Genomic DNA, 72,089 nt, shown 5'->3' with positions numbered 1-72,089 from the left:
GATATTTCAACGTCATTGTTCAAGACAATGTAAAACACTGAACAAGTGTTTCCCCCAACAGTTGCGATCAGAAGAAAAACAATAGCATTGAGTCAGGATATCTCTCTTCAAATGCATTTACTATCCAAAATGTATCCTTTGCTCCCATGGGGTGAGGACTACCTGATACTTGCTGAAAGGCGAGCAGATAATCTTAGGAATGCTTTTGAAGAATTTTTGTCTTGATATAATGAGATATTTTCCCAGATTTTATTATTACTTAGCATGGCAAAATGTCATGATACGTGAGAAAGAATTACAAAACCATTTCCATCCATGCTTAGCTAGGTGTCCGAACTTACTTTTTGTTGCATTTTTAGAAGTAATTTTTCTTTATTCTCTGTGTTTGATCTGCACTGTATTTGGAGTGTGGGTCAGGACCGTAAGACTTAGGTTTAAAGCCACATCTGTCTCATCTCTATTCCTGTGACCCTGGACAAATTATTTGCTGCTCAGTAGAATAGGGCTAATAATAAGGCCTACTGAGGGATGTCACAGCTAATGAAGTAAATAAACATAAAAGACTTGACATACAGCAGACAGTCCTTGTTCAGTTATGTCTATTTGTTGGTATGTTTGTTTTGGGGAAAGAGTTGAGTAGAAATAATCTGGATCCAAACTCTACCTTTTCCTTCCCATGGCACAGTCAGAAATTGTGTTTCTGCTTTGAGATGCTGTCTTCCTTTGTAGAATGGGTTGTTAAATTCTTTACAGTTTTCCTGAGGATTAGAAACAATGCGTTATCATTCTGAGTTTTAGCACTTGGCTGCCCCAAAGTATGTGCTAAAAGAAAAAAAAAAAATGTAGCTCTTATAATTAGATCTCAGAGTGTGGTGATACCTTCATTTCTGAATCTTGAGGCTACAAACCTAGTAGTTCTTCCCGTAGAGAAACTTCACAAGGCAAATCAGTGGAGCATTCACTTTTAAATAGAACAACAAAGCAGCATGCAGGGCTGACTGCCTTGCATTAGTCTTCAAAACAATTAAGCATAAAGCTAAATCAGGGTAAACTACATTTCTGAATTTATCTCCAGCATAATGAATAACATCTGCACCTCCAGGGGGACCATTTATACCCTTCTGAAAAGCACAACATGCTAGCGACTGGATTCTCTCTCTTTCCTTAACTAATATTTCTTTATTATCAGGGAAATTTTTCTTTTTTAGAATCATGCCAGTGCTGGCAGGAATTTTTTCCATCTACTGCCAGAGTACTTTGTTCCATAAAGGAAGGCTAAGAAGTGAAGAGCCCAGGTCATCATGCCGTGGTTTCTCCGTTGTTTCTCACGCAGAAGGGGGCAGCGCTCAGAGGGCTCAGAGTGTGGGAGGTGTGACGTTCAAGGACGCCCCTCCCACTGTATCACATGCTTCACTGAAAGTTGGATTCTTAAATTTGGAGGGGATGCAAGAAATCATCTAGTGCTTCCTTCACTTCAGCTCATGAATCCCCTGTGGATCCCAAAACAGTGACTGTTGAGTCTCTCCTTAACTATCTTCAGTGACCAGAAATACACACCAAGAGCCGGGCTTCCAGTCGGACTTCCAGTATGAAGAGAAATGAGTGGGTTCTGGGGACAGAAAGTTAACGGGGACAGAAAAACACACATCTGGTCTCCTCCGAATCCGCGTCAGTTGTCCGGGTTCTGATTTCCTAACTGTTGCTATATGCAGATTTCGTAAGAAAGCCTGAAAACACATAGATTTAGGGATGCAATATTTCTAAATTTAGGTGAAGCCATGAAAAAATTTTTTAAGAAAACGAATCATTTTGAGAATCAAATTCTATGAATTCATTAAAAATGCAAAGTTATTTATTTATTTATTTATTTATTTATGAGTATATTAAAATGTCTTTGGTGGAGGTTGGTGTAATTTGAATTATTAGGTTCATCATATTTCAGTTAGAATCATTGAGAATCTAATATATACCAACACTCTGCCAGGGACTTTATAAATGGTATCTCATTTAAATTATTTATCTCATCCCAAAGTGGAAAAAGCACATTTTAAATCTATCCTTCTCATATAATAAACCAGTTGTTCTCAAACTTGTACTTGCATTGGCATCAGCTGAAGGACTGTTAACACGCAGATTTGGGTGCCCCAACCCTGGAGCTTCTGACTTAGTGAATATGGGCAGGGATCGAGAGTATGAATTTCTAACAAGACCCAAGATGGCGCTGATGCTGCTGGTCCTGGGTTCACACTCTCGGGACTACTACCGTAAGCCACGGGCTCTAAATTCTCCAAAAAAGAGGAAAGCTCATCTAATTCCACTTACCAACTCCGTGATGTTAAGGAAATTAATCTCTCAGAGCCTCACTTTTATCATCTGTAAAATATAAATAAATTTTGCTTTGAATTTGTGCTAGATGATTACTGTACAGTGTTATCACTTCCAAGATAATTATTAAATATTGATCTTCCCCTCTCCTCTTATGAAAGCGGAAAAGACACATTTGCACCACAAAACACAGATGAAAAATATCCTTTTTTAAAGATTCAGTCATTTATTTTAGGGAGAGAGTATGTGTGCTCACAAGTACAGGAGGGACAAAGGGAGAGGGAGAGAGAGAATCTTTTTTTTTTTTTTTAAAGATTTTATTTATTTATTTGTCAGAGAAAGAGCGAGAGCAAGCACAGGCAGACAGAGTGGAAGGCAGAGTCAGAGGGAGAAGCAGGCTCCCCGCGGAGCAAGGAGCCCAATGCGGGACTCAATCCCAGGACGCCGGAATCATGACCTGAGCCGAAGGCAGCTGCTTAACCAACTGAGCCACCCAGGCGTCCCGGAGAGAGAGAATCTTAAGCAGAGTCCACATAGAGCATGGAGCCCAACATAGGGCTCAATCTCATCACCCTGAGCTCATGACCCTGAACCAAAACCCAGAGTCAGATGCTTAGCCAACTGTGCCACGCAGGTGCCCCATGGATGAAAAAATCTTTAAAAATATGCTAAGCAGTATGAAGTACTGGGAAAAGCAAGGTCATGTAATCAGATTTAGGTTCCGATACTGTTTCTACCTTTATTGTCTTGGCTTCACTACACTTTGCCCTTAAAGTTTCCCCACCTATGAACTGGGGATACTTTCGCACTTCTGCTTCAGCCAAATGGATCTTTCCATCTGAACGCCCCCAAGGCACCACAGCCTTGGTTAGTTGGACTAACCTCACTGCCTTTCTCTCTGTATTCTCTGTTTCTTCTAAAGTATCTTAGTAGGGGTGCCAGGGTGTCTCAGTGGGTTAAGCCTCTGCCTTCGGCTCAGGTCATGATCCTATTGTCCTGGGATCGAGCCCCGCATCCGGCTCTCTGCTCAGCAGGGAGCCTGCTTCCCTCTCTCCCTCTGCCTGCCTCTCTGCCTACTTGTGATCTCTGTCTGTCAAATAAATAAATAAAATCTTAAAAAAAAAAAAATAAAGTATCTTAGTAGGTTGCAAGAAAATCCAACACATTACCAAATCGAGAAATCTGAGGGTGGCGGTTGGTTCTTCATTGTTGGCTCTGTGTATCCCACTGACCTTACAAATTTATTTCTAATCATTTCTCAAACAATTAATATCCTCTCTGAGCCATAGTTCAGCTTTTCACCATCTCTCTCTGAGCCATTTCCAGAGCTACTGGAGTTAAGAATTGTTCTCACTTGGGGGAACACTACATTTGATCCTTCTTTTGTGTTTAGGGAATTCTCTTACTCTTAAACTGAAAGATCCAGAAAGCTCGTTTGTATTTTCCCTTACTAATGGTGTGCCCAGTTGATCAGGAGCTAAGAATATCAGGAAATAGGGACCCTGCCACCCTAATTCCAGTGATGACAGCAACGGCTGTGACCACATCCATTTCCTAGAATGATTAGAGTAGATCTTATGCCCAGCATTAAGGAAGGTGCAGACCGTAATCTCTGTTTCCATGAACCTATGCAGTAGTGTCTTCACAGTTCTTCTGTGACAGTAGGGTGACCATTCTCCAGCCTCACTTGGATTTGACAGAGTTCCTACAGCTGTAGACTCTCTCACAACTAAGACAGTTGTGAGCCATCAGGATGAGAGTCTGGGGACACAGAAGGGAGACTTTGTTCAAGCCCAAGTTTCTGAACCTTTCAGAAATATGTGAGATTCTTTAGTTTCCTCCAATGTGTACCTTCCCTGCTTCAATGGGCCAGAGTTATGTTGTTTCCAGCTCATACTCACCAATACCTCATCCTGGGTGATCCTGCTCCTCCAGTATCACTAAACTGAAGTACTCTGCATGCTGTCGGAACACACACTTGTCGAGGTTGCCCCTATGCCAAATCCAGTAGATGAGATCCTCATGCCTGCTGATTCCCAGGAACATCTCGCACCATTGACTGGGTGGAGACGCATAGATGCGTTACATCTCACCCCTGAGCATGGAAGGTCCCTCTTCAGTCTTGTTGATCAAGGCTTCGTAAGATTTTCTATTCAAGGGTGGAAGCTGTTGCAACCAGATGTTTTTGCTTCTGTTAATTTATGGAAGATTTTCCCCTGAATTTTGCTAGTTATGCTTTCATGTCTATTAAACTTTGAAAATTTTCTATCACAGCAATTTTAGAAGTAGGCTTTCTTATGTTTACACCTGGACTCCCCATCCTTAGCAAGTGTTTTCAGTGTCTTAGCAATAAATAAACAAAAGCTATGTAAAACTGTGCCCATCTTGGATTTTGTCTGGTTCACAGCAGGTCCATTAGCGGCCGTTCCTTGTGGGGTGGGGTGCATTCCTTTGCTGAAGAAACATGGTGGAAGAAACAAAAAGAAATTGATTAAAGCCCATTTGAAACTATAAGGAGACAGAACTCCCGAAGAAGTGAAAACAAAAAGTCTGGACCCTGGGATCCAGATGATGTTTTAGAGACAGAATGACACAGCAGCTGAGGATTAGCAGTGTTACAATCACACCTCAGGGTTTGAGTGGCTTGATAGCCATTATCGTTTAGAACATGGTGACTCCATTCACACATACAGTTCATACATTTCTGAGTCCAGGCTGACAATAACCTAATCAATAGCAACATTTCTGGAAACACCAGGCCCTCCTTTGAGCTTTCATCTCCCAGTTAATGGGTTTGCTGTGTGGTTTCTTGATTATCAATTGGTTAATCAATACAATTACTTGCTAAAGTAGGTGGTCATATTATATCCCTGTTGGATATACTCAAAGTGCTTGTGATTGATTTTTGGTCCTGAAATTTCACTTCTCCTTAGAGAAAACTTATGACTCTTCTTATGTAAATTGCAATATTATAGAAAAATATATATATATATTTTGGAGTCTAGGTCTGGATTCAGTTCTACATCTATGATCTACAAGGTTTATGTCCTTGAACAACTTTCTTAGTTTCTATGAGGTTCATTTTCCCCACTGATAAGTTGCTGACTATAGACAAGATTTAATAAAACTTCAATAAAACTACCTAATTTAGATAAAGTCAGCACAGTGGTATGGAATCTAGTATGGTCATAACGCCTATGTTTTCAGCAACCCTGAGAGGTCAAGGATATGTTGATGACTAAAAAGGGACGTGACTGAGTAGCTGCTATTCCTTCCATCTTCTTTTCATCCCTGTATTCAACTACATGATATGGTTGCATGGCAGGGGTGCAAAGATGAGTCATTCTGAGTAGGGGCACACAGTCCAGTGGAAGAATCAGGCAATTGCTTGATTGGTTTCGGTGTGAAAGCTGCAAGAAGACCATAGTACCAAACTTGCTTGATACACCCACGAAGCCACAAGAAACTTAACCGCAAAAGGCCATTTAATTGTGGTTACTGAAGACAAGAGGGGTCTTCTGGGTGCAAAGATGGGACAATGGCATCTTGGAAGGAGGACCTGGTGAATGTCCAGGACCAGTGGCTTGGCTGCAAGGAGGCCATGACAGAGGGTGCTGGAGGGAGCACTGGGAGGAAGGGAGAGAAGAGACAGTTTCCAGCCTTGGAGAATTCATTAAGGATATGGAACTTACAATGGACCCCTTCTGGTTTTTGGCCTGGGAACTTTCTCTTCTTCCAGCTTCCTTAAGGAAATGTTTCTTCTTATTTGGCCTGCATGTGCTCTAAATATTTTTAAAATAAGATTTATTCATTTATTATTTGAAAGAGTGGGGGAAAGAGAGAGTGGGGGTGGCAGAGGGAGAGAATTTCAAGCAGACTCCCTGCTGAGCATGGAGTCTGATGCAGGGCCTGATCTCATGACCCTGAGACCATGACCTAAGCTGAAATCAAGAGTTGAATGCTTAACCAACTCAGCCACCCAGGATCTAAATCTTAATAATATCTGTCATCACTGATTTAGGAGATAGGGCCACATGTGACCTAAATCCAGCCCATTAATGCCCTCGCAAAATAGTCTAGTAAGGTGACCAGGGACAGTGTCACGGTGATTGGGAATAGAAGAGCCCAGTTGTTAGCAATTTGAACAAGTCGTGTAACCTCTCTATACCTCAGTTTCCCCACCAATAAAACGAGGATAATATTATCTATCTTCTAAGACTGTAATATGCATTACATGAGTAATGTTTTACTCATTATTCTGTAAATGAAAGCTAACAACTTAAGGTAAAAAGAAAAAAAAAACTCAAAACAGTATCATCATTTAAATAGTGCTATATAAGGTTGCTATTATTATTTCCTGGGATTTTTGTAATTATAATTAAAGAAATGAGATAAAAGTCCCCTTCTTTATGCTTCTAGAGCTGTTTCAGGTGCTTCTGGGGATCAGGTACACTCAGCCTGGGGAGGAAGCCAGTCTTTCTCAGCAGGGCAGACTGGAGGACGGATTGAGAAAGCACTAAGTCCAATCCGTACACACGTGCAGATTTTAAGGCGGTCCAGCTCCGTTTTTCCAGAACTTGAGATCCTTAAAGCACAATATTCTCCACCTTTTGAGTTTTAATTATTCAGCAAATCTTTTTGTTTACTGCGTTACTCAGTAATGCTTACAATAAACACCCCTCCTGTTTTGGACCAAGTGAGATCTGCTTAAACTAAGACCACTTGTCACCAACAGGCCATTATCCAGATAATGCGGGGGATTTGGAGGCATTTCATGGAGAGCATGACATAATCACAATGACGTGGTTGGAAATTTACTCTGGAAGCAGGGAGGCAGGTCTGAAGGCAAGAAGATGAGACACAAATTTACTTGCAGGGTCAGCGGATCCTGGGCCTGGTCCTGGGTAGGGGGACAGAAAGCAAGGAATGTGAGGTAGGATTGACAGGATGTGCGAAATAACTGGAAGAAGAGGGTTGGGAGGATTTGGTAGAAATCCATGATTTGCAAATGTTTAAATCTATGAACCCTCTTCCATGGTTCAGCAGCCAGCCTTGAGAAACCTATGCTCCCCATGTATCCATACACACACTTTTGCAGGGTGCTGTGTTAATGGAAACTCACACATTTCAGAGCCATGTCCTCAACTTATGCATTCCCATGTGGTGATCAGGGAACTATATGACGTGAAGCCATGTTTCTGATACATGCACAAGTTTCAGTTAGCAAGGTTGCAACAGCTTGTGTGTGTGTGTGTGTGTGTGTGTGTGTGTGTGAGGAGGGGGATTTTCCTCAGCTCCACGAACTACTTGTGTCCAGGCATGAGACTTAGGCTGTTCTAGTTCCATCTTCTCCAGGAAGCTTCCGTCTGGAAGTGAGATCTGTGAGCTCCAAGAGTGTATGGACTGGGAACTGGGCACAGATTGTTCTGACATAATAGCATACCTGGTATGACACAGAAGGTCTCTGGAGGTCGAGGTAGTGTGGCATCACTCACTTTCCTACTATAGTGAAGGAGCTCTACACTAAGGTTTTGGCAATAATATTCTGTTTACAAACCAGATTATGGTCCTGCTCTTGGAAGCTCAGTTGAGATACATGCCAGTGGCCATGAGGTTTATTGAACCCTTACGATCTATCAAACATCCCTTAACAACAGCACACCTCTCATGCATGGAGATGTGGAAGTAACCTGCCTCAGGTTTAGGCACCAAGAGTGTACATTCTTTGCAGAGAATTGTAAATCAATAATAAAATTAACAAAATATTAGTTGGCCTTTTATTATCACCACTTGCCAGGAATTTTAAATGATCTCAGTGATAAATACTCCTCCTCCCTGGGGCAGAACATTCCCACAGACTCCCCGCACCCTCTTCTGTCCCTATTATCTGCAACTAAGGGCTTTGGTCAATAGAGAGGAAGGGTTGAGCAAATCCTAGTTGTCAAGTCTGAGCAGCCGGGAGAATGATTAGCGCATTAGCGGGTTGGGGGAAGCTGGTTTGGAATAATGATGATGAGTGTAGTTTTGGACATGTTAAATTTGAGATAATTGTGAGCTATGCAGAGAAATGTGCACATGGAGATTAGGGGGAAGAATAGTGCTGTGCTATTGCTATGGGAATTTGCAGTAGATTAATCATTTTGGAGGTGGATTCCAATTGCTGCTTAAACACCTACCTTGTGCTGACCATTGTACTCTTGGTACATTTACACTTTAAAATATTTTTATTCCTTACATGAAACAGGTTTATCTTTTTTTCTTCTTTTTTTTTTTTCCCTTCCCCTTTTCTTTCTTTCAGTTCTTATTTTTCCCCACTTAAGAAAACTATGAAGAGGAAAGTTGGAGAACCTTTGTTTAAGTGTACTTGGCAAGAACATGCCATGCCAGATTTTAATTACTCTCTGCTTGACTCCTGGGCCTCACTTCATGGGGAGATAGACTGTGGACTGAATTTCTAAGGAACGGTTGTTTTCTGAATGAAAAGGGAAGATGGGAAAGAGGACAGCAATCGAGGGTGAAAAATTAGCTTGGGAAAAAAGATGAAAAGAGTGAGTTTGTGAGAGTGAGAGGTCAGTTGCTCTGAAGTTAGGATTCATGCACCTGTTCAACATTTCTAGATCAGAACCTATGGGATGCCCATCCAGCATCAGTCCCTGGATCCACAAAGGTCACAAAATTATTTTTCTGCTCTAGAGAGATTATCGTCTCTGGGTGGACATAGATTTTCTTGCAGAGAATCCATGACAATATTGTGTGGTGAGTGTCATAGAAGAGAGAGTTTCCACGTGTGATGGGGACATCCAAGGACGGCTGTGTAAAGGTTTGCCGAAGGATACTCTCAGCCAGCCTGAGCAGTCAGGAGAGGGTCAGCTTCCAGACAAAGGAGCAGGAGAAGCGCTGAGGCAACAGAAGATTATGAGCAAAGGCGTGGGAAGAACAGGCAGCAGAGGGTTTATGCTGGAAACGAAAGTCATCTGGTATTGCTGGAGTGTTAAATGCAAGGTATAGATAGCCAGAAAAATTAATGCTGAAAACCAAGGAAGAGAAATTGGCATTTAAAGAGTTCCTATTACGTACCTGTCAGAAACAACTTCCCTGGTCTGATTTAAGTAGTAATAATAGTTAACACTTTCTGAACACTTAATATTTGCAATTTTGTATCCAGACTTGTCCTATGCTTCATTTGGTATTACATCTATGTACTCACTTAACCTGTAATCTTCCTGAAGTGGAGTCTAGAGTGGATGAATTATATTCCACTGAATGAATGGACAGTTGTTAGCATAACAACTATTTATGGAGTGCTTACCATATGCCACGTTCTATTCTGAGCGATTTATCGAGATTTGCTCCTTTAATAGTCATAAAAGACCTATGAGATAGACTTGCTATTATTTCCATTTTGCAGGTGAGGGTGCGTTGACAAAGAAGTCAATCCACTTGCCTGTGCTCACTTAGCTAAAAAAGATTTTGAGCCATCTTTCAGGGAGAAGGGTCTGGCTTGTAGTGTGTTCACTTCACCTCTGCTTGCAATGCCTCAACTGACCTATTGTCACTGGCTTAGAACGGTCCACACTTACTTCCATTCATCACTTCCCCCACAGCAGCGAGCTCCTGAGAGCAGGGACTCAGCTGTTTCTCCAGCTCTACTGACACCTCACACAGGACTGCCTGGGTAAGTGCTCACAGGACACTGTATAAAGATCACTGAAAGTCAGGGGACCAGACATGTGCATCTAAATGTGTCCCCACAAAGCTCTGAGCCATGCCATTCTCCTTGGATGCCCTGTGGACCCTGCCCCCACTTTTGTGATGTAAAGCAATGCCCAGTCCCAGGGCCATCCCTGACATTTCTTCACCCCTCAGCTGCCAGAAGTCCCCTCCCAGAATCCTTCCCCACATAGAATTCACTCCCTCGTTTGAGTCTCTGTCTGGTGCTCTACCTTCAACCCTCCCCACCTAGAGACTTGATGAAACTTGTTTCTTGAATGACCCTTTCTCCCTTGGCTGAAAAATAAACTCAACTCTGTTTTTAGATCTTTGTTTTATTCTTTAATAGGAGAAAATATAAAAATAAATGTTGTATCATTTAATCCTCACCACAACCATTTGGGACTATTTTTATGCTTGAAAATAACAAAGCACAAAAAAAATAGTATTAATTTTTTGAAAGTCCCACAGCTATCTGTGTGCCCCAAGGCTGGGTGCAGAGCTCCAACCATAAGATCTCCAATCATTTGTCAAGGAATGAATAGTGTATTAATTACTTCAAGTGACCTGGCCATTGCTGAAATGCAGAGCTCTGGGTCCACTCCTGATGTGCTAACTCAGTAGGTATGGGGCTGATGTATAGAACTTACACTTTCAGCAACCTCCTCCAGTGCTTCTCATGCAGTCTAAAATTTGTAAGCAATGTTTAATGAGGTCTCAGTTTGGCAAGATTTCCAGGAACTCTGTTTCTCCGACCAGCCACAGGACTTGATCTCCCTCCTTGGGCTCCTCGAATCTAATTCTTTGTTTCTCATACCCTGAGGTAGAAAACAAACCACCTGGATACCTTGTTCAACTTCAGATCCTGGTGCAGTGGGTCTCCAGGAGGGCTCACAATACAGCATTTCCAAAATGCTCCCACGTGATGCTAAGGCTGTTGCATCCCTGTGGCAGAATCAGAGGTGTGTGACACAGATTCTCCTTCAAGAAAGGACTCCCTGCCCATCTGTGAAGGGTGTAAGGAAATGGCAACCTCGTGTTAGCTTTTCAGGGTCCACCCCCACTGTTAAACTGGAGTGAGGGTCTTTGTAGAGCAGCCCTCCTCCTGCCGATGACCAAGGATGGTGTTGGTCTAAAGGTCTGGCACTTCTACCCACAATGAGATTCCTCTGCTAGCGTTCTTTGTCCTGGACTCCCAATGGGTTGACATAGACATTGCCCCATATGGTATTTCACTCTGGAGGCTCCCCGTCCTTCTTTCATTGGGTGTCAAGCTTTCATACTCTGAACTCCGTGTCCGTACCTCCTTCCCAGATAACTCCAAAGGCACATCTACAGCTCATGCTTTAAGTAGCAAGGTTTCTACATCTTGGCTTCCAACCTCTGAAGCAGCTACTCCACTCAGAGTAGAGTCTGCTTTGACATTAGGTCTAGACTCAGTTAGTGACCAAGACGAAACTTGTTTCTTGAATGACCCTGACCTAGCACCATGCTTATATGTCAGGGTCCCTCTGAAGCCTGCTCTTACTTCAGTCTGTTCCCACATTCTTGGATCACAAACTCTTTTTCATGCCTTTTGCAGGAAGCTCACATTAGCAATGAAAGTTTTTTTGTTTTGTTTTGTTTTTTGTTTTGTTTGTTTGTTTTACAAACAACACCTTGTGATGAAACACTGAAATACAATGAATTCACATGGAGCAGCCTGCGCTAAGATGATGAGCGCCACAGAGCTCAACCTCTGCTATGTCCAGTCCTGATGTTTGTCCTTAGGACCTCAGGATCAATTGGACACCATTTAGAAAACAATTCATTTCCCATGCTGGCTCCTAGGATAACAGGCTAGAACAATTTTTCACAGTCTCCTAATAGATACCTTGCTTGAAACTGCTGTTTAAGTCAAAACCACGAGTTTCCTTTCAATGAATTGGAAGGTAATGTAGTTTTAATTTTAAGTCCAATTATATCTTGAGAGATGAATGGTACAGGGCAAATCCTTGCTAGGGCCAAACGGGAGTGATAAATCATTCACTTACATGATCGGATTGCTTCCAAGCTCCTTTCGGCCTCTCAGAAAACAGAAAAGAATAGTTAAAACCAGTCTTTTTGGGGAAAAATAAAATGGAAAGAAAGGTCAAGGTAGACTTTACCTGTATTGACCAGGATATTTGAGTTATGCCATAGTTAAACAAAATCTCCGTCGCTCATCAAACAATAGCCTTGTCCTTGTTCACATTTCACATCAGCCCAGCTCACGGAGGGATCCTGCAGTAGACAGGATCAAGGGTGCGCTGTCAGAGACTCTGCTACCGACGGAAGGGAATGCGGTCAATTAGGGGTAAAACTTCCACTTATACCTGATAGGCCACCATCACTCATATGGTCAAGGTTAACTTCCAGAGACAGGAAGGAACCATGTTGTACCATGTGCTCCAAAGGAGAGCTGGAAATAATAAGTTCAGGTCACCAAAGGTTCCAGTGGCTTCTGCACTGCCTGTGTGTTTGTGCTCCTGCTATCCATGTAAGAATGAGGCTGAGAGCAGATTAATACATATTAGCTGCCCACTTGACATCAAATTTTAAGCAGGTACTTTTGGATTTAAAACTCTCAACAATGTTGTGGGATAGGTACGAATTCCCACTTTACATCTGCTATGACCCAGAGAAGTCCAAGGCTTTCTGAAGACGAGACAGCTGGTGAACGGAATCACGATGCCTCATTCAGATACATCTGACCCCAAAGCCCGTTTCCTTCTCGTTGTTCAGTGCTACGCCCTGCACTTGGAGATGTCCGCACTACATTTCATAAATCACAGTTCTTCCAGCTGCCGGTGCCATGAGGTTGGGCACAGAAAAAAAGAGGAGAAGGAAATAACCAAGCAGGGTGAATAAAGTAGTCATTTCAGAGGACTAGATTAGTCTAACATAGCTTAAGTGGAAACTCTTACAACAACAACAAGAGTGGCTAGTTTTTGGGTTCCTACTATGGATCTGGCTAACAAGATGTGTTTCCATGCACCACCTCCGTCACTCTTCCCTGTAACTCTGAGAGGAATTCAAGTTTTAGTTCTGCCATCTGACAGTGCTATGACCTGGACACATTTGTTAACCTCTTTGAAATTTACTTCCATAAAATGTAGGCTTCTTATATTTCTAGCATCTTTTTATTTCAAGAGTAAAATTAAAATGAAAACGTCAGTGAGATGTTCTATCTAAGCTATCGTGAACATACTAGGTGCTAAGTAAAAATAGGCAGGGATCATATGGCAAGAAAACAACACAGGCTTTGGGATAAACGCAGTTTAAATTCAAATTCCAGCTTTCTCACTTGACTGTTTAGGTTAATGGCTTAACTCCTTTGGCCTGAGTTTGGGTGAAGATGTTTATAAAATGTGGATAATAATTTCCGTGTGAAGAGATGTTGTATGTACTGCATGAGATACTGAATGTGCTATTTTCTAGAGAACATTGGTACTCAGTAAATGGGGCTACCCTTTACTTTCCTTGGTAATTGTTGAGTCATAACAATGATATTGAGAGAATATTTTACCAAGTTCTTCGGAAGACTTTAAGAATGGTTCCCGTCTTAAGACAGACAATACCTTTGTATTAACCAAGTTACCCATGACCTTTACACTCAACATTGTGTTCAACTGGACAAATCCTGGCCCCACCTGGCAAAGTAAATGCCTCTAAACCATGCTTTCTAAGCTCAGAAACCACCTTCCTGAGTGAATACATTTCTGGGGTGCGTTAGCAGCTGATCTTTTTTCTCCTGTGAGAATGAGTCATTAAATCACTTCCTGTCCTGGATGTCCATAGTCACCCTGCTGTCCTTGTGGGGAGGACTATGAGAGACAGAATGCTCCTTTGCTTCAGGATTCTTACAGCCTTAGCCTTCTAAAAAGAGATTCCCTGGGGAGTAGAAAGAAGGAGAATGGCAGGAAAGACCACCATCGAGGGCAATGGAGGAAGAAGAAAGAAGTAGGGAAGCTCTGTTTCAACTCCAGAAGAGCCAGTCCAGGTGGGGGAGATATATATATATGGGGAAAATCAGAAAAAAGCAGAAGTAAGATTATAGCAATCAACGGAGAGACTCATTCCTACGGATGTGAGTGTCTGGTGATAGAAGGGGTCATGGAGTATAAGGGGTTATTGTCTTTTTTTTGTTGTTAAGATTTTATTTATTTGAGAAAGAAAATGTGCACAAGAGAGAGAGAAAACACAAGCTGGGGAAGGGCAGAGGGAGAGGGAGAAGCAGGCTTCCCACTGAGCAGGGAGTCCAACATGGGGCTTAGTCTCAGGACCCTGGGATAAGGATCTGAGTTGAAGGCAGACATTTAACCAACTGAGCCACCCAGGCAAGGGACTATTGTCTGTTCCCCTGGACATGATAAGAGTAGATCAGGATATTTAGAAAATGATGGAGAATGGACCTTCAGACACCATTTAGGTGATAGAGGACACAGGTCCTTGATTTTAATGATTTATCCAGCTCTACCCATGGGGCCAGTTCACCTCTCTGATGGCTCAACACATGGTACCAATGAGTTGTGCAGTGCACTATTCCGACCCTGACATACCTCTGCATAAAAAACTAACATCCATATGCTGTATGCAACCTCAACCATGTAGGACTTGTATATCCAAAGGATGGGATTATGTTTTTGAACTTAAAGGATTTGAAAGTTTTTTTTTTTTTTTTTTTTGTACTACCTATGACTTTCTGTATAATGTGCATGTGCTGAATTCCTGGTTTTATGTTAAATTTGTTTCTTAAATGTGTTCTTCACTGGAATATAAATACACCAGAGCAAGAACTGGGTCTCTCATCCACCATTACTCCCTACATCTACACTGCACTGGCATATCGGTGATGCTTAATTGTACTTTTGTGGACCAAGTGACTGAAAGACTAGTTTCCTGAACCCATGAATGATGAAGGAATGGATGAATTAACAGACATAGAAGGATGGTAGGTCTGGGAGGGAAATACTTTAGCATTTTTTAAATATACAAAATTTTGAAAACTAACAGCCCATGGTCTACCATCAGAGCCCTTCCAAACAAAATCTGATTTAGTCCCTGTGAATGAAAGGGCTGTCTTCAACTCTCAGCTCCTCACCCACTGAGGTGCCTCAGCTCAGTCACATTGGACTCTCTGCCACCCTACATGTTTGTCTTGCATTAGCTGACTCCTGTCCCTGTGGGGTATGGACGGGTCATTGACACAGAAGCCCAGGACTTTGAACTTGGACAGAGCATAACTGGGATAGTGCTTAAGTTTAGAATGGATCTTGGCTGCCTGAATAATTAAGGGCCTATGATAATAAGTGGAGTTTTATTTCTTCCTCTGCATCCTAGTTCATTTTACAACACCCCTCACACACACACACACACACACACACATACACCCTGCCCAGGAAATGAAAAGAAGCAATTGCCATGCATCCCTGGTGATTTGGAGGCTGAGGATGTCTGTGCCCCCTAGCACGATACACAGCTCTGTATCAAATAACCAGGAGCTGGAGGGAATTGCCTCTATGCTGGAGTCTGATGGACATGAGGTATGATTTATGTATAGATAGAGTAATAGGCAGGGATTTTAAAATTTGATGGAGAGCTGAAGAAATTCAATAAAAATGGGCTTATTCAATAAAAATAAAAATTCTATAAAAGGCAAGTTTTACTGTGTGTGAATGTTTTCATAAACACCTCTGAAGAGATAATACTATACAGGTGAGCTTAATAAAAAGGGATTTTCCTTTTCATTCCTGCCCATCTGGTCCTTTCACAAAATCTCTGATGAGAGAGAAATACGGGCTTTGGGGGACTGTTCTTTGGTTATCTAGTTTCCTTTTTCAGCCTTTCTAATCTTGCTCCCCCTGCTTTTCAGTTTTTATTGAATTTTTTCAAGGGGAAAGAATTTTGCTAGAAAGGATTTTACTAGAAAGAGCGAGTTAACTTGAACTGCTGACAAATGCACGGCACTCAAATGAGTAACAAGTCACCAGAAGCTAAATGTGTAACATCCTAATGATCCCAGCCATCCCTGGGGAGGCAGAAGGAGGAGGTCCAGCGAAAAGCTGCATATATTAAGCAGTAATTACCCTGGAAAAAGTCCTGGGTCTTGGTGATTGTGCCGGCTTTGGAATCTGGAATGCCTGGTTTTCAGTCCTGACTCAGCTTCTCATAATTTCTGTGATCCCTGACAAGTTGCTCCTCTCGAGTCTGAATTTCATCCTTTTAGAACAGGAGAAGATTTTTCTCTGCAGGCTGGCTGGAGGGATAAATTATGTGATATGCAAAGTACTGTGTCCAGAGCCCAGACACAACAGTCCACTGTTCCAAGAGGGAAAAGTTGAAAAAGGTCAAATTCCTTCCCCATTTTCAGAGACAGGAAGGAGGCTAGATGAGGGGGCGGGGGGGGCACATCCTCTACCTCTAAGTTTGCTTTGGAAAAGAAGGGAACCCTTAACACATACGTGAACTGAAACCTTTGGAATTATGAGCTTGAAGTTTCCTTTTGATCCATGTGTCTCTTAGCTCGAGAAACATAATCTGAAGAGAAGGAGTTTGATTGGCCTCCCACTGAGGCTGGATTGGGAAATGATAGGGAGCCATTGATGGGGAAAGGAGAGAGAAAAACATTTTAAGATGCCTAAGGGTTCTACTTGGGAAGGAGCAGCTGACTGAGGGCCCAGGGGAGGAGAAGAGTTTTCTGGGAGATGATGAGCTTCTGCTAGGTTGAGTGCTCACCCCCATAATCCACACTTGTTGGAGTCTCAGCTTTGTCTGGTACATTTTCTCCACTGCCAAGACCAGTCCTTACTGCAGCAAAGCAGCTCATGCACCTTGTTTATAAAAGGAGCTCCTTGGCTGCTGTTTGGTGGGCCCACACCTCAGTGTCAACCTTGGGGTCCCTCTGGCATATCTCCTTCTTTTTCAGATGTGTGTCTACTTGTTCCCCCAACACAGTGACTAAAATAATACTTGTCTCACCCCTGAGTTCACTCTCCACTTCACTCCAGAATCAATCCATCGTCTTTTGTGTCAGGCATAGCTTCTGCTCAGGGGATTATCCAAGAACCAATTTTCTCACCAACAGTATCCTGTGTCAGAGAAAAATGGCACCAGACAAGTTAAACAAAGCACACTTTATTCAAGACTGTTGGATGGGGGCGGGGGTTGGGAGGAGATTGAACACTGCCTCACTGAAAGCAAAGCGGGTGGGTCTTAAATACTGGTGTGAGCTGGTGGGTAGGTACTGGAAGATGTCAGGAGAGGTTGGTCTATGTGATCAAGCCATCTATGTTTGCTAATTGTGCCCATCAGATTTAGGCTCTCATCCTCCCACAGAAAACGGTGTAGTCATACAGGCAAGAAGCAGCGAGAAGATTTATGCCTCAAGAATCAGGAAGGCATTTACAACTGAAAGTCTTCAAAAGCAAATGCTCTTAGAAAAGAAGAGTAAGGAGCCTTGAGTCAGGAAGAAGGCTGCGTCAAGTTTAGTTGAACTGAGGGGAAAAGGGAAGCAATCTTAACACCCCTTCATCTCACGATGGTAACTGCCCACATGAACAGCTTGGAAGGCATACTCAGCAGCCTTACACCTTTCCTGTTCCATGACCCCAGACAAGGGTCTGGACCACTATGGGATAGAACTGAAAATGCAAATATACATGGTAAGACCGAATGGCCATAAAAACTACTTTTCCTTCGCTGGAACGAGGCCACTCCTTATGTATACTATTTTGTCATCCTTTCCGCTCACCCAGAAGGCCCCTAATTCCCATAACTTCCCTCCTGCTTCCCTTGAAGGACGCTTCTGATTCTCACATGCAGGCACAGCCTCCAGCTCGAACCCAGGTTGCAACAGCTTATCATCAAACAAAGAGATTATATGTAAAAATATTCAGTAAAGAGAATTTTTTAAAATGTCGTGGGACTTCTTGGTCATGAGGTACAGGGGAGAGGAAATGCCAAGTAGAATTCCCAGATTTCCATTTGAAGGACTAAGTACCTCTGATATCTGGAATCCCACCAGGAGATGAAGACCATAGAAAGGGAAGTAAGTTCTAGGTGGAGAACACAGAGGTTCAATTTTCAAGGTAAACTTGAATTTTCATATAGTACATTTTTACTTTGTCTCCCAGCCCAGACAAACATTTACTATTATATCCTACTCCTTAGTCTAACCACCGTTGGTAAAATCTAGGTGGGGTCCTGCTCCCTCCTCTGTGCTCTTAAGGACACTGCTCACCATTGCTGTTCTCAATGACATGACAGCCCATTCGCTTTTCTACTTGTTTCTCTTGGGCATAGCCTACTTGCCCACCACATCTGCATTTCTTGAGAAGGGATCTCCATCTCCCATCTTCCACAGAAGTTTAAGCAGTGACCAGCAAATGAAAAGACAGTGCACTTTGAGTACAATAGAAATTTTGGATTTCTGATGGCATTAATGTCCCTTTAATAGTTTCCAGGCCCCTTGCCAACAAATCAAAAGGAGTTTAATTTTCCTTTATAAAGTTTTCATTTAACACTGTACAATCTACTTCTGATGTTTCTGATTATCCAGCTTATACATTATTTAAATCCCATCTTATACTAGTCAAACTCATTGGAGGCTTTCCTTATTTTATTATCAATTAGCACCTGTATTAGCTGGAAAAAATTATATTGTTCAATTTTATCTAATAATGTTGCTCATTAGCCACTTTAAAAGGAAAGCTGCTTAGGAAAGGTTTGAAACTCTTTAGTAAATTGGTTTTTTAATTCATTTTCCCAACAAATATATATGTCAAACACTAAGGCTGCAATCATGAGTAAAACCCAGCTTCTACCCTTAATGAAACTGTAATTAAGAGGTAATTGAGGTTCTATCATAGTTTATTAATCCACCCACTTTTCTGTCAAGTTGAGAATGACAGCACTTAAATTTATATGGTGTCTAGTCTTAGGAAAGGAGTAAGGTTCAGGCATGATTAAGTGGGACAGCCCTTGGCAACTAGTAATACCTGAGTCCCTCCTCTGGTAGAGTCTTACTATTTCTAATGCTTCACACTCCCCGATATCCTAGCTTTGTGCCGTGAGACTTTGCAATTCTTCCGAGTAGAGGCCACCTCACAGATGCTGAGTTTGCATGGGATTTTGGTCAAAAGTTCCAAGACTAGGCATGAGGAAAAATCCAGTGTCTCTGCTCAGCTCTCTTGCATTTCTACCCTCTACATGAGAACACATGCCAGGGTAGCTGCTGGAAGGAAGAGAGAAGACAGGTGGAGTAGATCTGGCTTGAGTCTGAGGCCAGGCAGGCACCTGACCAGCAAATACATGATTAACAATAAATAAGTTTTGTTTTAGGCCTCTGAGTTTGGTCTGTTGTATTCTAGAACATTGTTGTGGCAACATTTTATTGGTTACCTGCCTTCTTTAAGGGTTCTGCAGGGAGTTATGGATGCAAGAAATGGTAACAAGGTGGAAATCAAAGGATTGTGGTAACATGGAGGAATGGATGCTGGAGACCTTCATGCAGACTTCCAGAGGCTGGATTGGCACCTGAGCCTTGAAATCCAAGAAGAGTTGCAAGCTTCCTCTGAATCGAATTCTTCTGGCCTCACCAATTCAGCTTTGTCTGGATTAAAGAAGAACTAAAGGTAGGGGGTAAGAGGGGCAGGGAGAGAGTCAGCTCTGGACAGCAGTGTTATCTCATCTGTGAAAAGTGGTGTGGTCAGGAGTTGATCTGATCCCCGGAAAGTGGGCTAGGATGGCAGCAGCAAGCATCTGGCCCCTTGCTCTTCTTCATGCCTCTTCCTCTCTCCTGATGACAGTCATCTTGCTAACAAATACATAGATTAAGAGGGGAAGGGTTTTCTGCCCACCATGAGATGCATGTTACCTTCTTGAGGTCACCCAGCCTGCTTCTTTTTTATCCGGGTTTAATGGCAAAGAACACATAAAAACAATACAAAGATTTGTCAACCATCACTTTCCAAGTTCTCCTCAGGCACGGACACAACGTCCTTTGCCTCCCATGTCAGGATACCCGCTTCTTGAACCAGTTTTTCTTTTTTCTTTTCTTTTCCTTTCTTCCTTTCTTTCTTTCTTTCTTTCTTTCTTTCTTTCTTTCTTTCTTTCTTTTTCTTTCTTTCTTTTTAAGATTTTATTTATTTATTTGACAGACTAAGGGAGACATCACAAGTAGGCAGAGAGGCAGGCAGAGAGAGTGGAGAAGCAGTCTCCCCACTGAACAGAGATCCCGATTCGGGGCTGGATCCCAGGACTCTGAGACCATGGCCTGAGCCGAAGACAGAGGCTTAACCCACGGAGCCACCTAGGTGCCCCTTGAATCAGTTTTAACAAGTAAAATAATCTGACTTGGACACAGGGTCTATTTCGAGACTTACGGACATAGCACAGGTACACGGTTTACTCAGCATTCATCCGAACCATCTGTGTGTCCTACACAAAGGGGCCGGCTCCCACTCCTGCCATAGCTTCCCACTGTGTCTTTGTCAGCACTCACCTCTAGGTGCTCAATAAATATGTGTTGAGTGTGAAACAAAACGATATCCCCATTTTAACCCTCCCCAGGGTGGTAAATTCCAAGACAGAAACTGGGGCCCCTGGAGAAGCATCTTTGGCTGAGTTGAGAATTGAGCTCTTAGGAGTTCAGAGCAGGAAAGTCCCTGTCGTGCAGAAAAAGGCTTATTTTTAACATCAGATTTATTAACATCAAGATATATTTTGATCTCCACAGTCTTCTTTATTCATTTTGATTAGAATTTCATCAAAACAGAAGAGTGCTAGTCACCAGCCCCATCAAGCCTCCCAGGAAAGCACACTTTCCTCTAAGTGTTATTGTAAATATTCAACGGACACCTTTCTGCTGTATCCTGATACACAGAAGCGAATGCATGTGACCTGCTACTTTTAGTATTTTGTTATAATTTCCATTATTTTATCCAATTATTCCTGTTCTTGTCATATATGTGAATAAATCAGAAAAACAGAAGCATAAGTCTTTCACCTAAACTTGAACTCCAAGGAGGAGAAAGATATGTTCAGGCACGTGTTCTTTGGGGTGTGAGACTTGTTCATTTTTGACACATTTTCATGGAAAGAGACCAGCATGTAGATTCACAAAGATTAGTATTTTGACGCCAGTTCTGACACTCACCAGCTCTAAGAACTGAGCCAAATTACTCAGAAGTGCTGATAGTTAACCCCGACCAGGAAGTTACTGCAAGAAACCGATCTGAGTGTTTTATACACAAGAACAATTAATGTTCTCCGATCCCCTTTCAGATGAAGCTATTTTTATTTCTATTTTTAGGTAACGAAAGCACAACCAGAGAAGTTCTGGTTACTCCCTGTTCTGTAAGGTGGCCCAGCTCCAGAGACTAGACCTGTAATTTCTTTTTTTTATTTTTTTAAAGATTTTATTTATTTACTTGACAGAGAGAGATCACAAGCAGGCAGAGAGGAAAGCAGAGAGAGAGGAGGAAGCAGGCTCCCTGCTGAGCAGAGAGCCCGATGCGGGACTCGATCCCAGGACCCTTAGGTCATGACCTGAGCCGAAGGCAGAGGCTTAACCCACTGAGCCACCCAGGTGCCCTAGAACTGTAATTTCTAAGTATACCTTCTCGATTTCAAATTTCTTCCTACCCAGTGGGGACAAGCACACTTTACAGTGTTATTTGTGAGTACTAAATGTAAAAACAAACAACCAAAAACAACCTTGTAAAGGCCTTGGCACACTGGTTGTCACATTCTGATTACATTTAACAAATGGCTTGTATCATTAAGTTTCTTGGTTGCAAGCAAGAGAAAGCAATTCTGCCTGAGTAGAGAAGCTATTTAGAAGAAAGATTTCTGGTTGCTGACAGAATCATGGGAAACCTGATGAGCAGGATATTCAAACAAATAAGAACCAGAGGAGTTTGGCATCGCGAAGGAATTTAGGAGAAAGATTTCTGGTAGCTGACAGAACTTTGGGAAGGCTGAAAATCAGCTTATTCAAAACCAGCAAGAAGGGGAGGAATTTGGGATCATGAAGGGCAGCTCAGGAGATCAAGCCCCAAAAATGTCCATTTAGGAAGCTGAGAGAGACACCATCGTCACTGTTTCTCCAAAACACAGCCACTTGCCAGACACCACATAGACATCACCACTCACTGCTAGGTGGAGTTCAGACTTGTCCTGGGTATGATGCGTCCGGCTGTCAAGTTCAGACCCTCATGCTCTTCCTTTGTGGAGGGGAGCAGCAATTTTCTCCTATTTTTCTTCTGTAGTGAAGATCACAGATTTCTTTTCCCTCAAGATTTAATGATGAGGGATTCCACCAAAAATATTCAAACATATTTGCCAACCCACCAAAAAATAAAAGCAAATGTCCACTACACATGTATATTGATACTCACAGCCAAAATAATCTGCTACATTGTTGGCCTCTCAAGGAAGACTTTCTGGATGCCATTGTCAGTAAACTACTCCTACAGCATCTCACGGTCTCCCTGCACTTAGCCCCAGGCACTTGCATTTTGAGAGCTCAGTGTCTGGAGACCATCTGTTTAACTTTGTTTCCACCATTGAACTGCAAATCCCTTGGAAGCAAGGATTATCCCTTATCTTTTTCTTTTTTTTTTTTTTGTCTGTTTGTAGTAAATACACAATGCCTGGTTCATAGCCAATATTGGATATTTATCAAGTTAAGCCAAATGTCAGGAATAAGGAAGGGCATTTTTAGTTTTGTTTTTTTCAGTTTTGACAAAATATGGTAATCCACTAAAAAGATGGCATTAGGCATAGCCATATGATATAACCAACACTGCACTATTTTGACCCACATAAATACAATTTTATATGGTCCAACTATATATTTAATATTCAGAGTGAAAGCCACCCTGAGAAGCTGATGTAGAAGCTTTGTTGCAATTGTAAGAAAGACTGTCAAGAGGTATCTGCTTAGTTCACCTCTTTGGGATGAGGCAATGGGGTTCAGGTTAAATCCACCTCTAGGTTTGCAGAAACAGGAACATTTTCATTTAATATGGATGGAGATTTTTGCAGTCTTAGGGGCTCCCTAGCAATTTTTTGTTCTATGTGCGGTGTGTACAACCCTCTGACATTTCTGTTCTCTAATCACATAGGGTGAGAGACTGATGTTCTATCGGCATTTAGGAAGAGTAGTGCAAACAGAGCCAGGTGTGGGGACCTCATCCTGTGTGCTGGATAATGGGATCCTACACGTAATCATCCCACGTAAGGCCATGTAAGGCTTACCGCACTGTGAAGGGCACGCCATCAGAAGAAACAGAATCAGAGCAATCAAATCTCATTCAACCTGGGGCTCTTTCATTAGCCCCCAGAGCCCAATGTTGTACCATTCCAGTGGCCATTCCAGGTGGGGAAGTTACCAAGCACCTGGCATCTCCTGGTAGGCAGGGTTCTAGTATCCCTTAGTGGAGGGATGCAGAAAGTTCCCAAGTGCTGAGAAGCTTTGGGAACTGTGCTTACCGCCATCAGCACAGCCCCTAGGTAGTGGTCCGTTACCTTGTCAGCTGAAGCAGCAACAGGGTTTACCACAAGTAGGTCCCCACCAGCCATAATATGCTTCCTCATTACATAAAACTTTCAGCGCTCATTTGGCCACCCTGCCTTAGATTCTAGATTCTACCACTTATTCTGCCTGGGTCACCTCAATAGCATGATATCCCTGCCACTCCCCGCCCCCACCGGCCTAGCTCCCTGCATGCACTTTATGACCAGCGTAATCTTACAAAGTGAAAAATCAGAGAGGGGGAAAGAGCCCTTATTGGTCCTGTTACTTTGGACCATCTAAACTGAGAGTATCTATATCTATGTCTATGTAGAGATCGATAGATAGATCAATTGATCTATTCATATCTCTCTATCTCTCTGCCTCTACATGTCTGTATATATCTGTATGCACTTACAGATACATAGATATTTATGTTAAGTAGTAAATGGGCAAATATATCTATATAGTATCACTATCAGTATAGATTAGGTTATATATCTGTGTATCTGTACCTCTATATCTGTATCCATTTAGGGGGAAATGTCATTTTAGCAATTAATATCCCTCCTCCAAAAAATAACTCATTCAATAAAAAGAGCATATTGTATGCGATATTTTGAGATATTTCCATCAGGGTGTGATTTTTTTGCCAAAAATAATGAAAATTGTGTCATCTGTAAAAAGCCTCATATTTTCACACTTTAACCTATTCAAAATGTATATTCTATAAAATGAAATTTCGTGTATTAAAAGTACTCTGTGTCCTTCCACTTCCCCTCTGGACCCAGCGTGGTTTCTGTAGCACCCGCTGGCCCATCACGCTCTCCTGAGCAGGGCAGGCCACCTTTTACGCCCACACACGCTGCCCACAGGTAGCCCTGCCTCTCTCCCAAGATTCTTCTTTGTCCAATCGCCAGACATGCCTCCTTAGTTTATGCTCTTAACACCGCGCAACCCTCTGTGACCTCCTACCTCCACTGGCTCTGTCGGTTCACACTCAAAATGATCCCGGTTTCTCTGACTTCGTCTTGGATTCAACATAGGGGTAAAATTTATTTATTTATTTATTTGTTGTTTGTTTGTTTGTTTGTTTATTGCACTGTTCAAACTTCTCTGCTTCTGTCAGTCAGAAAGAACGGCTCCTTTTCTGAGTTCCCAGAGCGCTATCTTTGTGTTGCAAGAGGTGTGATCACATCACAACTATTGGTTTCTATGCTCCCTACCACTTACATGTAGTAAAACTTCTAAAGATGGGAACCTTATTTTTTTCATATGTCAATCAGTCCCTAAAAGGAGGCTTTATAAAAGATTGGTATGGGACTCTGCTCCTTAAAATGATAGAAAAACTATACTCTCTAGTTCTGTATTTCTACCCCATTCTCCTCTGATGCTCCTGCATTTTCAGAGTGCTCTGTGAGTAACTTCATTCTTAGCTTCTCTTTTAGCATTTCTTCACAGACCATACCTATGGTCTGTATGTATTTTAGAGTGTGTCCACTTAGACTCATCCTTTCCTGGAGGAATGACTTCCCCTCCGGCAACCCTCACCCAAGCCCTGAAAATATCTGTTATATTGTAGCATGTGTCCCGCAGTAGCCAAGAGCTCTGGGCCTGAGGAGTCTGGGGAGTATTCTTACCAAGATTACTGATCTTCTCACTTGAGCGTTCTTCACATAGGGGCAGTGGTAGGGAGCATTCCAGACCCCGTGCTGTCTCACACCTCTCTGATCCTTTAAGGCCCAACATTGACCTTAATGTGCTGCCCAATTTTCCACACTTGCCGTAATTTCTCTGACAGACCTACATAATGGTGTATGTTTGTGTTCGTACGTGCTGTTTCCATTAAGCGGGGGCAGCAATGTCAGAAAATCATGCTACATTATTCAATTTTTATTGAATAGCCAGCATCTGTTCTGTGGCAAGGATTATTACAACTGGCAGCATTATCATAATAATCAAATAAGTGAGGCCTCTGTTTCGTCTGGGCCACTTGACATTTTGCACGTTGTCTGTCTCTTTAACGTCACTTTCGTGAAGATGACTCACTCTGTTCTGGTACCAAACTGCTGGTTGAAAAGGGACCTGAGTCTTTCAAGGAGTGGTAGAAGTAGTTCAGGATTAAATTAAGAAGAGTGAGGTTTCTGGTTTGGGCAGGGCTAAATTCCTTCTCCATGATGTGTAACAAGTGTCTGACTTTCTCTGGGCCTCCATGTTCTCATTAAAAAAAAAAAAAGGTCCCATTTAGCTCCACAGTTCTCAAGTTACCAGAACTCCCAGGAGGGTAAGTTTTGTTGACATTTTGCTCTTATCCATGCCTTCATGGAGCTCATTGTACTTGCTCCTCCTAGAGTTCTTGATACAACTTAGTGTAACTATCTGTTACACTAATAGTTACACTAGTGTAACTGGGGAAGTCCAGAACCCTCTGCACTCAGAGACACATAGTAACAAAGTTAAGACTTGGGCAAGGAAATTTATTTGGCAGAAATAATGGGAGTCTTGGTGTTCTGTCTGCCTTTTCACCAAACTCTAGAAAACAGGGACAACCATGCCTCTACGAGCTGTAAAGATAAGACTGCAGATGCTCAGATTTTTATGATGGACAGCCTCCGTTCAAAACTCCCCTCCACCAATTACTAGGTAAGTCTCCTTAGGCAACTGACTTTACCTCTTTGAACTGCAGTTTCCTTGTTTCTAAAACAAAATACCAACCATCGTGCCCACTGCAGGAGACTTCTGGAATGAATCCGTGGTGACTTAAAGAATACTTAATGGCATGATCAAAGTGCTAAGTTAGTGAAAGAATAATATGGATAGGGATGCTTGGGTGGTATGGTTGGTTAAGCATCCAACTCTTGGTTTTGGCTCAGGTCATGCTCTCCGGGTCCTGGGATTAAGCCCCACAGGCTCTCTGTGAGCAGTCCACTCCTCTCCCCTCCCTCTGCCCCTTCCTCTGCTTGCTCTCTCTCTCTCTCTCAAATACATAAATATTTTTAAAATCACAATATGAATAAACAATATTAATATAGTCTTAGTGATGTTAAGTATTTCAATTTATATGTTTATGTACTGAGTACTTTTTAATGTTCATTGAGTTAGTACAATGTGAGGTTATGAATTTAACCAAATCCTGCTCCTGGGTCTAATTCCAGTGGGAGAAGTAGTGCACCAAGAATTATACGCCTTCTTGGGTAACCAATCATGAATAAAGATCCAGACTTACTGGAGGTATCTTCTCATGGGAAGAACAAGGATTTGGTGATAGATGAGCAGAAAAAGGCAAACTGGCCAAACCGTGAGGACTTGAGCTTTTGGTTCTGGAAGCAGGGAGGAGCCATTCTTATTTCATTTGTGAAAATCACAAGAAATGAATTTTTGTTTATTTTCATATTGTTTTAAGTGTTTGTAACTCTGTCTTTCCATAAATATTTATTTAGCACCCACAAAATACCAGGCATTGTGCTAGATGTGTGATAGTCACAAATCATTTAGAGTAATTTAACTGATACTCAGTGTAGCAGAGAAAGCATGAACAAGTAAATAAATAAACGGTTACAGATTATGATAAAAACTATGGAAGAACCAAGAGGGATACTGAAACAGGTGCTCAGGATTGACTTTACCCAGAACACTGAGGTTCAGCTCTGCTCTGAAAGACAAGAAGATGCCAGAAGAATCTGGAGGATGGGAGTGGGATTCTCTAGGGACCAACATGGGAAAGTTACACAGATGAAAGTCGGGGGCGGGAGCGTGTGGGTGCCTCTAATGAATTTCTGTGGACAGAATATTACTTATCTTGCTTCTGGAACATCACTCCTTTAGCATTTCATCTTTCAGAACTTTTTGTGTGCTTATCTGTCAAATGGAGCTGCTGCCGTTAACTCACAGACTGACTGAGAAATACAAATTACTTCACTTAGGACCTGTGTCTTAGTGCACTTGGGCTTCCATAATGGAATGCCATAGACTGGGTGGCTAAAACAACAGAAATTTATTTCCCCCAGTTCTGGAAGCTGGGAAGTCCAAGATAAACATGCCAGCTGATTCAGGTCTTGGCAAATGTCCGCTTCTTGATTTGCAGATGGTTGTTTTCTTGCTGTTTCCTCACATGGTAGAGAAAGAGAGGTCTGGTCCCTCACCTTTCTACAAGGGCAGACATCCCATTATGGGCATCCCAACCTCATGACTTCACTGAAACTAATTACCTCCCCAAAACCCCACCTCCTAATGCAATCACCCTGGGGATTAGATCTTCAACATAAGAATTTTGAGGGGCATACATATTCAGTCCACAGAGGCTTGACACCAATGAGTTCACATGAAATATCAGATAGTTCACATCAGTCCTCTAGTCTGAAATCATTAGTAGCTCCCTCTTTTACTAGGAGCCAATGCCAGAGTCCCTCACAAGTCCTCAGGGCCCTCCATCTGGTCTTGGTGGCCTCCTAGTGGATTCTCAAACACTCTATGCCTTTGCCTTTAGTCTTCCTCTACCAGAACAACTCTTCCCTACTCCCTGGGGACCTGAATTCTTTTTTAGTTCCCTTCAAGTCTTTGCTCAAGCTCCACCTTCCAATCGGGCTCCCATGACCACTGTACTTAGAACTGTAGTCTGCTGCACACCTCACACTTTGATATCTCTTATGCTGATCCACATATGCAGTCCGACATGTTATCTCAACCGTACAGTTACTATGCTCATTCATAGTGAATTGTCTGTCTCCTCTCCTAGCATTTAAGTTCTGACAGGAAAGGATCATGTCTGTTTTGCTCACTGATTTATCCTGAGCCCTTAGAATAGTGCTGGGTACAAAAAGTAGTCAGGATTTATTTATTGACTAGAGGAACAAATGAGTGAGTAGATGTGAATTTCTTGTTAAAGTTGCTGTTTTCAAAAGATGATTATTTTAGACTCTTGGTCTGGTAATATGAAAGACACTGGTAAGAATGCAGTTATCACCTAGGGGTCTGGACTAGACATTCCAAAAAAGTAATCTAATATTATTTTAGGAAGTAAGGACTGTCTGTTGCTGTTTCTTGAGCCCCTTCATCTACAGCAACTATCTAAATTCCAAATATAAACTATATGTTAAAAATAATCAGTTCTGGGGCACCTGGATGGCTCAGTGGCTTAAAACCTCTGCCTTTGTCTCAGGTCATGATCCCAGGGTTTTGGGATCGAGCCCCGCGTTGGGCTCTCTGCTCGGCAGGGAGCTTACTTCTCCCTCTCTCTCTCTCTGCCTGCCTTTCTGCCTACTTGTGATCTCTGTCTGTCAAATAAATGAATAAAATCTTTAAAAAAAAAACAATCAGTTCCATTTAACATATTGAACTGGGCTCGTTAGAGAATTAATGTGGGAGGTAAATTTGCAGGAAAGACCTCCTTTAGGCCTGGACAAACTATGGTATTTCATTATGCTTTAATTACTCCAGATGGTTTGTGGTTGGAGATGGGTCGCATGCATCATGGAGGCTTTAACTGCTGTGACTTTCCATTATGCAGAGTTTTGGGGCAGGAGAGAGATGAGTTGAGCAAGGAGGATACTTTCTACAGCTGGGATAGGGATGGTGCCCCAACCCCAGGGAGAGTGATGTGCATTGTGGACAAAATGAATCTCTGATGTGGTGGTCACATTGTCACCCAATATAAATCAAAGGAATTGGAAGGGATTCAGAATTGGAAGGAAGTCAAATGCAGGAGAAAGTGCCTTTGAGAAGAAGAAAAGGAATAATAAAGCATTGCATTTCGGTAAAGCCCAGGTCTTCTAAAGAGAGGGACCAGCTTCAAAATACTGACAAGGTTATATACTGCATGTATAAATAGGAGCATATGACTTAATCTCCCTGAGACTCACTTGTCCCATCTACAGAAGGATCTATGTCAGAGAGGCTGTCATCTTAACTGACACAGTGTGTTCACTGCACTTGGCATTTCTCTGAACCAGTATTAGAGTTGACCTTCCTTCTTTATCAGCCAAGTGAGTGAACTGGACAATCTCTCTCTCTCCTTTTTTTTTTTCCCCCCATGTATTTATCATGTTTCTCTGCTTCATAAATTGTGTTCATTTCCAGGGTACCTGGGTGGCTCAGTGGGTTAAGCGTCTGACTTTTGATTTTATCTCAGGTCATGATCTCAGGGTAATGAGTCTCACATTAGGTTCTGCACTGGGTGTGGAGCCTGCTAAGGTCTCCCTCTCTCTCTCTTCCTCTGTCCCACCCCACTGCTCCCGATCTCTCTCCAAAAAAAAAAAAGTGTTAATTTGCATCATCTCATAAAACCCTCATAATTCATGAGAAAACTAGCATTGTGTTCATTTTCCAGACTATGAAAGTGTATGGTATAGAGAGGTATAGAAATGTATCCACAAAGTTATCTAGCTGCAGCTAGAACACTGGCAGAACCAGCTTTATACAACCCTTTATACTACCTCATCTCTCACCAATAAATAGGGATTATTTTCCTAAAATAAATATATTCAGATCTCACCTTCTAGTAGATTACTAAGGAAATAACCAGATTCATAGGATTTTCCATTAAAAGAGCTAGCTGACCGATACAAGGAGCATAAGTATTTGAATAAGTAGGCATAACCAGCACAGGTATTCACACTCCTGCCTCAGAGAAAAGAGAGGTATTAGAGCAAAGCTAATCCCCATCCTTTTCTCCTGGCCAGGGTCAGGGTCAGTTTTAAAGATAAAAGTCTAAAAATCCAGTGACTGTCCCTTTACACATCCAGAGCTGTACTAAAGTTACATTGCTTAATGTGTGCTTCAAACTCAATGCACTGGAAGAGCCTGGATTCTACTGTCATTATTCCCAGCTGGACTCTCATCTCGATCTATGGCTGTGTGACTTCAAGAAGGCACTGCCCTTCTCTGAGCCACATTTTCCTAAGTCATTAACCAGAAATCCTGCAAGAATGAAATTTAGAGATTTTCTAGATAGACAGATAGAGGTATAGCTATATATATGTGAGTGTGTGTGTGTGTGTGTGTATATATATATATATAATCTTCAAATACACACACACGTACATACATACATATATATGTGTGTATATATATATTCCTTATTACGGTGCCCATATATAATAAGTATTCAGTACAAATTGGCTATCATTAATATTCATATTAGAAAGAAAAACGGTATCAATGAAAATTTCTCTTCTATGAATCAGTAACCTCTGTTTTTCTAATTGCAAGCAACAATTACCAAAACAAACTTTTAAGGGAAAATAGAATGGAATTTTAAGAGTGGTAGGATTCAAATAGGAAACATGATAGACTCAACAGAATTGAAAGACATTTTTCAAGACCTGAATATGTCTTTGCTAGTTAGCAATTAACCACTGAGATGAAAATATCTAGAAACTTGGGTTGAGGAAACATTATATAACACTACAAGGTTCAAAGGTTTACTTTTCTAATATGGAGTTCTTTCTTACTTTATGGGCTATGGGGATGGTACAGAACAAATGCAGATGTTTTGGAAAACAATTTGACAAAACAAATGTTATCCAATAAAATTAAATTCTCAGAGAATTATCTAAAGTAGTAAGCAGAGTAAATTTCTTACAACAGTCTTAGAAACTATATTTTGTTAGCTTATTTTTTTTCATTTGTTTAATTTAAAAACAGACTTGAAAAATTCAGAAGTCTGTTTTTCTCCAAAAAACAGAATGTTTTGGAGATATTAAAATTAAATGTAGAAAGTATTTTTTAATGGCATTGCAAAATGTTTGTGTTTTAATATTAAATGGGGACAAAATCAGGGGTTATGCATAACCCAAAAAAATGGGTTATGCAAAATCTAAACTATGTAAAACTATTCTTTGGGAAACTTATGGTAACAATTAGTTCTAGATTTGAATGTGGATGAGAGTTTCATTTATTTTATATTTACTATTTTACTTTTATTTTATTTACTTCAAAAAGGAAAACATACGTCATTTACAGTCAGTCACAATAAAATACTATTTTGAAATAAGTCATTTCTAGAGGATAGAAAATAAAAGGACATACATTTTTCTCCCCAGGGAGTTAAGGTACCCTCAATTTTGCTGGTTTAGTGTTTTGTGAGCTAACTTTACCAACCCTGAACCATTGCGGCAGCGAAATCTCTCCCTGTTCCTGTTTGACTCCCACATGAAAAAAGAAACAAGCTGTTCACATCTGTCTTATCTTTTAGTAATTGTATTTTAAATTATAGCTATTTGTCAAAAACTCTTAAACTTGTAGCTGTGGATCTATAAGTTCCATGACCTGTCTTCTCTGCAAAAGGCTGATGTGATTAGAAATGTTTCATTATCAATCATTCAACTCAGGCTCTCGCTTATCCTCGCTGGCTCACTCTCTCTCTCATCAGTTACTCTAAATATTTTAGACAGAAGATCAGACCCACCCTACATCCCCTCAGCTATGGTTTTGACTAAGGGAATTTTAAATCTTCCCTTAGGAAGAACTTTCCTGGAGAGACTTCTCGCCCGTGCCAATTAAGGGAAGGCTAATTCTTACACTCTCCATGGATTTAGCATTGGATTGGAACAAGCGTGGTTAAAAGCAGCCTCTTTGGAACAAAGTGACTTTTCTGACATTTGGTGGGGTCTTTAGTTGGTTTTTATTCCTCAGGTCCTGAGGACTAGTCCATTCCGAAGTGTCACTTACCTGTGGAAGTAGTCTGCAAGGAAGATGTTCCCTCCTCTCCTGACCCTGCTAGAGACTTCTGTAGAAAAAGGAGAGAGATCAAGAGGTGAAGATTGTTCCTGTGTATTTGTCTTTCTTCTTTTAGGCATAAACATGGCATTTTGAGTATGTTCTTCATCTCTTCATCTAGGCTCTTTGTCTGATCTCAGAGAAGTTATTTGTCCCAGGGATTACCATGGGAGAGAACTGCAGGGTTGCTCTGTCTGCCTTTCTATCTGGAAATTTACAGTTAAAAAGTTCCTTACTCAGTTCTCCCCATCCCTTTTACAAGCAATTTCATCTTCTTATGCAATAATTAACTGTATATATGCCTTTCCATTAAACTATTCTCTAAGAATATTTATGATCCAGGAAAATATCTTATTTTTCTTTGACTAGATGATAACAATTTGTCTTACAGTATTTAGATCCATGGAGACTAACTCTATTTGTTTTAAACTAAATTAAATCTGAGAACTCATGGACAAAGGCAGTGACTAATTCAATCTATGATATTATGGGGTCTACCTGTCTTGCTTGGAAACCAAGACCACACCTCCAAAATAGGAAGGGCTATGGTCTTCAGTCAGTGGTGGGCTCCATCCTTGCCTTACTGCCTTCGTCCACAGTGCACCATAACTAAGCTTTCAGTTCTCAGAGTGCTGGCAAAGAGACACCCAGCAAAGTTCTCAGTGGCCTCAGGTCTTCATGTCAAGTCATGGCTGACATCCTGGACTTGACATCCTGTCAAGTCATGGCTGATAACCAAGGGGCAGCAGGCAAACAGGGCAGAGATCTCCACATATCTTGAATCTCTAACCTGCCATTCCCTTCCATTATCCCACCTCCTTCCCTCCTAGATGGGACTCCTCAGTGAGGTTTTCTCTTCCCTGCTTGATAAGTCCTCACTTCCCAAATACATCTGGATTAGACATGCACCTGTGTGATTTACCCTACAATGTCTTTTGAGCCTTAAAAACACAAAAGTGTTGAGAACCCACTGGATGAAAGCTTTTTCACAGAGATGATCTTGTGTGGAACTTGCACTTTTTTTTTTTTTTTTTAACCTAAGTTGAGTAAAGAGATCTACATTTTTTTTTTTTAAGAGATCTACATTTAATGGATAAAGAAACTGAAAGCCAGAGAGTTGGGGTAACTTGACAAATATCATGAAACTCTTAGACCAGAACTGGTAATTGGTCCGGATCATCCCATTGTTTTCTTATCCTTCCTGGTCAGTGGTCCCAGTTTGCATAGGATTGGGAATTTCTGAGAACATGAACTTTCAGGGCTAAACCTGGAAGAATTCTAGTTAAACTAGGATGAATTGGTCACTCTATTACAGCATAAACCATGGCTCCTATCTTGGAGGCCCCAAAAAGGGTTACAGAATATATAAAACACATAAAGTATTACAAAAGTTCTACAAAATCCCTTTTATTCACATTTCACTGGTTAACTTTGTCTTTGAGTCACTATTTCTACTTCTCCTCCATTTTTTTTGTTGTTGTTGTTGAAGATATTTAATTTGATATGTTAGCTGGTGCCTACCAAAAGGGCCATACACTTCTTACTGAACAGTCTTTGGGGAAGAGCCTTTCTCCTCGGATTCCATTGTCCATTTTAATTCATTTCTAAGAGACATGTTGAAATTAGACATGGTTTTGGATTCAGACACTGTTACTTCTAAATATCATTGCCTTGAGTGCATCATTTAAGCTCTTGTATTTTATGACAATATTCCATATTCCATCCCTCTCATCCCGTTCTCGGGTTCAATTGGTGTTTTAAATAAAAGTAATTGAACCTTGAAGTATGAATATACTTGCCATGTAGTGAGGCTTTTTTTCTGTTTACAGAGAGAGGATGATGACCTGTTTTTTCTGGGATCTTACTAAGAGGAGTGAATATCTGTTGGAAAAACACATTTCTGAATTAGGATTATTTTGTTTAGTTGTTGATAGGTGGCACAAAGGGCACATTTCTACTGTAGACTTTCTGGGAGGTATCTGGATGTGATCATGTGGCTCTTCATATAAGTCCACTTTTGACTTAAATGATCCTTGGTATAAGATTTAATTGTTTTTTGTAGAATCATCAAAAATGTGTCTGAGTGACTTTGCTGGCCACGGTCTCTTGAGCCAATGTATACTGTGGGCTTGGATCCCACAGAGTGCAGTGATAAATCACCCACTTCAATCTGCAGCATTGCTGAGTAGCCAGAGTATCCAGAGAACTCTTTTTAAGCGAGGGACGTGTCCCTGATGATTATCTCAGGCACATGAATGCTGTTATTTAGCCAAGAATGAGTTCACGTATAAGGCCACCATGGGTATACAATCTTCTCAGGAAATCCCTGGGATACCATGTGTGAAAGGGGTAAGTAGAGATGAAAGATGATGAAATCTAGAAATCTCTTAGAAAATCTGGTTGTCTAGAGAGACAGTCTGAAGTGAAAAAGATGAAAAGAATAGGGAGAAATGTAAATTTGTGAAGTTTAGCCTGAAGAGTAAAAGTCAGCTATCAGGAAAATGTCTTGTGTCAGAAGATTCTTGAATTTTCTTCACTAGTGCCCTATACATCTATTTACTACTTACTAATTTACTAATTTACTACTCATTGCTTAGGGACACGACATTTGTGAGACCATGCTTTATCAATAAGCTGATTTGACCTACTGGGAATCAGCATTCTTCCCTGAGGAGTGGGGCAAGACCTTCCAAGGACAGACAAGCCCAGCTCACTTCTCCTCCATGTTGCTACATACATGTAAGCTGGGTGGAGTATTAGACCAGAGTCTGTACTGGCCCTCAGCCTCTCAGTCCTTCCGTTGATGTGCCTGAGCATTCCTGAGGTTCAGACAGTTGGGTTCGGAAGCATAGTTTACTTAGGTCTGCAAACTAATTTAAAGATGTGCTCTAATAAGTTCATATCAGAGCTCTCTGTTTGGGGATTTATTTGGTTAAGATGTTAAAAAAAGCATTTCTTTGATTTCCTTCCTGCTATTGTTCTTTCATATTTAGAGACAAGAGAATTTCAGAATGGTTTAAAACATGTGACCTAAAAATATGTTGTCTATAAGAAACTTACTTCAAATATAAAAAGAAGGCTGAAAGTAAGAAGATAGAAACATCTATTATGAAAATATTACATGAAGGAGAGCAGGATGGGCCATGTTAATATCAAATAAGCTAGACATAGAATTAAGCAAATCACCAGAGACAGAGCGGAATACATTATAATGATACAACAGTCAAACTCCCAAGGGGCATAGCAATCCTAAGGTAGATGCACCAAATCACATAGCTGTAAACTATGTGAAGCAAAAGCAAATACAATTGAAAGGCTAAACAAACAAATTACAATTATTCTTGGAGATTTCAACATCTGCTTCTGAACAATTGATAGAACTAGACAAAAAGTCAACAAGAAAAACCTCATAATAACCACCAATCAGCAGGATACACATTACATTTATATTACGCACAACAGCAGAAAACACATTATCTTCATGTCCACAGGGAACATATATCCAGATAAACCATATCCTGGGACATAATACAAATCCTAACAAATTTGAAACAATTGAAATCATACACAATGTATTCTCTGAACATACCAAAATCAAACTATAAATTTAATCACAGAAAGTTAAAAGGAAAATACCAAACAGTTGGAGACTAAATAACACACTACTAAATATTTCAGAAAATGAAGAGGAAGTCTCAAGGGAAATTTTTAAAATTCACTGAACTGAATAATAATAGGAATACAAAACTTTGACAACTTAATGAAATGAATTAATTTACTGAAAAGCCAAACTACCATAATTCACCTAATATGAAATAGAAACCTTGAATACCCTTATAATGATTAAATATATCATATTTATTATTTAAAAAGTCTTCAAAAAGAAACTTTCAAACCAGATAATTTCATTGGGGAATTTTACCAACATTTAGGAAAATAACACCAATTTGATACAATCTTTGACAGAAATAGAAGAATTGGACTTTATCAACATTAAAAAAAATATTGCCTTATCAAAGACCCTATAAAAAGCAGAAGAAAATGAACTACAGAGTGGGAGAAAATATTTGCAAACTACATATCTGAAGAAGACTAGTATCTAGAATATATAAAGAACTCTCAAATCTCAACAATTAAAAAAAAATAATGAAAAAATCCATTAATCCAAATAGATGAAGAGGTACAAAACATGAACAGAAATTTCACCAAAATGGATGTAGTAGGGATAAATAAGACACAGAATGATTTTCAACATCATTGGCCATTAGAGAAATGCAAGTTAAACCATAATCAGATATCACAACACACCTTTCAGAAAAGCTAAAATTAAAAAAAAAATTGCGCATATCAAGTGCTGAGAAGAATGTGAAAAAATTGGACCATCACACATGGCTGATAGGAATGTAACAGAGGACAGCATCTCCAGAACACATTTTGGCAATTTTACTAGAAACTAAGAATGTAAGCACCATATAATCCGTCAATTGCATTCATGGACACTTATCACAGATAAATGAAAACTTGTATTCTATTAAAACCTGTACATAAGTGTTTTTAACAACTTAATTTGGAATAGCTCCAAACAGGGAACTACCCAGATGTCTTTACATAGTCAAACAGACTATATAGTGTGTCCATACCTCGAAGTACTATTCAGCAATAAGAAGGAATAAAGTATAAATAAATGCAACCACCTGTGTAAATCTCCAAAGAATTCTGCGGAGTGAAAAAAAAAAAATCTTAAAAGCTGATTGTATTTCTAGAACATTATTCAAATGAAATAATTATAGAAATAGAAAACAAATTAATCATTGCCAAATGTTAAAGGGAAGGTAGGGTGGAAGACAAGTCGGTGAGACTAAAACTAGGTAACACGGGGATCACTGCGGTGATTGAAATGTTCTACAGAAATTTGATTGTATCAATGTCGACAACCTTGTTGTGACATTGTGCTGTAGTTTGACAAAAAGTTGCCATTGGGTGAAACCGGGCAAAAGGTGTGCGGGATTTCCCTGCATATTTCTTACAGATAAATGTGAATTTGAATTTGTCTCAAAATAAAAAATTAAAAAAAGTTTCATGAAAAATGCATATCCATTTGTTTCTTATTGAGGTGATCTCTGAATGAAAGAATGAGAGAGAAGGAAAGGAGGTAGAAAGAAAGGATGGATGGAGGGAAGGAAGAGAAATGTACACAGCCTTAAAGACACAGCTCAAATCAATGATTTAACCAGAAGATGTGTTTCAGATGAAAGCACATTGAAGGATGAGATTAAACCTATATTCAGGTAGAGGTCTTCTAAAATAGGAGGTTTTGAAATACACATATATCATAAAGGTTATATATTTCACATACTGTTTTAATATAATGGGATTATTGATGGGAATGTCTAAATTTTATATGGCACTTTTCTCTTACAATGGATTTTCACAAATCTGTGGTTCAGATCACACATTCATTTATTCAATACAGATTTATTATTTACTATATAAGCAATTGTCATGATCAAGTACAGGAGGAAATAAAATAATACAGCTTTGATGGTTTTTACTTTTACAGTCAGATTTGTCCCACCACATTATTAAATAGAAAATAAACAGAGCTGAGTCAGAGCTAAGAAAGTGAAGATGGTCTTTTTGAAACTTGAAAACCAAATGAAGGAAATAATAGAATTCCCTTTTTTTCCTGGGAGACAAGTGACTTTTGAAATAAGTTAGCGTTATTAAGTGTTTTGGTTATCCATTTCTGTACAACCTGCCACCTCAAAACTTACTGGTTTAAATGATAAGTTGATCATCTCTCCTATTTTTACTGGGTCAGGAACTCAGACAAGGCATTGTATTGATGGCATATATCTGCCCCCTAATATCTAGAATTTCACCTGGATAGACTTACAAGCTGGGAGGTGAGTTATCTGAATGAGTGAACGGGAGAGAGGTCTCACATGCTGGGTGATTGATTTGGTTTATCTGCTCAGACATCAACCAGGTTTGTGGACTGGAAGCTCTGTCTTTAGGGTTGTCTCCCTCTTTCTGGGCTAGTGTGGGCTTCCTCACAACATTGAAGTTAGGTTCTTAGTGTGAAGCATTCCCAGAGGCCTGGGCTCCCTAAAGGGAGGGGTATAACTTCTACTGTATTCTGTTTGTAAACCAGTCATAGAGCCCAGATACAAGGGGGTGGGGACCATAACCCATCCATTCAAAGGGAATCATCAAAAAAATTTGAGACCCTGATTTAAAACTGCCACAATCCTCCCACTGGCCACACACTGTTTACATTCTTCCCAAACGTAGTATAAACTCTTTCCCCACCAAGAACCTCCAAATCCCATCTCACTGTAGTATCAGGCTCAAGTTCAAGGTAGGATTTCATCCTTTAAATAAGCTCCTCAGGTTTTAATTATCCAAGAACATTAGGGTCATATTTAAAACCAACACAAGGAACTCCAGATGAGAGACTCCGTGTTTCAGGAAGAGAAATATAAGGTCGACATAATGTGGACATTACGTGTCCCATTATATCATCATGGAAGCTGTTTCCCTGCATTTCTTAGTTTACAAAGCATGTAGCTAAATATGAGACAGGGTTAGTTGAAAACAGAATTTGCAGGATATCCAAAATTTCTCAGGCTCTTTTCATGGAAGCATTTGGAATACATTGCATAGGGAGAGTTATTTAATGTTAAAGGAGCTATCAAATCCTTATTCATATCTCAAGAAAGATTCTCTTTTTCATCTCCAAAATAAGAAGGGAGCATATGAATGATACACAACTCAAATTCTCAGTTGACCTAGTGACCCACCAACCATGGCTTGACTGATGCCCTCAGAGTAGCACTTTTGAAAATGTCTGTGTCACCAGCGGTTGCAGGAGTTACACACCAGCGTTAACTGGTGACGTCCTTTGGTGAAGGACCACGTGTGATTTTAACCCATGGAGAGATTCTATAGAACCTACCCTCCACATCACAAACACTTCCTGTGAGCCCCAGCTTCTCACACCCAGGGATTTCCCTGATGCTGTCACAGAAAAGGAAAGGCATAATTTCATCATACCGTTGTGACATTGATAACAGAAGCAACATGCGGCCATAATATACAAGCACACTTTTATTATTGCTGAACTGTATAGTATCGATGTAGAAGGAACCTTGGAACATGGAATCCGGACTGTAAAATACCTGGAAGGTATATTGTATGAAACAAATACGGTGAATTTCTTAGTACGGACCTAGTCCAGCAAAAGAACCTGATGGGTGTCTCTTTAAATGAGGGTCCGAAACCCTATGGGGAAGGCCAGCAGCTGACCAAGTGAGGGTTACATCTGGACTGAGGCCTTAATGTTAGCAACCAACACCATCCTCTCCTCTGTCTTATCACAGTAAGAAGTGGATGGGTAAGGACGTTACCCTGAAAGAAGAGTACTCAAAAGTACTCGAAGTTCATCTAAGTGTAACACTAAGGTCAGAGAAAAAGACAAAAGAAAAATAAAAAAGAGAGAGAGAGAGAGAGTGACGTATGTGGCTCCTACAGTGCGTACCTGCCAAATCCAAAGACATGCATCCCAGGTCTGAAGAGCGATGGTTTCTCGTGTGGAGCCCGATTCCCAATTGGTCCTGCATATCTATTTGGCACAGTGCCAGTTTATGTCTATGGTCCCGTTATAGTCACTAGTGTCTCTTTTCTTTCTTAGAAGTCCAGTTTGGATAATTTATGAACTGCATATTTGTGTCTCACTTCCCTCACCAAAATTTATATGTTGGAATTTGAACCCCCCAAAGTGATGGCATTAGGAGGTGGGTTCTTTGGGCGATAATTATAGTGAAGACCTCATAAATGGAATTAGTGCCCTATTGGCTCACCACGTGAGGACACAGTGAAAAGGCACCATCTGCAAACCACGAAGCGGACCTCACCAAAACCCGATCACGTCGGCATCATGACCTCTGACTTCCAGCCTCCAGAACTGTGAGAAATATATCTTTATGGAGTTTTGTTACAACAGCCCCCAAACTGAGTAAGAGAGGTGAGCTATCCCATTAAGTAGGATTCCTAAAATCATATTTTAAAATTTCCTCTCAGAGGGAAGTGTAAGGGCGAAATCAGAGGCCATATCCAAGTCGATCTTGTTTTTTGTTTTGTTTTTTTAATATGCTTACTCTTTTGATGTGAACTACTGTGTTATTTACTAGGTTACACACAAAGGCTTAGAGTCTACTTGGTCACAGAACCTTGAGGCCAAGGGTTGTGTTTTATTCACTTCTGCATACACAGCACTTGTTATTGTGTTTGTCTGAGTCAAAAATCGATAAATGTTGTTCAGTGAATGATTTGGCTCTTCGTTCTTTCTGTGGATACTGTTAAGTCTCAGGAAACAAATGGCTGTGTTATGTGTAGTCATTTGATCAGGCACTAAATGTGCTTCTTTGGATCAGAACATTCACAGCCCAAAGTAACAAGTTCTCTTTAAAGAAGGTACAGAGTGTCTCTCTGAGAAACTTGAATCCAGCTTTTTTTTCACTTCACGGCAGGGGCAGGTCTTGCCTGAGATCTTCTTTTCAATGATTTATTAACACAGTCACATCTAACAGTTTTTAATTTTGCTCGCTCTGAATGCTACCTTTGACACTTGGTTATAGCATCCTCCTGGCTCACTTTGAATATCACGTCAGCTTAGCTGTTTCGACTGTGAGTGGGTTCACTCATGTTTGCTCAGCAGCAATCGCCGTCCCCAGTGAGCGGTCTCTTTCGTCCCCCTGCTCTGACAGGAGATCGAGCTCTCCCTGGGGATGCCTGGCATCATGCGTCTCTCCACTCAGACTCTCCAGACAAGGCTGCAGTCCTCTAAAGAAGAAGAAAGCAATTGGGTGCAGTGGGAGGGAAGCAATCTTTCACATGAGGCTCGAGGCATGCGTGTCCCCCTTCCATGTGACAAGTGACTGTCACCCTGCCAGCGCCTTGGGGTCCTCTTCTCTAAGTGGAGGGAACTCTGCCTACCTCACACTGCATTTGTACTTAGTACACTATGCTGGGTCTACTGGAGCCCATCCTCCTGGAAGGACATTTAATAAGAAGTCTTTGTACAAAGGGTCATTAATGGACTCAGGATCACAGTGGCCTTGCCCAGGAAGCCAGGACAAGAATTAAAAGTGTCTCTTGACCTTGGAATCCTGATACATTTTATTCTTGTTCTTCTTCAATCTGGTAACATTTTTTTTTAATTGTATTCAAATATGTCTGCCTCCCTCACCAGATGATAAATCCTTGTTGAGTCTGAAAGCACTCAATTCTTTAATTTTGGATTTTCTTATACCTTTGAAACCACATAATAATGACAGAAACTAGGATTTTAGTGAAGGAAAAAGGAGTGACACTATTAATGACTCCAGGGTGATAAATCAAAATCCGGCACCATCTTCACTAAACCAATGGGGCTGCGTTCCACAGAAACCCTGGCACAAAGGTATCCACAGAGAAAACAGTCCACACATGACTAACAAGTTAAAACTTAAAATTTACATACCAGTGCCTCACAAATCAAAAGTGACTTTTCCAAACTCTGACTTGTGTGCCACTGACCTATTTTTAATCTCTTATTATTCCATATGTACAAAGCTGAAATACGGATGTCGTCTTCCAAAATAGACATATGGCTGGAACTTTGTTTTTTTTTTTCCCTCTCTTAATAATCATGTCCCTAGGGCTGCCAGGTTTGTCTGACCCTCTATCCTAAATGCTCTGAAAATCTGTTTCCTTTGTACCTTCCTCACTGGTGCCACCTCAGCCCAGTTTCAATTACCAATGTCATTAAAAAAAAAAAAAAAAAAAAAAAAAAAAAGCTCTCAAAGTGATGGTCTCAATTCTACTCCCCCTGCTTATCCAAAAGAAAAAAAGAAAGTACTAATCTTATTTGACTAATTATATGAGTTAATTAAATTAATAATTTAATTTAAGGTAATTACATTAGCTCAAATATGATCATTTGGCTTCCACAGTCTAAAACCCTCTGATGTTCCTCCATTGACTTTATCATAAAACTCAGTCCCCAAACCACTGCAGTTGTTGCTCTGACCTCCATGCACAGTTAAATCCCCACAGCCTGGTTCCTTCTGCACACTGTTGCAGACCCTCCAAATACCTTGTACTTCCTGAATAGTGATTGCTTTACCCATCACCATAGTGATTGCTTTACCCGTATCTGCCTGGGCTTGCCTTTCTTTCTCCTTTACTTGAAGAATTCCTAATTTTTGTTCCAACTGCAGTTCATTTGGTGCCTACTCTGTAAAAGCACTCTGCCCCCCTTAGGAAGAATTGGGAATTCGCTGCCTTTAAAATTCCAAAGCACTTTCTCTGCATCTCTGTAACAGCAGGGAGATTGTTTTAAATGCCTATATTTGCATTGGAGTGTGAACTTCGTAGACAAGGACTCTGGTTTATTAACCTCTGTATTTCTAGCTTCTGGAAAATACCTTGTAGATATTGGATATCTGTGTATGGAGGGAAAAAAAAATCAGAAAAAGCAGGCGATAGTAGAGTTCTTGATTTCTGGGAATCTTTTCAAAGTGCTGACACTCAGAATTTTTAATGTTGCTGATGGTAAAAATGGTATTATTATCTTTTTAGTAGTAGTATTGGCAGCAACATGCACACACTCCATTTGCTGAACACTGGTTGTGATCTAAACACTATACTAGTACATAAGTGTTGAGTATCTTCTGTGGGTCTATCACTCCTATAGGTGATAGAATGATAGTAGCAATTATAATAATACCATTAATGGAGAATACTGTATACTAGGCATGTTCTAAATTAGGCACTTAATATTTTTTTTAAGAGAAGAGATACAAATTAAAGACATTATCCAGAGCCATATAACTATTAAGAAGTAAAATCAAGAATCAGTTCTGGGAAGTTGAACTCTAGCCTCTGTTTTCTAAACATCTCCGCTATCCTGGAACAAGCCAAAGTCTCTTTTTGGAAGAGAAATACACATGAAAGAGACATTTCACATGAAATTGACATACGTACAGAGGAAAAAGAAATAGAAAATGTGAATAAATAAATAAATAATAAGTAAAAATTTAAGACAGGCATTGTAGAAAGTTTAATAATTCAGAGAATGACAAGATAGAACAGAGTAATAGTAAATGAAGGCTGGGGCACAGAGGCTCCAGTGGAAGGAAGACCAGACATGGGATGGGCTTCTGTCCTGCGGGACAGAAGAGCAGGCAGTGTGTCTCTGAGGCTTTTGTGAATATGACCAGTTTGAGGACCAGGAAGAAAGTCTGTGCGTCACAAAACACTGTGAGCAAGACAGGGAGGCTCAGAAATAAGGCTGGAATCAAGGCAAGAGGAAGGAGTCCTGTCTCAGTATTTGGTTTTTATCCTAAGTGGAATTGTAAGACAGTGGAGGGTCTAAAGAGGGGGAAACTGATTTACAGTTTTAAATTGTAATGAAGTCTTATAGGTACCATGGTATGGGGTATTTTGGGGGGGTTTGTGAACCCAGTTTTAATATGGGAGAACGTACCCTCATACCACCGAGCAATTCTTTTTTTTTTTTTTTTTCTCTTAAGATATTATTTATTTGCCAGAGAAAGAGACAGTGGTGCAAACACAAGTAGGGTGAGCAGAAGGCAGAGGGAGAAGCGGGTTCCTGGTTGAGCAAGGAGCCAGATGGAGGACTTGATTCTAGGACCCTGGGATCATGACCCAAGGCAAAGGCAGATGCTCAACTAACTTAGCCACCCAGGCGTCCCCCACCATTCTTGAGCACCAACTCAGTGTCCCATATTTCTACCTAATTCGGACACTGTCTACTTGGAGATAATATCATATTATACAGGTCAAGGGTCGAGTTTTACAAGACTGCTACTTCCACTTCAGACACCAGTCTGTCACCATGTGAGCTTCTGACTGACCAATTATAGACTGAGGGCTCCAATGACCCCTCCATGGACTTCGGACACCAGTTGCAAGTCTAGATTGTTACCTGTACTTCTAACCAACAGGCCGTAAATCAGAGATATCCAACATTTCTTCCTTAGGATTGATTAATTTGCTAGAGCAGCTCACAGCACTCAGAGAAACATTTTACTCACAGCATCACCAGTTAATTTCAAAAGGATATAACTCAGGAGCAGCCAGATAGAAGAGATGCATAGAGCAAGGCATGTGGGAAGGGGCTGAGAGTTCCATGACCTCTCAGAATGTGCCTTTCTGCCCAAATCTCTACATGTTCATCAACCTGGAAACTTTCTATCTTACTTGGCTTTTATGGAAACTTCATTGCATAGGCCTGATAGATTAAATCTTTGGCTCTTGCTGATTGATTCAACCTCACGCCTCTCTCCCCTCCCTGGGAAGTCAGAGGGTGAGAATGAAAGTTCAAACCCTCTACCCCAAGATTGGCCGTTCTAGCAACTAGCCCTCACCCATGGTTTATGGTACAAAATTCACCTCATGAACATAACAAAAGATACCTTTATGTTTTTCATAATTTAGGAAATTCTAAGGATTTTAGGAACTCTGCCAGAAATAGGGATGAAGACCAAATATATATTTCTTATAAATCACAATATCACAGGTGTGTAGAGGGTAACACAGGGGCACCCAGAAAGAGGGATTAACTCGGACTTGGGGGTTTGATAACAACAACCAAATCTTATGACAGGTTATTGAATAATTGAGAATGGGGGATTTACATGGTGGAGCCCATGCCTTTTCACACGCATTGCCTTGATTATGCTTCCTGAGAGAGGTGCGCCATGATGACTCCTGTTCTATGGGGAAGTAGACTGAGGCTTAGAGAAGTAAAGTATCTCGCCCAAGGTCACTCCTGGGGACTTGAACTCCCACCAATTCAACCTCACACCATATATCTTGAACAATCTGTAAGCAACTCCTTAAGACTAAAGTCCAATGAAGCAAGGTGTGTCTCTGAAGAGCAAATCTGTAGATCAGAGCAAAAGATACATCCCAGTGGTGCTTTGAGGAACACTTAGAAATGTTGGCTTCTATTCATTAATAGATTTTGAAAAAGAAATCACATAACATATGTTTGGGAATTTTCTTCAAAATTGGTTCAAGGCCTGTGGTAACACCTGAGAAGATTACATGAGCAGTTTGAGTTTCTGAGTCAAGCAATAGGAGTCCTTGATCCTTAATTGACCCTGGAATTGTAAATAATCTGGTGAAGTAATCAATGTGGTGATCCTTAGGAGTTTTGGAAACTGGACATTTTTTTTTTTCTCCTTGAGCCTTGTTTTGCTTATCTGTAAGATGACACTGATGGAATATGACGGCAAATTTCCCTTTAAATTTCTAATTCCTCTATATAACAAAGGCAAAACACCCATAATTTAGAACCCAATGATTTCATAAGTAGATAAGACACAGCATGATTTCCTTTAAAGAAATTCATATGCAACTGAAATTAATACCATCCAGCACTCTTCAGATCCAATCCGTGATATCATCTCAGTGATCCAAACCCACCGCTTATTATATTTCACAATGGTAGAATCATTCATCTAGCTGTCCAATTCCAAGCCTTGCCAAATATCACCACATTTGATGAATGTTCAGACCATGTAGAGTCTATTCTTTAACACATTGATCCCTCTATTGAAAGACTTACCATTTCTCACTTGAGTTACTATGGTGTCATCTCCATCTAGTTTCTGCCTCTCACCTGGATCTCCCCAATTCTCCCTTCTCCCATTTGTCAAACTAATAATCTCAAACAAATATCCAATACCATCTCATCTCTCTTGAAAGTCCTTCAATGACTCCTTATAACTTTCTAGATAAAAAACAACAACAACAACAAAAAAATGGACTCTTTACCTTAATATGGGAAGTTTTTCATAATTTATATGATTTGGTCTTTATTACATCAAGAAACACCATCAAACCACCCTCTACTTCAGATGTATAATTCCAACCAGAAAAAGGGATTTAAAATTCCCTGGAAAGAGCTTATTTGTACATCTAGCTTTCCAAATTATTCTTCATCTTGCTTAAAATATGATTTACCCATTACTTTCTCATGATCAGCCTAGATATTTCTAATGATTTATCAACCCCAATACTTTCATCTTTCTAAAGAAAGAAGCCTCCTCTTCCTCAATGACCTCCTCATTCAAGATCTCTGGGATCTTCTTCTGTGTTGATGACATTTCAGTGTTCTTAAATAATATCTCTACCACAGAATTATCACATTTTAGTATTATCAATTTACATATTAGCACTGGAGTGAACTTCATGATTGTTGTTAGGAAAATGACTTATTCATCTCTGTATCTTCAGTCTGTGTTTAGCACATAGTTGACACATAAAAATGTTTTGAATAAATGAGTTACTGAATTCATGTTCTTTTCATGAATTAAGAAGGTCCATGAAATGTATTCAAATCATAATAGTTTGTTAGTTCATGTTGCAATATGGACATGAAAACTGTGAGCACGAATAATACATTATCTATATTTTTCATTCAAAATTTCCACAATTCTAGCAGATGTTCTCTCCAGTTACATCCTAATGAATGAGATAATTCTGTGCTTTGTATAGTTGTCTCAAGGAAGGAATTATATTCAGGAACTCAACCATGTCCCAGTAAGTAATAGATAGCAAGATTATTGCCTGTAGAAACAAATAATTTAGGTTTTGGTTAGTTGTGAAATGGAAAAAAAAGGTAATATTTATGATAATGAAATAATTTAACAAACCTAACACAAGTCCTTAAATTATAATTATCACTCTCTTTCCTGCTTTGCTGTATACAAAATGCTCATCTAAACACCTGGAGTGTGAAAATACCACTCCTGGCTATAAAAATCACTGCCTGAAATCTATTTCAGTTCTCTCATATTTTCATTTTATCCTTTAAATTATTTTAAGTCATCAAGCCAATAAATGTCAACAGATTGAAAAGGATGCGATGTAATTTCATGAGCAATCACAACATTTTTATCTATGCAAAGTAAGATAGTAAAGATAACTGGGCCTTCTGCCTAATGGCTCAGAGCAGTTTTCTGTGAGTGGTGGGAAGGACTTTCTACCACCCTTCAGCTCTACCTGAATGCACAGTGTAATATAGGTAGTTTTAGCATTTCAAAGGAGAAAGGAACTCCAACCTTATTCTGTAATAAAAAGGACATGTGCATATCAATGAGTCCACCTAAATTGTTTTAGGCATATTTTGTAACTTTTTATAAGCTATTCTCTTCACATTCTAATATAAGAGGAGAGAGGAAGAAGAAAAGTAATGAACACTTCTCTGGTAGAGTGTTTCACTTCTCTGTGAAAGTGTTTTAATCCACACAATTTTATGTTGAGGCTACTACTACTTCTATTACTCAGATGAAGACATGATACCCTGGGAAGTTACCTAAATCCAATGCCCTTCCTCCTTTTTTTAAGTTCCAAGAAAAACAGATACAATACTAACCTTTCCATGTAAAAGTTTTATTTGGTTTCCATTCAAATATATCTCTTATCAGGTGTGGCAAAGACTGGCTCAGACAGGACTGGACTATCCCATGTAAGTATTCTGAAACATGAGTTTGGAATACCCCAAACTTGTGGTTTTATTTTTTCACACATATTTATTTAGGAGTCATGCAGCAGGTATGGGGCTGGGTGAATAAGGTAGATGGCTTCTTTGTCCTCAAAAGGAAAACAGTGCACACGTGTGATGCGATACTTGTTAGAAAAGAGTGAAGACAGAGCCCACAAAGGACAACAAATGTAAACAGGGAAATATGGGGTTATATAAATGAAGTTAGAAGACAGAATTTGAAGGGAGATCTTGAAGGAAAGGTAAAACTGAGATGACAAATCCCTAATAGATCATAGATTAAAACGAGATTGGGAGCCAAGGTTTGTACAAGTGATGGGTGAGGGATGAGATACAGAAAAACAGAAACTTATAGGAATGTGTGTGTGTCAAGTAACAAAAATATTTCTTGGGTAAATACAAATCGAGGCTCCTGAAGAAGTTTTGTACACCCCGATCTAGGCTTCTTACATACAGTGGTACACACATCATGGAATCAGGGCACAAGGAAGAATACTGTTGGGGAAATTTCCTGTGAGGGTGAATTTTTCTGAAACGATGGAATAAGGAACTCAGAAGTTTTTAATTATTTTTATGGTCATAACCAATACTAGTATGACAATAGTTAGTCCATTCATGGAACACTTACTATATACTAGTTTAATATTCACTGATATTTCTCTCATAAAATCTTCCCAAGAAAATCTCTTTGGCAAATCTATCAACCCATTCTACAGATCAGGAAAAAAGGCTTGAAAGTTTAGGGAATTTGTCAAAGGTCATAAGAATGGGAGGTGAAAGAAATATTAAAATATTTCTCTAATGTTAACTTATGCAACATATTTTATTTTGTGGAACCAACTGAGGTTTACAAACATATTCTCCTTTACTTCTCCCAACAAAACTCAGAATTAGCTGAGTAGAATAGATGAGGAAATTTAGGCTAAGAATTATTGGTTTATGTCTAACATTACAAAGGTAGTAAGAACTAAGATTCAATCTGAATTAACTCAAAAAATATTTGTTGAGTGATGACTACATACCATCCACTTCTAGGTGTTGAGTCAAGGATGTTCAACAAAGTAGACATGGCGTTTGCTCTTATAAATCCAACAGATTAGTTTGTGGAGAGAAATAGGGAAAGGACCAAGATGGTCTGAGAGACATTAAGGTCAGTTCATAGGAAAGCTCTAGCCTATATTTAAGGTTTTTGGATTTTATTCTTAAGTACAATAGACAGATATGGCCTCATTTTAAGTAGGGGAGGGACATGGTATGATCTATATTTTCAGAAGCCCCGCACTGGCTATAGAGGTAGAACAGGTTACAAAAGAGCACAAAGAAGGTTTTGAATGGAAATCAGATGAGGACTATTAATGGCTTGGATCTGTTTAGTGGCAGCGGATATGGAAAGGAATAGGGCCAGTACTGGGAGTAAAATTTCCAGGACTTAGGCTTTGGATATTCAGGAAAAAGGGAAACAAGGTGACTCTAAACCTTCCAATGTTGCAACTTAAATAAACAACCAAATTAGCATTGAATTCAAGTAGGATAAGTGATTATTTACTGCTGAGACTGACTATAAGTGAATAATACCACATATGGACCCAGTAGACTTAGTTGAGCCAGGTACAACAGGAAGGAGTTGCTGTTCTTCACTGTCCATAGCCAAAAAGGTACTGTGATCCCCTGAAAACAAACAAGTTGAAGTGTCAGTTACTTCCAAACTCTATAGCACCAATGGAAGAATGCTGATCTGATTTTCTGAGATGTCAATATGTTTCATTAACTATGAAACAGTTGAGTCTTTAAGACATCTTCATTAAGATAAGTCAAGGTGCTAAGACACCATAATGCAGATTGCAAGGATTTTTTGCAAGTCCCTAGGAGATAAGACAGTATTTGCATGGGGGAGTAATTTGGCAGTGTGCCAAGCTATTCTACAGCTTAGGCTCTGTTAGCATTTCTTCTTAAAACCATATTTTCTGCGTTGACTATCTGGCAGTTTTGGATTGCCTCAGGCTGATAATTGGCAACTGAGCTGTTAGACCAGATGGCATTTATTTATTTATTTTGTAAAGGAAAGGAAGGGAGAAAAGCATGATGCAAATTGGAAAGTCCATTTTTAGTTATAGAACAGAAAAATAAAGGAGAAAAGAAATTGATTTTAAGCAGTTCCAGATGTTACATGCTTTTTTATTCACGAAGTCACATCTAAAAGGAGAGTACCATTAAAAACAGAAAGAAAAAAAAAGAAAGAGAGAGAGAGAGAGAAGAAAATTAGCCTGATGATTCACAGACCTGTACCCCTGGGGCAAAGAATACATAATAATTTAATTAAAAAATAAATTAAATAAAAAATAAAAAGTTAAAAAAGAATCTACAGAATAATGTTCAGTTGGGTTTATTTGTTAGTTTTTATTTATAATGAAGAAGACCATTTTTTTAAGACTAGAAGGAAAATCACACAATTTATATATGAATAATTACTTTCATACTGTGTCTACATGAGGAACAAAACAGATTTGGCTGCTACAAGTTCCATAGTGTTCTCTCTTAATCACCAAGCCCTCTCCATCCCACCTTGCTTGTTCTAGGAGCCATCTGTGACGTGTTATTGTGTTATGCCTTCTTCAGCAGCTTCTTTTGTCCAAAGCAAGACTTTTTATCAGGATCCATTCAAAGAGTGCCAACAGTACCTTACATCAGCCTTTTATCACAGTTTTGCTGGAGAAGAAATCAAAGAAATGACAACTCCTGTGATAAATTGAGTCTTGTCCTGAAAACACCTGCCAAAATTTTCGAACCTTAAATTTTAATGTGTTGAATCTTTCCGTTGGGCCTCTTAAATTTAGATTTAGTAATGTTCTAAGGACTTATCACAACTGATTGGAGAGAACATTAGGACAGGTCTTTTAAGTGGGGATTCTTGTCATATATAATCTTTGTTGGGGAGATTGTGGGAGCCTGGATTTTCCTCTATCCTTTAAAGTTCTTCCAGCTGCTCTAAAAATTAAATTTACATGAGGCAGATTAACAGGAGAAAAAGACCCAAAGTTTAATTACATATACACAGAGGCCCGATAATGAAATTGAGACCCAAAGAAATGACCAAGGCAGGCAGTTTTTACATGTTTTTGATGTAGAAACAATAAGCCCATGAGGAATTGGCAGGACAGTTCAGTTGTTTGGGAGTTTCAAGTAGTAAGGAATTCTGTACAGAATTTGGCCTGAGGTATTTAATAAATAAAAGTGAAGGATTGTTTACATATTCTTTTCGGCTCTGGGTTCTCTGTCTCTGCTGATAAGGATGTCTCTTTACCTCCAGGTATAGAGAGGGTAACTTTCAGATAGTAGAATTAGTTCCTGCTTTTTGGACATAAAGTAGGGTCAGAGTGTTCTTTTTACACTGGCTGTTTCATTTCACAAGTACCTTTTAATTCAGAAAAATCACTATGCCGAAGTGGCACACTTGGGAGTGGCCTGGGTTTAGCCCCTACAGTTGCTTGTCATCTTCCCTTCGATCCACCACCATCCATATTTCATTTGGTTCTTGAAAGACAAATTACTGAGAAAACCCTAGTCTTCCTGGAGTGGGAGCTCAGACATGCTATATCCAATAAGCCAACAGGTGCTGCTTATGCTGATGGTTTGGCATCCCTGAGGATCAGGACTCTAGTCAACCATTAAAGGTCTCTATTAGGGGGCACCTGGGTGGCTCAGTGGGTTAAAGCCTCTGCCTTCGGCTCAGGTCATGATCTCAGAGTCCTGGGATCAACCCACATCGGACTCTCTGTTTCACGGGGAGCTTGCTTCCTCCTCTCTCTCTGCCTGCCTCTCTGTCTACTTATGATCTTTGTCTGTCAAATCAATAAATAAAATGTTTTAAAAAAAAAGTCTCTATTAGGAGTCAGTGTTCAATTACATACCAACTACATCACTCTGGAGAGGTTATTTCTCCTCTCCTACTCTCACCTTCTTTTTAAACAAACTTACATATGCTACTGTACAGTCATTATGTTGATCAAACTAGAAACTCAGTATGAAAAATAGGGAAAAATGATTTTATATTCTGACTCTACTCTGCTATTTACAATCTATAGAACTTTGAAGTTCTTACCTAACATAGCTGAATTAATGTTTTCTTACCTCTAAATACGATTTCTCTATTGTGCAGTTACAGGAATTAAATTACACATTATAGATAAATATAATATGTTTAATACAGAGCCTGAAATGTAAGGGCACAAAATAAATACTAGGTCTTTTTGCTCTCTTGTTTTCCTTTTTTAGGAAAATCATTTTCTCCATGTTCATGGTTAGGAAACAGGATAAATATAATTGCTTATTTAAATAAAGCTGAAAAATATTTACTTTAAAATGCTTACTACATGCTGGACACCATTCTAGACACAGGGAGTAGAAAAATGAACAGAATAGTTGAGTGTCTTCAGTCATGGGAAAGAAAGACAAAACATACAAGTATACAAATAATATAATTAAAATATCCAGTTTGCCCCAAATCCAATTCTGCATCACAAAATCTGGAAATCAGCTTAGCATAGAAACATGCTCCTTCTATAAGAAAAGAAGAGGGAGGAAAATAAGCTGATAATTATAAGGATTTCTCTGTTGAACTGGAAGATGCTAGAATCAATTAATGTCACCACATGCTACCACGGGAAAGTTAAAAAATAAAAGCACTTCCCTCTGCTTTAGTATGTATTAATATGGTGGAATAACTCAGCGACCAGTATTCCTCTGCTACACATAAGCCAGTGCAAAAGCACTAACCTTATTAATCTGTGAATGCAACCCTTTACAGCTCCTGCACTGTTACTGGTCACCACTCCGGGCACTATTTTGCAATTTGTTATAGGAAGAATGAAAAGGAGTAATGTGGACAGAAAACAATCACATGGAATGACAATCCAGCAGAAGGAGTAAACTCTACATTTGCATATATTTCAGGTAGAACATTAAAACTCATACAAGTACAGAATGGAAATTCAGCTCATCTCTGAAGAGCTTAAATGACAGGAGACACAGGTGATACATGGGTGAGACAGAATGATCTGAAAACTCCCCTACATGATGGTGATACTGAGGTATCATGAGAAGATTTTAAGATGTGCAGTCAATTTATTAAAAATACTCAGAACCGGGGTGCCTGGGTGGCTCCGTTGCTGAAGGGTTTGCCTTCAGCTCAGGTCACGATCTCAGAGTCCTGGGATTGAGCCTCACGTTGGGCTCTGTTCAGTAGGGAGCCTGCTTCTCCCTCGGCCCTTCCCCCCACTCCACTTCTCTCTCTTGCTCTTTATCTCAAATAAATAAAAAATAAAATATTTTTTACAAAATACTCAGAACTTAATATATTTCTGGAATACTTAATATCACAAATGTTTGAATTGAGAAAAAAAAAGTGTCTTATCAAGCGATTGTCTTTTAGTAGTTAAATGAGGTCCACTAAAAATGCTTTCTCTGTTGATTCTTGATCATCATTACAGCCTTCGGAGAACACTTGAGATGGATATAGCCACCATTCCACATACAGAGCTACGAACATTTTGGAGGAAGAAGAAATGAGGAATACGTTTAACATTTAGTGCTGCCCCTTAATGTGTGGTGCTTGAACTTCCTGGTTATACAAATAATGTCGATTGCATTAGGTTATTGTAAAAATAAATAGGAAAATCTTCTAGAAAGATGTCTCCCAAAATAAAATGAAATAAAATATTTTGGACAATGTTAGATTTAGAGATATTAAATATTGTAGCAAATAAGATACCTACATGAAGAGAAATTTCTGATAGAGAAATTAGAATACAAGAATTCTGTATGCTACCAAATTCTTTTTTTCTTTTTCTGATTTGTTGGACACCTAAATTTATCTGTAGGTTGGAAATGTTTAAACTAAGAAGTGGGAATGTAAATGAAACAATACATATGGGATTTTCATTTGTGGGTTGGTTGGCTTTGGTTGTGATTTTAGAGATAAGTTCTGTCTGCTCCAAGTTCTGAAAATGAAATATTGTGGTCAGGGGGTAAGGCTTTTCACTTGAGAAAAGATAAATTAAAACAAATGTGGTAAAACTGGCTACTAAGACAGACTTAACTTAATGGGGAAATGTACCAAACTTTTTAAAATTAGGCCTTAAGAAAAATGAAAACAAAACAATCTGGTTAATTAGAGAACACTAAAAATGTGGCAAAAATAGCCAAGCCCAAAATTGGCTTAAGGTCATGCGATTCTTGAAACATAGAACTACGTCCAGAGGATCATGAACAAATGGAAATAAAGCACTTTATGCAGTAACGGGAGGAAATAGTAAGTCTAATTTTCCGTAACTTTTAAGGACTCATAGTACAATTAGTATGTGGTAAAAATAAAACAATAAATAGAAAGAAAATTAAATCTTCATTCAAAACATGAAATGAATAAAACTCCACACTGGATATTTTGGTTTTATTTTTTCATCAAGATCTGAAAATAACCTGCTATGTGATGCCAAAAAAGTCACCTAACCTTCCCGGACCTGTTTCCACTAAAAGGAAATGGATTTGACATTTCCTTGTAGATATAATAATGTATGATTCTACAGAAAACTTCCATTATTTGGAATTCTCAGAAAACAGTTTCCAAGTGGTTGAAAATGCATTCATTTCAGTGCTAGAACTCTGCATTCAGCCATTTTTTTTTTTTAAACTAGATTTGTGTTTAGCAGGTACATTAGTTGAGCCTGTTCTACTCTCTTATGTAAATGATACTAAATGCCGTTCACTCTTCTTTTTTATTTTTTTAATTTCTTTTCAGCATAACAGTATTCATTATTTTGCACCACACCCAGTGCTCCATGTAATCCGTGCCCTCCCTAATACCCACCACCTGGTTCCGCCAACCTCCCCCCCCTACCCCTTCAAAACCCTCAGACTGTTTTTCAGAGTCCATAGTCTCTCATGGTTCACCTCCCCTTCCAATTTCCCCCAACTCCCTTCTCCTCTCTAACTCCCCATGTCCTCCATGCTATTTGTTATGCTCCACAAATAAGTGAAACCATATGATAATTGACTCTCTCTGCTTGACTTATTTCACTCAGCATAATCTCTTCCAGGCCCGTCCATGTTGTTACAAAAGTTGGGTATTCATCCTTTCTGATGGAGGCATCATACTCCATCGTGTATATGGACCACATCTTCCTTATCCATTCGTCCGCTGAAGGGCATCTCCGTTCACTCTTCTTAATGAATTTGAGTTTCTGTGAGTAATTCATGCTGTCACATGGTGATTCTAGATGGCAGTCTTGTGCTTAAAATGTCCTCTTTCCCGCTTTGCTAAGATTTCACCTCCACCTCTCTAACAGTTAACTAGTCCATCCTCTCCAAATAACCAAGCACTTATTAACCTTGTAGAGGGAATAACCTTATGGAGGACTTGGTGGGGGGGCGTGGTTGTTGCAGATGAAACACACAAGTTGTCACTTGTGCGTTTACGTAACACCACTTGGGCTCTGAAGAAAGCACTTTCATCCTTGTCAGGAACGTGGATCCTGTTGGAGGTGGTTGGGTAACCGGTAATTAGGCTTTGAGAGATGATGGATGCATCTTCTTATTGTTCTATGTGTGGAAAAATCTGTTCTCCTTCTAATAGGATCAACAGCCCCACAATCAGGGATCAAAATTGGTCTTTGAACACTCTGCTTATTCATATAGAACTCTTTTGTTAAGTTTTTGAAAAGCCAAAAGATTTTTCTCTCTGCCTGAGCTCTCTCAGATCAAGAAAAAATAAAGTGTGGTTGATTTTAATGTATTAACCCCTGCCCACAATATTCATCTTCAGAGCTTGGAATTAGATAGAGCTTATCTCCAAAAACAAAAGAAAAAAAAAAAAAAGCCTGGAAAAACAAAACAAAGGAAATTCTGTGGAGGTGATTTTAGCTGGACTACTTTTAGAGGTGGGATCTTAACTCCAGCAAGTTCAATGAGGTAGAAATAAGATCCACAAAATCCATTTAAATATCCATGAGAAAAGTGGTTCTGCCAGAGCGGAAGAATGTGGAGATGACAGAATAGCGTCAGACAATAAAGAGATACGTCATGTCCTGTTAAATTGTTTCAAAAAACACATAAAACACTAACAATGATTAATTTAGGCATATGGTGAATCCATGGGGTATGGACTATAAGACCCGTTTGAAGGGTAGGGCCTTAGAGATCGTTTCTACATTCCTCCACAAAAAGAGTATAAGAAAAAAAATTGTTCCTATTATCTGAAGTTCTATGTTTCATGTTACAGGAGACTTGTTGGTTAATATGTCATTTCAATTCACTTGGTAAACGGGCAATCCCAAGTCTGATTAGTACAGAAACATTTTAACCAGGCTTACTGAAATGACTTGGTGTCCCTGCGTGATGTTTAAGAGTTCCCGCACTTAACACACTCCGAATAGGAACAGCACTTTGTCTCCTGTGGTCTTCCCCATCTCATCCTGCCAGTAGCTCTGGCCTCAGATCTTAAGGTCACGCTTCAATCTCATTTCCCAACTCTCAGTAAAGCCTTTGGGTCCCCTTCCTAAATGCTAGAATCCGATGACCTCGCTGGTCACAACCTGGTCACAACCATCATTGCCATTCACCTGGATCCTCGCCATGGCTCTCCACTGTCTCCTGGCATTTTCCCTTGCACCTCCCAGCCCCTACACACATCTCATCTCAGTACGGGAGCTGGACTCAGCCGACTCAATGTTCCATTCCATCAGGTCTCTCCTGAGTCATGGCGCTCCTGCTCACAGTGCACTGCGCTGAGTTTCCTTCCCAATCAGAGTAAGGGACCAGGAGGCTTCCCACATCCTAGACCACTTCTCCTGTCTGAATTATGCCCTCCCTCTTTTCTCTTGCCTCACCTGCTCCAGGCACACTGTCCCTTGGCTCCTCTTCTCCCAGGTCAGCCACATCCCCTTCTCCGGGTTTTGCATTTGCTCTTCCCTTGCCTTGAAGGCTCCTGCAGATTCCACAAGACAAATGTCTTCATCTCCTTTACGTGTTTTCCCAGTTGCTACCTTTCCGGGAGTCTTTTCCTGACCATGCTGCTCAGGTGTCAACATAGGAACTCAGGATCTCCCTATCCAGGGACCTTTTCTCCAAGGCAAGCTTCTGAAACACCTTGGGATTCGATTATGTGTTTCTTGTCATTCTCGCTGCCCTGGCATTCCCCTAGTATTTGTGTTTCATAAGTTGAGGACACTGATTTCTTTTTATTTTTTTCCCACTCTTTTAGACACAGTATCTTAAATGGTGCTTGGCACATAGTAGGTGTTATAGGTTGCACGAATAAACCAATTGATGCCTAAGGGAGTACTTTCACCACAGGAAATGACAGGCTTCATTTTGAATATGAGGAAGCAAATTATAACTCATAGGGCTCATATTTTCATGTTAAGTTTTGAAATAACCTGAGCTTATTTGACATTTTAATCATTTATAACTTAGGAGAATTTGACATATTAAAGCATAATTTGACATCGTAGAGCATCTAAAAGATTAAATTGATTCCAGTTTAAAATGTGGAATTGAAATTTTTATTTTCCTTGTCATTCTAAGTTGACTAGTCTGAGAAAACTTTACACATCTGTGAAACTGTTAGGACATCTCATAATTTTGATTTATTAGATTTGTAGAAGTTGCTTAAGTGTTTGGGAAGCTTAGCTTATTGGAGAATGGAAGTACTTAAAAATAAAAGTGAGCACATTAGATTTATAAATAAAGTTAAAAACATGTAATGGACTTTAGTTTAAATTGCCAAGGATGACTTAAAAGTTTTGTTAATATCTTCTGGATTTATAAATAGAAAATAAGATGATTTGTAAATTAGAAAGCACAAAAACAGGATTTCAATTTTATAATAGTAATGCATTAAAATTAATTTTCTAAGTTCAATATAACCTCTCAATCTTCTTCCTGTGCATAAAACATACTTTCAAATACATCAAAAACACCTACTGATGGTGCAGATTCAGGCATTAGTGGAATGACATTTTTTTTTTTATAGAATGGTGTTGCTAGGAGAGAAACATGTCTATACTTATATTAAAAAGCAATTATACAAGGATACTAATAATTATGATAGCTGCATCTATATCCACGTCCATATCAGATCTCTAGCTATTAACCGGCAAACTCACTTCTACCATCATCCTCATTCACTTTTCACTCTCAACTTCAGGATCAGATTTGCTCAAATACATTGAAAAACATTGGGCTTCATAAAAAGTACTTTCCTGGAGTTCGTATTCCTGGCTAGAAATATAATCACAAGTGATTGATGAATGTCTTTCCCCTTTTGTATGGCTGTGCATCACTGAGGAGAGGTAGACCTTCCGTCTGTTCTCCACTTCCCTCTTTAGGGAGAGATATCCAAAGCAGAGTTTTTGCTTTTCCTTTCATTTCTGTTTTGACCAACTCACAACAGTAGTGGGAAAATAATAACAGTGGCTAGCATCGATGTCCCTGGTACCCTTCTAGAATTTTTTGTTTATTGTCTCATCCAGCAATTAAGGGCAGAAGTTTGGGTTAACTTGGAGAGTGTACATGACCCCGACCATGCATTTCAGGGACTTTAAGTGGTGGTAGCAGAAGGGTAGTTGGTAGGTTACTTCATCGAGACCAAATGGAACTGGAGTCAAGGGGTATGTTCAGCTCAGCTCATTTCTTACCTCTTAAGAGATTTCTTATAATTTCAGGATGGGGTGTGCTTTCGCATAAAGTGTTTTACGATATCCTAACAAAACCTCAGACATATAAGATCCAGCAGAAATATGTTTACAGTGTATAATAACCCGCCCAAGGCTAATGAACTTGAGGTTGATTGCTTCCATTGTCTTTTCCTGACCCTCCCCCCCACACATTCTGCTTCAACTGCACCAGTTTTCTCGCTTTTCTTGATTAGCACTCTTTTCTGCCATGGCTTTTGCACAAGACTTTACTTCCTTGGAATACGTTCACTTCTGATTCAGAGACCTTCTCTCTCACACATCGCTGATGTCTTCTTCCATTGCCACGTCACGGGGCTTTATTTCCCTCCATAGTACCTATTCCATCTGATTGCACAGAATATTTAATATATTCTTTTGGTTTCTGATTGCCTCTTGTGAGAGCAAGACTTTGTCTACTTCGTATATTGTATCCCTAGTGCCTAAAATAGTTAATAATATTTGATAAATGAAGTGATTGAATAATGCTGCAGAAGTAGCAAAATGCTACCTTGGGTATGAGTCTACGGACATTGACTGCCTTCAGAGCTCTCCCCAGCGCATGGGCTACTACTGACACCTGCCCTTCCGTGCAGTAGAATACTATTCCTGAGCCTCACCATGAAATAAATGAATTTCTAGGAAATTGGAAGAACTGGTTTTGTTTTTGTTTTTGTTTTTTACAACAGACTTGTAAGATAAGAGCTCTTTTTAATACAGTTTAACAGTTTTAGCACCCAAGTTCAGAAAGGCTAAGTGATTTAGCCAAGGTCACAAAGGCCTGTCGGTGCAGGGTTACTTCTGACCCAAATCCACCAATAGTCTGTAGAGTCTCTGCCCTGTCTCTCTTGCCCATGGGATGCTAATTCAGTCTGAACAACAAAGCTTGGCAACAACACTTCCAAGTGGTGCCACTGTAGCTCTTTATGGCGTTTTCACTGATCATGTTACCTTAATGTCACTAGCAGTCCTTAATAAGCAGTGATCATGAACTGAGCAAATGGCCAAGCCTGGGAAGATGGAAAATTTATAGAGGAAAAACAAGAGAGTCTGAAACATTACTACCAATCTTTTTATTTACATAGCTTTTGCATAGGTCGCAAAGCAGTTTTTAGGATATTATCATGTTTGTTTCCTAGTTCCTCCCTATAACCCTACAGGGAAGGTGGGGTAGAGAGTCTGAAGTACGTCTTATAGAAGATGAGATTGAGACTCAGAGAACGGGAGGGGTGCTTATTAGCTGTATTTGTCAACTTAGGCTGCCATAGCGAAATAACATAGACCAGGTGGTTTAAACAACAAGAATTTATTTCTCACAGTTGCCAGTGGTGGGGAAGTCCAATATTGAGGAAGTCCAAGCTGACAGACTGATTTTTCTGGTGATAGCTCTCTTCCTAGTTCAGGGATGGCTGTCTTCACACTGTGTGGTCCAATGACTGAGAGATAGAAAGAAAGAGAAACCAATCCCTCGGGTGTCTCTTCTTTTTCCTTTAGGGGGGCACTGATCCCATCATGAGGACCCCGGCCTCATGACCACATCTAAACCCAATTATCTCTCTAAGATAGTATCTCTAAATACCATCACAATGGGGTGGGGCTTCAACATATGAATTTGTGGAGGGGCACAATTAAATCCATAGCATAAGCCTTGATATCAAAAGAGCAGAAATCAAAGGCACGTAGGTAGATGTTCTTCTGAGTCTAAGTTCATAGTTTCTTCTATTAGTCATCACCCTATCATCTCAAATGAAATTTGCTAGAGAAGCTATCAGTTCATTCACTTGCTACTGGATAAGTTCTCAATAGAAAGGGGACCTGGTATGGACCCAATTTCAGTCTTTTCTCTATTGGCTCGTCTGATCTCCTCAAGCCCTTCAGCTGAGGGGTAACAGCTATTAGCATGTGCTTTCCCCTTTGCCACATGCACTTGTCATTCACTGATATGTGTACCAAAGTTGTCCAGGTCACTGCTTATTCTGGGCTAAGGAGAGAACATATTTGTCCTCTCTTTATTGTTGGGTGTAGCCATATGGCTTATTTTGGACAATGACATCTGAGCCAAAGTGGAGCTTGTCACTTCAAAGCAGAAAGCTTTAAGAGCCAGTGGGCAGAATGATTTTCCTCACTGCACTGATGATAAAAGCACTTGGGCCCAGCCCGTTCCTCAACCCTGCCTATTCACTGTAGCACATGCAGCATGACTAGAAATAGTGGGAGCCACATTAGGTCTCCGAGATGTGGGGAGGGTGCGAGACTCCCTTTCTTCTGACCAGGTTGAGAATCTGCTCAACCTGATTCGCCTACTGGGCCAGGTGAATCAGGAAAGACTAATGCCCTGGGTGAGCAGAACACTTTGAAAAGGAACCTAAAGGAAGGTGGTGGTCATTGAAAACTGTCCAAAATTGCTCAAATATGAAGTAAGAGATGGACAAATTATTGGCAATTATTGATGTTGTGGGAAGATTTGTACACCTTGCTCACATTTTCATTAAGAACTAGAAGCTTCTATTTTCTGGAAAGGAAAGTGGGATTCATCTGCCGAGTGAGAGTGGGATAAACAGCAAGACCCCTCAGCCCAGTCTCGCTGGGTTCTCTCTGCTTTTTCACCAGACATTGCTCAGGGCAGCGATGCTCACCTTTGCTCTGCAGGGAGTGATCTGCCCCCACATACCCAAGAAAAGTTATATTAGATAATAATAAAGCTCATATCAGATCTCTGACTTCCTCCTTCGGTGGTTTCAAGTTTATGGGGTGAAGAAAGATATATATTTGGGCCCCCCACAAATCTCATTATTTAGCAAAAGGAAATTCACTCAAATGATCCAGGTATAGAAATGAAGGATTACAGAGAGTATTTGGAAAATAACCAAGAGTGAAGGCAAACTGTTACTATAAGCAGCGCACAATTTGTGCAAGAGACACTTCTCCCAGACCATATGGGTCACCATGTTACTATAACAAACAGTGACAAAATTGCCAACAGCAATCATGGCAAGGACAATAGACATAGCACCATATTCTTTCAACAATATTAGTATGTAAGATCTAGTCCAAGAGGCACAGACTGAGAGGTGGCATTGGGAAGGTTACCAGAATACTGCAGGTTTTGTGCTGTTGCCAGGATCTCGGCCTCAGGGGGGTCCTTACCCCTCATTCACTTCCTCCTACGTCTCTCTTTCCCTCTCTTTGTCCGACTTGCCAGTTTTTCCCACACCAGCCAAGCTTATTTTGTATTATAAAATTGAGATTATAAAAAGAAAACAGAACCTTTGAAAATCCTGCCTCACTCTAGTAAGTGACTTATTAAATAGATCCTGGGATTCAGGTAAAACGTGCCACTTTTTCAATGCAAAGAAAGGAAATTCAATATCGAGGTCAGTATATTCTGCTTTAAAAAAATAAAAAAGGTGAATTTAAAACCTCGTTTAAACCTAGCAAAATTTGTTTTTAAAAGATTCAAAATTTTTCACATGATAGTTAATATATTGATTTCTAATTGTGACAAAAAAAGCAAAAATATAGGACAATGTGTATGATAAAGGAACAATGGCTGCTACTGTTTCTGAACTTAATCACCAAAGGATACCATCAACCTAAAGACTACACAAGGTATGCATATGATGCCTGGGGATCCACTATCTTGTAGAGAACCAGAGTAGGAGCTGTGTGTGCGGGCGTATGTGTGTGCGTGTATGTCCACACATGTGTGCACGTATGCATGTGCACACACATATACAGCCACACATGTGTATAGAATATTCACACTTGCTCTCATTTTCTTTTTTGGGTAGTGCCTAGCTACACCACATACTTCCCAACTCATTTTAAATGACTCTGTAACTTCATTAACCCGTTCCCTTAATTGCTCTACTGAGGGCTTGTCATCTGGCTGTCCTCATCTGAATACATTCTCATTTTTCAAGGACATGTTGCTTAATGCAATTTCTGACACAGCTATTTTTACAAGGTTCCCATCACTTCTTAATTAGCTACATTTCTTTTCTCTTTGTTTTTTCTCCCCACATCTCCTGCTCTTAAAGTTCTCATCAAGTGAGAAAAAAGGAAGCTTTGAACTTCCTGCCAAATTCTGGCCCTGCAAGTCCATATCTTCATAGAGGCCCTCAGTCTTCTCTCTTCCTCTCCTTGGTCACATCCTTTGGGGCCACTTCTCAAGCTTCTTCTCCATTTGTTTTTGTTTTTTTTTTTTTTTTTTTTTTTTTACTAAAACCTACTTGTTAGAAAAGATTCTTTCTGAGGGGCGCCTGGGTGGCTCAGTGGGTTAAAGCCTCTGCCTTCAGCTCAGGTCATGGTCTCAAGGTCCTGGGATCGAGCCCCGCATCGGGCTCTCTGCTCAGCAGGGAGCCTGCTTCCTCCCTCTCCCTCTCTGCCTGCCTCTCTGCCTCCTTGTAATCTCTCTGTCAAATAAATAAATAAAATCTTTAAAAAAAAAAAAAGATTCTTTCTGAAAACTCAGCAACTATAGAAAATTTTAAGCATACACAAAGTAGAGAATATTACCAATTACGTCACCCAGATTCAATAATTATCAACTGGTGACCGACCATGCTTTACATTAGCCTCCACCCATTTCCCATCTCAAATCACTCTGAAGCAAATTGGAGATATTTTATCTTTAAATATTTTAATAAGTATTTCCAGAAGATAATGATTTTATTTATTTATTAGACCACCCTAGTGAGTTATGATAGACAGATCTAATGTATATGCCTTAATGTGTTTGGTGTAAATATATACCCCAAGACTGTCATCAACATCAAGGCCATAAACATGCCCATTACCCATGAAAGCTGGTTAAGTGAGAGCGCCAAGCGAAGGAAGGGAAGAGGGTTGGGTGGAGGAGGAGTCACTTCAGAAGAAAGCGTGAGTTTCTCTCAGAAAAGAAAAACTCAAAATAAGACAAACGCTTAACATCTTGTTCCAAAGGAAACCAAGAGATTGAGAAATGTATAGCACTTTTGGTGGCATAAGGCCAGTTTTAATTCTTTTTCTCAAGCTTGCTAAAATATTTGCATTTTCACTGGCTTTTTTTTTTTTTCAATTGCTAATGTTAATTTGTCCATTAGCAGCTGTTTTCTGTTTTTAGGACATGCAGCAAAAAAGGAGCGAAGAAAGCAAGTAAAAACGGTCTTTCTGACATTAACGTTGTGTTGTCTGATGTTCTAAAGGAGTCAAGGAAATGGGAAGGATACTTAGCACGGATCTAAGAAGGTATTCAGTAACACAGGGGAGTGGGATCCCAGGGGCTTATGCTCAGTGTGTACTTAACTTCATAGAAAACTGTCAGTTTTGCAGAGCAGTTGTGTTACTCTACTCAGTGCAAAGCAGTGTGTGCAAGTTGCAGTTGTTCTAAATCTTCAGCATAACCTTAAAATTTCAAAAAGATTAATCATTCTGAAAGATTTGTAGTAGTTTTTCATTGTGGTTTCAATGTGCATTTCCCTGATGATGAGTAATGCTATGTGTTCCTTTTCATAAATAAGCAATGACTGCTGGCCATTAGGACATGCTTTGGTAAAGTGTCCATTTTTTAACTGGATGATTTGTCTTCTTACTGGGTTGAAAGGTTTCTCATTTTTGGATACAAATCCTTTGTTAGGTATGGAGACTGAATTACCCTCTTGCATTCTGAAGATTGTCTTTCATCTCCTTAAGATGGCTGAAGAATGGTTGAAGTTTTCACTTGTGATGAAATCCAACTCAACCACTTCTATAAGGCTTATGTTTTTGTTGTTCTATGCAAAAGGTATTGTCTGACACAATACTGCAGATTTCCTCCTGTTTGCACCTAAAGCTTTTACAGTTATATTATCTTTGGGGATATTATCTTCAGGAATATGTTATCTTTAGGGATATGACACACTTAAGCCAATTTTTTTCCAATATATCATGAGTTAAGGAGTTGAAAACTTTTTCTCTTGTGGATATACCATTGCTGATGAAACATTTATTTGAAAAAAAAAAATTGTTTCCTCTATTAAATTAACACGGCATTTTTGTCAAAAATCAATGGACCATGCATATGTTGACCTGTTTCTGAAATTTCTATTCTATTCCATTGATCTACATACGTAAGAAATCAAGCCAAAAGCTACCTAACATTGCTGAAAGAAAATACTTTCCAAACACATGGAAAATATATCATGTCTTTTGACTAGAAGTTTCAAAATTGTTAAAAAGTCAGTTCTCTTCAATTTTGTATATGGATTCAGTGCAATACTAATCAAGGCTATCAAGACTATCAAGGTGTCTGTAAAATTTAGGATGCCAATTTCAAAATTTATCTAGAAATGCAAAGAACAAGGCTAATAAAATCGTTTGAAAAGGAAGGGAAAAATTAGGGGAGTCTATTGAGTTTGAAGACTTACCACACAGCTAAGTTATAATAAGAGTGTTGTATTGCCAAAAATGTAATCTGCCGCAATGCATATGATATTACAGAGAAAAAGAACCAGAATTTCGTCCCCTCAACATTTTTGCCTCCAGTGCTGTACAAGTGAGTCTCAGCATGCTGCCATATTCCCAATAGACATGGGAAAGAAACTTTAACTGCCAAGGAAATTTTCCAGGAAAATGAAGAGGCGGTTGCTAGGGAGAGAGGACTTGCAGGACTGAATTGGACCTCGGGCAAAGACAGGAAGCGTGAACAGAGAAGTGAAAAGTAGCTCCTCGTGTTGCAACATCTGCAGTACCAAGCATGAACTAAAGTCACCCTTAGGTTGCTACCTTTGGGATGAGGTCCCACCCTGAAGAATTGTATCACGTTACCTTTTGGATCCCATTTTTCCACTATTTAGAGATATGACACTTACTGTATTACTGGGAAGAAAATTTCCTTCAGAATAGTGTAATATAATATAGGAGGTACAGTATCAGTAAATGGCAGAATTAGGATTTGAACCCAGTTTTTCACCACACCAGTGGTATTTTCTTGACTTTACATCATGATTTTCTTGGTATTCTTCTTAAAATAGGAATTGTCTGTATTTTGCTATGAACCTAATAACAAGCCTGGTGTTTACCTTCAAAGTCTCACTTGCCTCGTCCAGGCAGTATAGATAAAGAATGCCTTCACCGTTGTTTCAGAGGGCAAGCACACCTCTTCATGCATAAATGGCATAGGTGTGGGGTCACTTTTACCTAACACTTTTTTTTTTAAGATTTTATTTATTTGTTTGACACAGAGAGAGAGATCACAAGTAGGCAGAGAAGCAGGCAGAGCTGGTGGGGAGGGGGAGCAGAGAGCCTGATGTGGGGTTTGATCCCAGGACCCTGAGACCATTACCTGAGGCAAAGGCAAAGGCTTTAACCTACTGAGCCACCCAGGTGCCTTAACACTTCTAATAGGATTTTACTTATTGACAAGGGTGATGGTGGCGCGTTGACAGTGAAGACAGGAGTACTCTTGGCACAGGTAGGAAATGAAGGATAGACAGATGCATAGAAAGACGGTAGAGTGATTCTACATTATTCCACTAAAAATGTGTTTGTGAAAGAGAAACAAAAATAAAAATAGAGTAACACCGAAAATAAATAAATAAATAAATAAAAATACAGAAGAATATTAAAAAAAAAAATTGTGACTATTTTTCACTACTGAACAAGAATTTATACAAATCAACAAATGCCCTCAGAATTCTGAGGTTCTGTTGGGGATGACATTCCTCATAAAACTGGCATTGAATTTCAGTCTCAGCTGACTAAAAACTGACTGGATGAAGTCCTGGGGGCCTAGCAGGAGGAATCTAATTTCAGAGCCAAATTCAACCAATACAAAATCTGAAGAGAAGGAAAAAGAAAATAATTTATGTATTTTTGTTATTAAGAATATTATAAAAGTTAATATCTAAAAATATTTATTAAATTACTATAAAATTATAAAAAGTATTATAAAATATTATTTAAATCATTAAAATTACATATAATATATATGCTAAAACAATGTGTTTAATTATATACAAATAAGTACTTAAATAAATATAAATTATAAAATATATAAATATAAACATAAAATTACATAAATAAATGTAAATAAATAATTACTTAATATAATATAATAAAGTCTCTATATAATATATTATATATAATTATAAAATATATAATTTATATAATTATATATATAATATATTAATATTTATTAATATATACAGATATATACATACAGAGGGGTGTGTGTATATATATACAGATATATGTGTGTATATATACAGATATATATATCTGTAGAATGTATCCAACCAAACAATTGCATTAGATTAACATAAAAGAAGATTGTGCATTGAGGCAGGCATCATTCAGCAAAATGATGTATAGTTGAAAAAGAAACAGATTTGTTTCTGGCAGAACTGTTGTGATCCTAGAGGCTGGGGTCATGATTGTAATGAAGCAAAGATACTCTGTATTCTTGCAGTCCAGGTGAGCAGCCAAGAACTAGTTTCTCTTCTTCACTAGAAGGGTGTGCCGAAATGGGGTCTATGAGACGAGGCAGGAGGTGACCGTAATCTCTCTCAAGGGAACAGAAGAAACTACCTTGTCCTTTTTGTGATTGGTACTATTGGCACAAGCTTTCATTAATGAAGGAGGAGGAAGGCTGGTTTAGTGGATAATGTGTCTGTTTCGTATCATTTCCCAACGTGTGGTCATAAAGATTTTTGTGTATTGGTTCATTATCTGTCAGCCCGGTAAGAGCAGTGTCTATGCCTTTTGCCTGTATTGGTACGGAGCTTGCCCTTGTTTAAAATCATGGGAACATCAGGAATGACAAAGCTGAATGGACTCAGGTACAGGAGGTCTCAGCCTCATGGAATCACTCTGTCCCTTTGTCAAGAAGGAAAATGAGGACTCGATTGTAGTGAACATGCTCAGGCTGCAGCAAGGGACTGAAAATGAAAGGGTGAGACCCCAGTGTGCTGCCTTTTGTGCCGGGCTGTGATCCTTCCCGGCACGCTCGCCTTCATCCCTCCTCTGGTCCCGCCACCACCGCTGTCCTGGGGTGAGCAGGACTGTCATTAATGGGATAGTACAGCTCAAAGACAGCAGCTGGCGTATAACAAAGTCTCTGTTGATATAGGCTAAATATTATTGGCTTTCAAGTTTTAGGTTCTGATTTTTATTATTAGAGATGTTTTAATGCTTTTGAAGGGTTTTTAGCATGATATGCTGATGTCTCTTTAACAGCTTGTTCTCGGGGTGCCTGGGTGGCTCCGTGGCTTAAACCTCTGCCTTCAGCTCAGGTCATGGTCTCAGGGTCTTGGGATCCAGCCCCACATCAGGCTCTCTGCTCAGCAGGGAGCCTGTTTCCCCTTCTCTCTCTGCCTGCTTGTGATCTGTCTCTCTGTCAGATAAATAAATAAATAAAATCTTTAACAACTCGCTCTCTGTGTTTGTTAGCTGGTGCTGCCGTAGAAAAAAGCACCACAGACTGGGACAGAACTGAGGGCAACAGATTAAGCAACAAAAACTTACTGTTTCACAATTTTGGAGGCTAGAATTCTGAGCTCAGGATGTCAGGAGGGTCAGTTTCTTCAGAGAGCTCACTCCTTAGCCTGTAGAAAGCTCTCCCAATGCTATGTCTTCACATGATCTCTCCTTTGCATGTTTCTGTGCTTTAATCACCTCATCTTACAAGGACACTAGCCATATTGGATCAGGCCCATCCTAGTGATCTCATTTTAACTTTTTTACCTCTTTAAATCTTATCTCCAAATACAGTGACATTCTGGGTCAAGACTTCAACCAATAAATTTTAGGAGGACACAACTCGGCCATAGCTTTTTCTATTAAAAAAAAAACCCTATAATTTGTTGCATTTTCTGATTTCTATAGGGGAAGATGCTTTTAAACCACCGACATGACATGACTCAAGAGTCGGAAAGATTGGCGCGTCCAACGCTTCAGAGTCAGTACAAGCTGATGCCAGCAGCATGTCACGGATTGTCCGTCATTTTGCCCTCCAAGCAAACTGTATTCTCTGATCATCCATTGTTATAAAAGCATCATTTTAAACTGAATCGCATTTCTGAGTTCTGTATGAGCTGGAAAAAAGGCATAATTCAAGAGGTCTATATAGAGGAGGAGGATGCCGGAAACTGGCTTACATTGAAAGGAGATGCGCATTCAGGGGACCCGAGGTAGTAGATAAGAGCAATTGTGAGGATATCGGGGACTTTCACTTGAGCCAGAAAGCCAGAATGGTGGGAGATTATCTAGTCTAAAGGGCAACTGGTGTGTCAAATGTGAATCCTTCCCTCATTTTGGGGACAATCTACTTTCTTTTCTCCTATGCCACTGATTTCTACTGATGTTTCTCCTGCAGCTCTGGTTTCAATTTAACTTGAATATTGGACTTCCCTGATAAATAGGCCCAGGGTCATTTTCATTATGCTTCATGTTCTCTTCTTACAATTTCAGCCTTCCATAACAAGGGGGTGGGGGTACCTGGTTGGCTCAGTCAGTTAAGCATCAGATTCTTGATCTTAGGGTTGTGAGTTCAAGTCCAAGATTGGGCTCCATGCTTGGTGTATAGCCTACTTCAATTAAAAAAAAAAAAAAAAAAAAGGAAAACTTTAAAAAAAATTTTTTAAAAATTATCCTACCATGGCTTATAAAGTAATCATATATGCCCATGCCCACAGCTAGATCTCCAGCCTAAACTCTCCTCCATACTTAAGACTATGTCTAAATTTAGAGGTCTCATAGTCATCACCAATTACATACATATATATATATATATCCCAAACTGTGCACATGATTTTCATCTAATCATTCCACCATTGAACTTTGTCTTAGAAAATAGTTTCAAAATATTTCTAATTACTCATTGAAAATAGATCAGTTGAGACTGTCTGATCAGGAAAAAAGTGAGGGGAAGGATTAAAAGAAAAAAATGAGCAGAGTATCATAGTCCTATGAGACAGTATCAAACATCGAAACTTCGGCGCTAGAAAGAAAATAAAATTATGACCTTTTCTGATAGGGTTTTTAAAGAATGTAGCTGGAATAAATATGATAACTATAACATAACAGAAGATGATAAAGGAATACATATGGTAATAAATGTTCTATTCTATTTGAGGTAGTACCATATTAACTACAAGCAGACTGTAAAAAATTAAATATATAACGTCAACCCTAGAAATCCCACTGAAACTTCCACAAAAAAATATAGTAAAAAAAATCAAGATATAGATTAAAATAGAATATTAATAAGCATCCAACAGAAAAAAGAAGAACGGACACTAAGGAATCAAAATCCGAGGGAACATAGAGAAAGCCAATGGTCAAATAGTAGACATGTAGACACCCACTTCAAATGTAAATGGCCAGACACTTCAATTAAAATTCAGTAATTGTCAAAGTAGGTATCAAAAAATAAGTTGCAGGATACCTCACAGGTAATTGTATATGAAGCTAAAAGGAGAGAGATTGGAGAAGTACAGACATAACTCACCTAGTCGCTTGATCATTTTTTCACTCATTCAATGATCACGCGCTGCTCTTCATCTGGAAGCTGAGGAGCAGTCAGAAACAAGAGAAAACTAGATTTTAAATTGCAGAATGTCATCGTCGTTGCTGCTTCTGTTAGTGTTGTTTCGCCACCAAGATGGACTGCTCAGGCTCCCTAAGTACTTTTGTATATTGAACCCCTGGGAAAGTTGACTCTGACATCCTTATCTGAAATGTTCCAGAAAGCATGATCCCATGTTTAGAGAAGACTTACCTTACTTTGGGGTAAAAAACAAAACAAAAAACAACCAGGCTTTGTACCCCTGCATTTCCCAGCCATTCAGAGTGGGCAAACCCTTAGCCCCACAAGGGGCCATGATCTAGGCAAGGTGGGTCTCTATGGCTTCACGGAAGTTTTTCAGGAGGGGTCCAGCTGAAATTCAGTGTCCTCCCATGTTCCTGGCGGGTGGGGGGATGAACATCTCAATTCTGGAACAGAGGGATTATGTCTGAGTAGTGCTGTAGCACCCACGACATGTACCATTTTATGTCTCCAGGGTTGATCAGGATCCCTGCATGCATGGGTATTTAATTAATAATGGTAAAAATACGGTCTCTGCCACCAAGTATCCCTGTTGAAAGACAGAAGGAAGAGAGAGAGTTGCAAGTCATAGAAAGTTTGATAATAAAAGTTGCAGTGAATGAATGAGGGAGACACTACCTCATGCAGTAGTGTCTCTTGGGGGTAGGATTGCTAGGGCTAGTAATTACAATATAGGACACCAAGTTAAACCTGAATTTCAGACAAATAATCAACACTTGTTAGCATAAATGTTTCATGCAACATTTTGATCCTGTATGTATGTGTGTATGTATGTATGTGTAATGCTATATTTCATGGGACATATTTTATGGAAACTACTTACTCTAAAACACTATTCATTGTTTATCTGAAAATGAAATTGAATGCAGCATCCTGTATTTTTTCTGAATGGCTAGGATAGGGGACTGAGGATCTTGGTATTATTATTTTTTTAAATAGTAACAATACCAGAAGTTACCAATGGTGCAAGAAATTTAACGATCGTGATGATTAGTCTGTGATCATTCGCTCTGTTTGTATCTTTCTCTGTTTTCTGAGTTCCAAAGAGCTAGAATGTTTTAAACATGCTTCCCTGTTTCTGCCCATGGGAGGAACTGGCAGGAGGATAGAAGGCAGAGAGGGTGATATTCTCCCCCTCCAGCTTCTGGTTGTGCCTCTGGCATCAGTCACAACAACAACATAAGGCAACTCTGGGCTGTTGCAGTAACTGTGGCATCCGCCCCAGCCTCACTGGTAGTGGTTTCAAGAGCACTCACAGCACTCACATGCAAATGGTTAGACATGTGAGTTTCTGGGATTCTGTGAGCTCCGGGAGTCTGTTCAGCAGGAGTGTTGTGGGACCAGCAGCAGCAGTTCCACAGGCACATAGACCTGAAATGTGGGTTCACGAGTTCCAGCAGGGGATATTCAAAGACAGTGGGCTCTGGGACTGGTCATTGGACCAGACAGGATCTTGGAGTTATTTTGAAACGAGGTCAGCAGCAAGGATGGAGCGAAAGACGATGTCTGATTTAAAATTAGAAGGGAGTGAGCCGTAAGAAAAGCTCCAGGACAGACCCCAGCAAAGAAGATATATAGACAAGACACCCCACTGCTGAAGCCTCATGGGAAGTTATCAGGGAGTTGCCAACAATAGCATCAATAATCTCTTCCTACTTTCCCAGGTTCTAATGCAGACCCGTTTCTACAGGTCTGAGCGATCTCCCAGGGCTTGTATCACCTCTCACGCTTTCTTGGTCCTTGAACTGAATTTGCACCAGTTATCAGTTACCCCATGGGCTGCGCATGGTCTCTGTGGCTCTAAACTCCCTCTGTCTATGAGCCCGTCCAGGGACTTGCTGCTCGTATAGGGCCACTTAACCATTTGGGTGCCAACTCTACTCTTGTAATGGCGGCATCTTTTAAATTCTCCAATCCTTATTGTGTCCTAAA

Source organism: Mustela nivalis (assembly GCF_964662115.1).
Source record: "Mustela nivalis genome assembly, chromosome: 2".
Lineage (NCBI taxonomy): Eukaryota > Metazoa > Chordata > Mammalia > Carnivora > Mustelidae > Mustela > Mustela nivalis.
This window is presented reverse-complemented; position numbering follows the sequence as displayed.